Genomic DNA, 70,820 nt, shown 5'->3' with positions numbered 1-70,820 from the left:
GCAACAGAGAGATTTATCAAAACTGGTGTAAAGGAAAACTAGCTTCGGTGCCCATAGCAACCAATCAGATTCCACTTTTTATTTTCCAAAGGAGCTCTGAAAAATGTAAGATGGAATCTGATTGCTATGGGCAACTAAGCCATTTTCCATTCACACTAGTTTTGATAAATTTCCCCCACATTTAAAAAAAAATATGGCTTAAATCAGACCACCAGACTAACCACATCCACTTTCCCACCCACTTTTCAAAAGTGGAGTAAGTGGAATAAAGCTGCAAAATAGCAAGTGGTTGCCAGAATAAGCCCTGAACGTTTCAAAGCCCTATTTTGCAGAATTCTAGAAAAAAAAATATAAAAACCAGTTTTCTGTGTCATCATATTCTGACACAGTTTTTCTGATAGGAGCAAGACTTCAGGCTACTCAATTAGGTCCGGATGCGTTCAGTGAAACTCGCACTATTTTGCAAGCAAGTTCAGTCCGTTTTTTTCTGCGTTTGCGTTCAGTGTTTTCCCCACGGGTGCAATGCGTTTTGATGCGTTTTTCACACGCGTGATAAAAACTGAAGGTTTACAAAGAACATCTCTTAGCAACCATCAGTGAAAAACGCATCGCACCCGCACTTCCCTCCGGATGCAATGAGTTTTTCACTGAAGCTCCATCCACTTCTATGGGGCCAGGGCTGCGTGAAAAACGCAGAATATAGAACATGCTGCGTTTTTCACATAACGTAGAACTGATGCATGAAAAAAACGCTCATGTACACAGACACATTGAAATGGATGGGTCAGGATTCAGTGCGAGTGCTATGCGTTCACGTCACGCTTTGCACCCACGCGGAAAACTTGCTCGTGTGAAAGGGGCTTTAACTGAAACTACAGGTACACTTGAAAGAAAGGTTTATATTATGATTTTATTAAATTTTATAAGTAGTACATACTAGAGATGAGCAAACCATTAGAAATTTGTTTCGGGTCCGGTTCCCCAAATTTTAGAAAAAGTTCAGTTCGGACCTGTATCGGTTTGGGCCAAACCAAAGTTACTCTAATTGCCCTGAAAGATTGTATATAACCCCTCTAGCCTCCTAGGACTGATACATTTTAGAAAAACATCTCTTCATTTATTTTTTATTCATTTTATTTTTTTACCCTCCAACATCCCTTTTCTTAACACAATAGAGCAGTTTTTCCACATGTCGCGCTTGGCTGAGGCCAGTCACCAAGCCGACAGCTCCCGCCACAACGCCCAGGTTCAGGCCTACCTAAATTATGGCCAGTCTCTTTCGCATACTCAATTCCCTGACCCCATGGATTTCTGGGCAGGCAGACGGAAAGGTCCCTTTCACACGAGCGAGTTTTCCGCGCGGGTGCAATGCGTGACGTGAACGCATAGCACCCGCACTGAATCCTGACCCATTCATTTCAATGGGTCTGTGTACATGAGCGTTGTTTTTCACGCATCAGTTCTGCGTTGCGTGAAAATCGCAGCATGTTCTATATTCTGTGATTTTCACGCAGCCCTGGCCCCATAGAAGTGAATGGGGCTGCGTGAAAAACACATTGCATCCGCAAGCAAGTGCGGGTGCGATGCGTTTTTCACTGATGGTTGCTAAGAGATGTTTGTAAACCTTCAGTTTTTTATCACGCGCGTGAAAAACGCATCAAAACGCATTGCACCCGCGCGGAAAAAACTGAACAACTGAATGCAATCGCAGACAAAACTGACTGAACTTGCTTGCAAAATAGTGCGAGTTTCACTGAACGCACCCTGAACGCATCCGGCCCCAATCCGCAATGCCCGTGTGAAAGGGGCCAAACAGTGGCACGAACTTGCACAGCACACTATCTTCTTTCTTGCCCTGCCTCCAGTGTCATCTCATCTGGAACGCCAGACAGTAATAGTAAATGATGTATGAGTGACAGTGACATACATAGCTATGAGTAAACGCACATTTGACGGTGTTATACAGCAAGTTTAAAAAGACATTGCGTCAGCACGTCTCATGCTTTTTCATACTTCAAAGCTTCAAAAAAATGACCCCTGTTTAAATGCAGACGGTGTTATGACAGTAAAAAAAATGCCTTTGGAGAACATGATGGTTGGCTAGTGGCATGATGCAGGCCGCAGCATGCAGAAGCCGCACACAATGTGATGGTAGGTTGGCAGACAGGCAGCGATTACTGAACTAGTACAGTAATCACGTACATATGCCTCCTCATGAAATGTACCCCCCCCCCCCCCAAAAAAAAATATATTTTTTTTTATAAATTTCAACCATGATAAACCTCCCCCCCAAGAAAATACATTCTAAAATTCAACCATGTGAAAAGTGAGTACACGGAAACATGTAAAAGGCATTAGTGGTATGATGCAGTAATCATGTATATTTATACTGCACCTTAAATTTAACCACCCCCAAACCTTATTTATTTTATTTATTTCTCTTTAAATCTGTAAGCAATGACATACAGAATTTTAAAATTTTAACTGTGTGGAAACTGAATACACGTAAACTGACAATGGCAAGATGGGGCATGCCAGCAAGGCGAGGTCTATACATTGGAATGAGCCAGAGGAGTGTGAAAATCCTCCTGAATCCTGGCGTCGTTCATTTTGACAAATTTGATGTTTTGGACAACTTGGTCCATTAGAGTGTCACCACGCCCCCCTAGATGGAAATCCTCTCCTAGATAACACTGGAGGCAGGGCAAGAAAGAAGATAGAGAGCAAGCTGTGCAAGTTCATGCCACTGTTCCAGTCTGCCTACCCAGAAATCCATGGGGTAAGGGAATTGGCCATAATAAGTAGGCCTGAACCTGGGCGTTGTGGCGGGAGCTGTCGGCTTGCTGACTGGCCTCAGCCCAGTGCGACACGTGAAAAACTGCTCCATTGTGTTAAGGCTGAAATTACTGCTGCCGCTTCTGTTGCTCGTGGAGGGGGAAAGGGGTTTCCCTTTCAGACTTGCTGGTAGCAAGTTTCTGCTCACCGTAAGCTGCATACACAGTGTTTCCTGGTAGTAACGTAATTTGTCTTCTCGTTCTGCCAGAGGAAAACATTCCCCCATTTTGCCTTGATAGTGAGGGTCTAAAAGAATGTTTATCCAGTAATTATCAGACTGCTTGATGTCAATGATACACCTGTCACTGCGTAAGCAAGCAAGCATACAGGTCGCCACTTCTTTCCGGCTCTGCCCCCCACTGAGACGATTAGGTGTCTTGGCCGTTGCCACCCTCATCATCGTCTTCTTGCTCATCAATGTCTAAATCCTCTTGCAGTGGGAGCTCCTCGTCTTATTTATCCTCCTCCTCCAGGTGTCCACCATAGAGTGCAGCAAGAATCGCAAAGAGTGGCCCGCATTCTCTGCCACGTGAGAGTACAAGGTTTTACTACAATGGTACTAAAGAGACTGCACGCCAGCAATGTGGCCATGCAACGGGGTTTAGCTTGTAGACAAGCTAATTGCTGGTGGAGAAAAGTTTTTTCGTGGCCAAACGTTCCGTTATAGAAGTGTCAGCTGCTCTTCCACCGTGATCCACTGTTGCATGAGCGTCAGCTCTAAGATAAATATGAGAGGGATGACCTCATTCATGCTGTTAAACTTTGTGGCCTCTTCGAAGGGATTCAGCACCCGACAGGCATCTTGGATGCGCTGCCACTGCCTGAACTGGAAGCAACACATGCTCCCTGTTGCTGAGGCTGTCTGGTGCATGACAAAATAGTCCACGGCTTTCCGCATGAGCTTGTGCAATCCACGTCGTGGATTAAGCAGTGTATCGGCAGGCCGTTCTGTTGCCACAGGTCCAGGAGAGCGTTCCTCACTACGTAAGAGTGGCTGAAGTGCTTAGACAATCTCCTGGACTTTGCCAGCACCTTCCGCAAGCCAGTGTAATTATTTAGAAAGCGCTGCACCACTAGGTTCATGACGCGCACCATGCAGGGAGCTTGTATTATTTCGCCCAGGTTCAGTGCATCCACAGTGTTACCCACATTGTCGCTGACCACCTTGCCCATACAGCAGGATGTTTGCTGCTTGATGTACTTGAGCAACTGCTTACTGATGTGGCTACTCTCTCCCAGGCCGATCAGCTCCAACACGGCGTGGCAACACTTGACCTGACACGTGATAGGAAGGTGGGGTAGTGGGAGTGACCCTGTGCCCTACTCCATGGTGGAGGCAGATAAGTGCCTGCTGTGTTAGCCAGTCCCATTATATCTTGGGAAAAACATATACTGTCCCTGCACGTAACAGCTGCTCCAGGTGTCCACCGTGGAGTGCAGCTTGATGCACAGAGAGAATCGCAAAAAGTGGCCTGCATTCTCTGCCATGTGAGAGTACAAGGCTTTACTAAAATTGTACTAAAGAGACTGCACCACCAGAAACATGGCCATGTGGGGGTTCAGCTTGTAGACAAGCTAATTGCTGGTGGAGAAAAGTTTTATCATGGCCAAACTTTCCGTTATAGATGTCTCACGATGCTAGCCAGTTGTATTTTCCCAAAGGATCCGTTGATGCCATCATGTGCTGCATTAGACCCCTGGTACCTATAATTGTGTTTGAACTGCCATGGCTTTTTTTTTAACCCTGCAGATCTTGCATACTGCTGTGGTTTTGTCTGGCCGCCTTGTGGACAAAATGCGCCATACAGGAGTTGCTCGCACAGAGCTACAGGCAGCCAAGCTGGGCTAATCTCTGGCATATTTTGGGCCTAACCCACCCACAGCGTCATCACCAGATCCTGAAGCAGACGTGGCTCTCGCTTGTTTTTTGGGAGGTACGTGGCCTCTGTTCTTTATTGCTGTCGCCACCGCCCTTCTCCACTGATGTTGCCTCCTCCTCAGCACCCCGATCCAGCTTCCAGGTCCTGTCCAGCACACAATCATCATCGGAGTCCTCACCCTCCCTGTCGCTTTTATCAGACTGTGAGATATCATGGTGGGCTAATGGGCCCCACTCCCCTGCTCTGCACTTTCCCCAACTGCCACTGTTGCTGCCGCTGCCCCTAGCACCAGTGCCGTGTCTACAGGTGCGACTATTACCTCCACCATCAACACAAGTATGCCTGGGGTCACCAGCCTTCTCCCCAACCATGAGGACTCACAAAAGTTGTTAACAGGGCGACACCCAGGGCATGGTGGGGTTTATTGCCACTTCTTAGGAAAAAGGAAGGCACCCCTCTAGGAAGGGTCAGTAAAGACTGGGAGGAATCCACTAAAAGCCTTCTTTGGACCTGCAAGAAGGAGAAGCTGGAGGAACACTGTCCACGGCGTTGGACTCTGAAGTCACCTCCACATCATCCTGCGATTGAGAGGAGTGAGCCAACCAATTTACAATCTCATCCTCTTTCTCCTCAACTATAATGTTGCGCCTTTCCGAAGCCAGCAGGGACAACTGTGGCCTACTACTACTACTACTACTTCTGGCCAAATAGATGGCGCTGGCACTACACACATTCTGGCTTTGGCCCTTCCATAGCCCGGACATTTTTGGGCCTCTCAGATAATGTTGTGCACTACCCTGTCTATTGGTGTAGTAATCACGTATATATGCTGCTAGTTTGAATACAATCAGTCCCCCCCAAAAAAGAATTTGATTGGAAATGGGTTTGTGAACACACAAATAAAGGGGAACTGATTTAGGCCTAAATTCGTTGTCCCTCTCTGATACTTTTGTGTGCTGGTCTGTTTATTGGTGTTAATCACCTATATGCTGGTTTAAAAACGGACAGTTAAGGCCTGACATTCAATTTCTCATTATCACTCACAGGTAGATTGCTGCCCTACCTTGTGTCTTGTGAAAATCACATATACAGTACAGACCAAAAGTTTGGACACACCTTCTCATTCTAAGAGTTTTCTTCATTTTCATGACTATGAAAATTGTAGATTCACACCGAAGGCATCAAAATTATGAATTAACACATGTGGAATTATATACATAACAAAAAAGTGTGAAACAACTGAAAATATGTCATATTCTAGGTTCTTCAAAGTAGCCACCTTTTGCTTTGATTACTGCTTTGCACACTCTTGGCATTCTCTTGATGAGCTTCAAGAGGTAGTCACCTGAAATGGTTTTGGGACCAGCAGGTAAGTATGATGCTTCTAAGGGGGGGGGGGGGGGGAGAGGGGAGGCAGCACACTGCCACCAATGTTAATAATGCAATAGAGGGAGGGAGGGGGGCCGGGGGAGGCCGCACACTGCCACCAATGTTAATAATGCAATAGAGGGAGGGGGGCCGGGGGAGGCCGCACACTGGCCACCAATGATATTCAAAACTAGGGAGGGGGGGTCTGCCCCTTGCTGCCTGGCAGCCCCTGATCTCTTACAGGGGGCTATGATACGCACAATTAACCCCTTCAGGTGCGGCACCTGAGGGGTTAATTGTGCTGATCACGGCCCCCTGTAAGAGATCGGGTGCTGCCAGACAGCAGGGGGCAGTCATGTACACAGTTTGTAGTATATTCTAACTAGAAGCGTCCCCATCACCATGGGAACGCCTCTGTGTTAGAATATACTGTCGGATATGAGTTTTCACGATGTAACTCATATCCGACAGTATATTCTAACATAGAGGCATTCCCATGGTGATGGGGACGCTTCAAGTTAAAATATACCATCAGATTGGAGAAAACTCCGATCCGATGGTATAAAAGAGACTCCAGACTTTACATTAAAAGTCAATGGGGACGGATCCGTTTGCAATTGCACCATATTGTGTTAATGTCAAATGGATCCGTCCCCATTGACTTGCATTGTAATTCAGGACGGATCCGTTTGGCTCCGTGGATCCTCCAAAAATCAAGGAAGACCCACGGACGAAAAAACGGTCACGGATCACGGACCTACGGACCCTGTTTTTGCGGACCGTAAAAAAAAACGGTCGTGTGCATGAGGCTTAAAAGAGGAGAGAATATTTAAAAGAAGAAAAACTGCTACAAGAGGACATAGTTTTAAATTAGAGGGGAAAAGGTTTAAAAGTTATATCAGGACGTATTACTTTACTGAGAGAGTAGTGGATGCATGGAATAGCCTTCCTGCAGAAGTGGTAGCTGCAAATACAGTGGAGGGGTTTAAGCATGCATGGGATAGGCATAAGGCCATCCTTCATATAAGATAGGGCCAGGGCCTGATCATAGTACTCAGTATATTGGGCAGACTAGATGGGCCAAATGGTTCTTATCTGCCGACACATTCTATGTTTCTATCATGTGTATTGCTGCAGTAATCACGTATATATATTATATATACTGCTTAATTATATTTAAAGTATTTGCTTGCAGGTATCTGCTTTTGAGGTGCACTACTCTTCTGATAGCAGGCAATAACTGATTGATTTCTGACTGTCCCTGACAGCCCAGCACAGAATGGCGTTCTGCTAGGGCACCTCTCTGCCTGCTGCAGCACTGATTGGCTCATGCAAGCTGTCTGTCAGCCTGGGAGCCAATCAGGGCAAGCCGTCTCCCCCCCCCCCCCCCCACTTCCTCTCAAGCTCATGTAAGAACCCTTCTTCCTCCCTAGTGCTTTTCTCCCTCTGACTTGTGCACTGTGTTTTAGTGGATTCGTTTGAAACGATTCGCGTTCGTCCGGATCCGTGATGTAATAATCTAGACCAGTGATGGCAAACCTTTTAGAGACCGAGTGCCCAAACTGCACCCCAAAACCCACATATTTATCACAAAGTGCCAACATGGGAATTCCCCCTGAATACTACAGTCCAGTATAGTATATCTTCCATGTACTTTTCGCTATAAAAGCCTGTTTACACTCAGTGCGCTGCCTGTGGTGTTCATAGTACGCCTGCGCTGATGAATGGCAGGAAAAGTCTAAGGCCTCCTGCACATGACTGTAGGTGTCCCGTTGCCATATTGAGGACCGCATTTGCGGATCCGCAATACATGGGCACCGTTCCACGTGCATTCCGCATCACGGATGCGGACGCTTTCACTTTAATGGGTCCGCCAAATCCGGAGATGCGGAATGGTGCGGAACGGAAGCACAGAACGGAACCCTACGGAGAGGTTCCATGGGGTTTCATCCCGTACTTCCGTTCCGAAAAAAGATAGAACATGTCCTATCTTTTTGCAGATCGTGGACCCATTAAAGTGAATGGGTCCGTGATCCACTGCGGCTGCCCCATGGTCAGTGTTCTTGCATTGCGGCCCGCAGCACGGCCACGGGGTTTGTGTGCAGGAGGCCTAAGGCATATTGGTACACCATAGACTTTTCCAGGGTGCAAGTGCCCACAGAGAGGGCTCCGAGTGCCGCCTCTGGCACCCGTGCCATAGGTTCGCCATCACTGGTCTAGACTATGACGACCTAATATGCCATTTTATATCATGCTAGTTGTATCAATATATGCACTCTTATTCTTCTTTACAGGTACCAACAAGCAGCAGCATAACCTCCCCCTCCAAACACCGCTAACCCTATTTTCCCTCGGACTTCCCTTCCCTCTCACCCCTCCCTCAAGTTTGGTTTTCTCTACCTGACTTCCACTCCATTGAAGCAATTCCTCTTTTGAACATAGCCTATTTATATAAACAATACCGACTTTCACTCTACCTATGTTCTGTAACATAACCAGATATGGTCTTACATTGTGTTTATTGCATTCTATGCATCTCTTTATTACAGCCCATGTGTTGGGCAAAATGCGTGTATACCTTTCAATTGTTAAAACTAATAAAAACTATTTTAAAACAAAACAAGTCAGGATAACCACCCCCCTTTCCCTGCCCTTCACCTCTGATTGACAGCCGGGCACGTGAACGTCCTGACGCACACTCACACCCGGGACAGCAATGTGCAGGCACGTTAATAGAGACGTCAGGCTATCGGCTGTCAATCAAAAGCGAAGGTGCAGGGACAGGGGGCCGCTGTCCCCTTGACTTCAAACTCTGCTGTTGAACACACAATCATGGGTATGTCCTTGGTTCAAGTCTGAACCCGGACAACCCCTTTAAGTTGGGTGAAGGGGGAGTTGCGGGGTGTTTGACCCTCACCGATCAGTTAGGTGAGGATAACCCCTTTAAAACAATGATAGCAAGGGACTAGGTAGCATTAATGCATGCCACCAGCCTCTCTGCCATTCCCTACCTGACTCTGCAGGTGTTACCTGCTAGATGTGGCATCAGTTACAAAACATATAGTGCAGGTATCAGCAACCATTGGCACTCCAGCTGCTGTGAAACTACAACTCCCAGCATGCAAACATGCTCGGCTGTTAACATACTAACATAGACTGTAAGGCCCCTTTCACACGAGCAAGTTTTCTGCGCGGGTGCAATGCGTGACATGAACGCATAGCACCCGCACTGAATCCTGACCCATCCATTTCAATGGGTAGGTGTACATGAGCATTGTTTTTCACGCATCAGTTCTGCGTTGCGTGAAAATCGCAGCATGTTCTATATTCTGCGTTTTTCACGCAGTCCTAGCCCCATAGAAGTGAATGGGGCTGTGTAAAAAACACACTGCATCCGCAAGCAAGTGCGGGTGCGATGCGTTTTTCACTGATGGTTGCTAAGAGATGTTTGTAAACCTTTAGTTTTTTATCACGCGCGTGAAAAACGCATCAAAACGCATTGCACTCGCGCGGAACTGAACGCAATCGCAGACAAAACTGACTGAACTTGCTTGCAAAATAGTGCGAGTTTCACTGAACGCATCCGGCGCTAATCCGTCACGCCCGTGTGAAAGAGGCCTAAGGGTGAAAAAAAGACATCTGTCCATCCAGTTCGGCCTGTCATCCTGCAAGTTGATCCAGAGGAGGGCAAAAAAAACCTGTGAGGTACAAGCCAATTTTCCTCACATATATTTATACATAATAATTAGATCTCCCCTCGGTCGTCTTTTTTCTAAAGTGAATAACCCTAATTTTGATAATCTTTCAGGGTACTGTAGTTGCCCCATTCCAATTATTACTTTAGTTGCCCTCCTCTGGACCTTCTCCAGCTCTGCTATGTCTGCCTTGTTCACAGGAGCCCAGAACTGTACACAGTACTCCATGTGTGGTCTGACTAGCGATTTGTAAAGTGGTAGGACTATGTTCTCATCACTGGCATCTATGTCCCTTTTGATGCAACCTATTATCTTATTTCTTGTTGTTCTTCTAACTCCCATAGAAGTGAATGAAGCATTCTGGGAGTTGTAGTTGTCGAACACCTGGAGTGCCGGAGGTTGCTGCTGCTGTCCCACACATCTGGACTTGCAGAAATCGATGTGCTTACAATACACCCCCATTCAGATGAATAGAACGGATTTTCAGTCACAGAACTGTGATATGTGACTATCTCCTATCTCTGCACACAGGGCATTACACAGGAGGCACACTATTCTCTTCTCTGCTCGCCCTGGCACACAGCCCGACTCCTCCCTCACATGTGACTGATCACATGATCGTGACATCATCAAAGGTCCTTTCACTCACTAGGTGCTAGCATGTATAGACAAAACGTTATCTTAAAGTGACAGCGCGCTGCACTGTACTCTTCTCTGCTACAGCAATGACTTCATAGATCTCTACAGACAAGCAGGGGTGGACGTCTGCGGGTAATGTGACGTGAAGGGTGGGGATATGCTCTAATTACCTTAGTGTGTGTGTGTATATATATATATATATATATATATATATATATAGAGAGAGAGAGAGATATCTGTGGCTCAATATCAGTGCCATATAGCAGGAGTGAGTGCATGGATTTCTACATTCTGTCACACAACACAAAGGTGTATGGCTACCACGCAAGATTCCATATGATGTATTTCAATGACACATGCTGCAATGCAATCGCAAAAAATCCGACTTGGATGCGACGCCATTGAAATACATTGCATTAAATGTCATGCGACTTCCGTGCCACACAACACGTCACCATGTAACTGTACCCTTAGGTGAATGGAACAGTCATAAAAATGTGATATGTGTTAACCCTGTCCCGTTCAGCGCTGTAATAGTACGACGTTGCAAGTAGCTAGTTGGCACTCAGCAACATACTATTACGATGATATGATGGAGCAGGCTCTGGAGCTGTGCCCACACAATTGGTGCCACCTGGCACCCTAGTATTACTGCAGGGATCAAAGACAACGCCAATCACAGCAGTTAAAGCCTCAGATAAGGTTGTCACTAGCAACCACAGCTTCTGAGTGGTTAGACAGAGTAAAGGGTATATTAGACGGGCTGATTTGCTGCCCAATAATTGCTAACGAGCGTTCCTACAAATGCTTGTTAGCGATCATCTGGCAATCTTAGGGTCCATTCACACGTCCGTTGTTTCTTTCCTGATCTGTTCCGTTTTTTGCTGAACAGATCTGGACCAGATCTGTACCCATTCATTTTCAATGGGTCCTGAAAAAAAATCTGACATTGTGCTGTCCGTTTTTTTTCAGGACCCATTGAAAATGAATGGGTCCAGATCTGGTCCAGATCTGTTCCGCAAAAAAACGGAACAGATCAGGAAAGAAACAACGGACGTGTGAATGGACCCTAATATGGCCTCCGATCGCCCGATGAACCAGTAAACGCTCGTTCATTGGGCAATCCAGTATGCTGAAAGATCTGGATTTGCCTACGGCAGATTGTGCTGTGTAATCCCGATCTGCCGCTGGCACACCGCTGTCCTGCATGGGGACGAGCAACGGCATAGTGATCACTCCTCCCCATGATGCAGAGGAGATCGCTGCATCTAATGGCAGCAGTCTCCTCCACTAGCTAGCAGGCGCTTCCCTCCCAACGATCGCTTTTAGCATCGGGTGCCTAATACACCCTTAAGGGGACACCTAGCTGATCTGCACCTCTGCAATTGAGGGGTGCTGAGCAGATTTCATTTGTCATTTTAAGGGGCTATCATATCCTGTGTACACCATAAAGAGGAAAAAAAAAAACAATTACAGAATTTACATTCACATCGCCTCCCCCCCCCCCCCAAAAAAAAAATCTGCATTTGTATGACAAAACTGTACCAATATGGTATCCAAACAGTATAAATAAAAAATATAGCTCACCTCATGAAAAAAATTAGCCCTCACACAGCTCCTTCGGCAGAAAAAAAAGTTATGGTGACTCAAAGCAATTGAAAAAACACATTTTTTTTTTCATTTTCTTAAATGTAGCAAAACATAACAAAAACTATAGAAATTTGGTCTCTCTAACCCAAAGAATTAGGTTGAACATGTAATTTTTTCCATGCAGTGAACACTGTAAAGATGAAACCCTAAAAACAATGGCGGAATTAGGGTATGTTTACATAACAGATTTTGTGAACTTGCTGAAAAAATCAGTGCGGAATTCTCGCTGATTTTCTGTGCGGGTTTTTGGCACATTTTTTTTCAGCTTCCTATTCATTTCAATGGCAGAATCAGCAATGATTTTGCACCAAGATAGGGCATGCTGCCTCTTTTTCAAACGCAATTTCTGCCTCTCATTGAAATGAATGGGAGGCTTTTTAGAGGTGTTTTTTGTCATGGATTCTGTGTTTTTTTTTCACATTTTTTTAGTACAATACATTGAAGGGGTTGTCCAAGTTATATTTATTGATGACCTATCCTCAGGTCAGCAATATCAGATCGGCTGGGGTCCGACACCCGGCACCCCCTCCGATCAGCTGTTTGAAGAGAAGGCGTGCGCCGTGCCAGTGCTGCCTAACCTTCACTGCTTACCTTCTAGCCGTTGCATCTACAGCGGTGAGCAGGAGTAATTACACCTAACCGTCCCACTCATTTCAATGGGACGGATCGTTCCCATACACTTTTATAGGAGCGATCCGTACCATTGAAATGAATGGGACGCTTGGGTGTAATTACACCTTCTCACCACTGCAGATGCAAGGGCTAGAAGGTAAACAGGGAAGGGGAGGCAGCACTGGCACGGCGTGCGCCTTCTCTGCAAACAGCTGATCGGCGGGGGTGCTGGGTGTCGGACCCCAACCGATCTGATATTTATGACCTATCCTGAGGACAGGTCATCAATAAATATAACTTGGACAACCCCTTTAACTATTCCCCAAAATACTGCCATTACAAACTGCAACTGGTTCAGAAAGGAGCAAGTGCTAGTGATATATCCCCAGAAAAATAAAAAAGGTATGGCCTTTAAAATGTGGAGACAAAGAAAAAAAATGCTGGGTTCTGAAGTACAAAATGGGCCGCTTTTGGGGTCTAAGGGTTTATCCCATGAATTGTATTTATCACTTATCCAGAGACCAGGTGATAAATAATGAATCACTTGGGTTTGACCCCTGGGACCCTCGCAATTCCAAGAATGAGGAATCTCACTTCTGTAGGAATGACGGAGCACTGTCTACATCAGTCTCATGGAAGTCAATGGAGTGGTGAAGCAACATGCGCACTACGGCTTCATTCAGTGAGGGGGCTCTGGATAGGTGATCAATAATTTTAGTTAGAGAACCATTTGAAAGGAAATGTGTCACCAAAAACTGTATCTGTATCTTTTTTTTTCTAATCTCTTTTTATTTTCTGATTGCAGATTTTTAAAAATTCTATTTCCTGAACACTATTATGGGGGCGGCCATCTTGCCGTTCTGTTCTTAACAGTATTTAGAAAGCATTAAGAAAATTGCTTTATGACAGCCCCATGGACCATAGACACAACGGTCAGGAGGGGACCTCATTGACTTCTATAGGAGAGTTTACTAGGCATGCTCTGTGACCTGTGCAGAGGTCATTGTACAAGGAATGGTGGATCCTGTCTTATTAATTCTAAGAGGTGTTATCATTACAGGCAGGATTAGAATGACAGATAAGCAGATAACTGCAGTAAAGTGATCTGTGAAAACCAAGAAGGGACACCTATTATTAATCTTAGTGGCCAGTGCGAAAACAGCAGAATTTTATGTTTTTGTTTAAATATAGATATTGACATGGAAAATTCTAATAACATGATCACATTTTTTTGAAAATATGTTAAACATAAGAACCTGATTTAAACAATAGGTCATTTTCTGATGACACATTCCCTTTACGAGCTTAAAAGTCAATTTTCACATTGCTGTATGAGGCTCTGTTGGCAGGTACCAAAACCATAAAACAACCCGTCTTGGACAGAAGCCACAATGCATTTGTAAACATGGCCCAAACTGCCTACTTTTTTATTTATATATATATATATATCATTTTTTTTTTCAGCTTTCCCATGCTTAAGCTATTTTGATATTTTGCATCCATTAGGCCCCTTTCACAACGGGCGAGATTTCCGTGCGGGTGCAATGCGTAAGGTGAACGCATTGCACCCGCACTGAATCTGGACCCATTCATTTTTCTATGGGGCTGTGCACATGAGCAGTGATTTTCGCGCATCACTTGTGTGTTGCGTGAAAATCGCAGCATGCTCCTCTTTGTGCGTTTTCCACGCAACGCAGGCCCCATAGAAGTGAATGGCGCTGCGTCCAAATCGCAAGCATCCGCAAGCAAGTGTGGATGCGGTGCGATTTTCATGCACGGTTGCTAGGAGACGATCGGGATGGGCACCTGATCATTATTATTTTCCCTTATAACATGGTTATAAGGTAAAATAATAGCGTTCTGAATACAGAATGCATAGTACAATAGGGCTGGAGGGGTTAAAAAAAATAAAAAAAATAAAATAAATAAAATAATTTTTTTTTTAACTCCCCTTAATCCACTTGTTCGCGCAGCCCGTCTTCTCTTCTGTCTTCATCTTTGCTGTGCACAGGAAAAGGACCTGTGGTGACGTCACTGCGGTATTCACATGGTCCGTCACCAAGGTGATGGATCATGTGATGTACCATGTGATGAGCGCAGTGACGTCATCAAAGGTCCTATTCCTCAAAGAAGAAGACAAAAGAGAAGCTGGGCTGCGCGAACAAGTGGATTAAGGTGAGTTAAATTATTTTTTATTTTTTAACCCCTCCAGCCCTATTGTACTATGCATTCTGTATTAAGAATGCTATTATTTTCCCTTATAACCATGTTATAAGGGAAAATAATAAAAAAAAACACCTATACCCAAACCTGAACTTCTGTGAAGAAGTCCGGGTTCGGGTCTGGGTACCAAACATGCCGATTTTTCTCACGCGCATGCAAAACACATTACAATGTTTTGCACTCACGCGCATTTTCCCGCAACGCACCCGCATCTTATCCGGGCCAAAAACATGATGCCCGTGTGAAAGAGGCCTTAGTCATGCTCTCACAGGACAAAAGTTTATCATGGATGTGAGATTATGCTCCTGTTTGGTACATTTCACTATTTTGTGTGATCTGCCTTGCTAGAGGGCACTACCTTGCAAATTATGTTTTAATACAGGCAAATGAGCCTCTAGGAGCAATGGGGGCGTTGCCATTACACCTAGAAGCTCTGTTCTCTCTGAAACTTCTGCGCCTTCAGCACTTTGATTGACAGGGCCAGGCAATGTAACCGTGATCACTCCTGACCCTGACTGCTCCTAAAGTCTCGTGCTGTGCTGTGAGCTTCAGTATCCAACACCGGTGCAGTTCAGTAAAGTGGCTCGCAATACAGAAGAGAACTGCCGGTGAGCCCCTTTCCTAGATGCCCTTCACGCCGTGCTTTTCCTCTTCCTTCTGCTTGCTCTGTAGATACGTCCTCTGCATGCTCTTTGGGAACAGCTTGGTTTACATTGGTGGCCTCTTAGACAGAATCAGTTTTTCTGTACAACCTTCTGTTTGTTTTTTACTAAAGTGCTTCCGAATCCGTTCCGTGTTTCCGTTATTCAGTTTTTTTGTGTTTTTTTTTTTTCCATCCATTTCCTGTCAACGGATCCGCAAAATCGGATGACATTCGGATGGTTTTGTGCATGTCATCCACATTTATGCGGATTCATTGACTTGAATGGACAACGGACCCGAAAAACGGACAGAAAGTAGGACAAGCTTAATTTTTTTTCAGGATCCGCCCTCTTGAAAATAGGAAAACTGAACAGATTCCGTGATTTGGACAGCACTATGATTGGTGTCCGCATTTTTGCAGAGGCAATTGAAATTAATGGATCCGAAAAAACGCTCCGATTTAAATCGGAACGGAAACGGAGTGTTATAACGGACGTGTGAATGGACCCTTTCTGTGTGTATTTTATGACATGATTACAGGAATAGTCATATTTTTTAACATATTTACAGTTTTCCTGCACGCTTCATGTCACCCGATGAAGATGACTGCAGTTGATATGATCTGCTATCACACGTCTGCGAGTCCGGGATAATGCAACGAGTCAACAAAAACGTGGTGTTGGCTGTGCTGACAGCCGCAAGTACCTTGTTTCTTCTGTTTCAGCTGTACTACTACCGATACTATATATCTGCAAAGGTAATATTTAATAGCATGTCATATAGAATACCATGACGTAGTATAGCGATATAATATGTAATGTTAGTGGCAGAGTACCATATATCTATTCCTGTTGATCCTGGTTCTTAATAAAAGTAGTGGTGACTCAGTAGTTAGCACTGGTGCCTTGCAGCGCTGGGGTCCTAGGACAATATCCGTATGGAGATTGTATGTTAGCGTGGGTTTCCTCTGGGTAGTCCGGTTTCCTCCCACACTCCAAGACGTACTGATCGGGAACTTAGATTGTGAGCTCTCCTGGGGACAACGAGTGATGATAATGTCTGTAAAGTGCTGCGGAATATGTCAGCGCTATGTAAGTGAGTAAAATAAATAAAAAATTATATACCGGTGTGTGTGTATATATATATATATATATATATATATATATATATATATAAAGATCCACATCGAAATGCTGTGTATTGCAAAACCCTAATATTCAGTAGTTTTGGATACTATTATATGTCTGTATTTTTCTGCAGAATTCTGTGTCCTCTACTGCAGAATTTCTCTCCAGCCGGTCAATTTATATGCACGTCATCTTGTATTTTTACAATAATTCCTATGTGTAATGTTTGTTTGATTTAGAATGGCCCTGCTTTCTCCAAGATGAAGGGAAGTTTGGCTGCACAAGACAGTACACATTGGGTAAGTAGATAGTAACATAGTAACATAGTACATAAGGCCGAAAAAAGACATTTGTCCATCCAGTTCGGCCTGTTATCCTGCAAGTTGATCCAGAGGAAGGCAAAAAAAAACTGTGAGGTACAAGCCAATTTTTCTCACTTTAGGGGAATAAAAATTTCCTTCCCGACTATACTAGTAAGCATAGTTTATTGCAGATTCCTGTCAATTTCTTAGATGGTCTGTGAAGGTCTGCGTGTTTATAATCTGTGATATTTTCAAGTGGATTTATAAAAGGGAACGTGTCCCTAGGAAATGGCTTACTGTTTAAACCAAGTTTTTACATTAAAGGGGTTTTCCGAGTGCTTAATACTGATGGCACATTTCTCAGTATGTGATCGTTTGGGGTCCCACCCCTACCAATCAGCTACTTGAAGAGGCCACAACGCTGAGCACCACTGCTTCCTCACGGCTTACCTAAGACAAATCTCTTTCATCGGTCATGTGGCCTAGGGATAGCTCAGACCCATTACAATGAATGAGGCAGAGCTGCAATACCAAACGCAGCCAATATCCAGTGGGCGGCACTGTGCTTGGTAAGCTGGAAGGAGGCCACTGCATTCGTGGGAGCGCAGTGGTCTACTCAAGCAGCAGATTGGCGAGGGACCCAGGAGTCGGACCACCACGATTACATACTGATGACCCACCCTGAAGATAGGTTTTCAGTATGAAATGAAGATTTTTAGTTTTTTCAAAGTTTCCATGTCACTATCCATATCACTATCTATAAAATGATAATAATAAAACTCTGCAATTTTTCACTAAGACTAATAATAAGCTGACAATCTCTGTTCTTTTCAGTAGTCATCTCGTGATGGTCACAGCTTATCTATTCCCCCTCCCTGCACAATGCCCTCTGCACAAGTTCTGTACAGCATATCTATGAATGCTGATAACAGCAGGTCAGGCAAGATGACTACCCCCATAATCCTTTAGAGAAGAAAAAATCAAATGTACCATCATTTTTAAGAGAGAGGTGTCAACTAGAGATGAGTGAATAAAAAAATGGCTATTTCCTGGCTTCTGAGAGCCTTTATAGTGGTGTAGAACACTATGCCTTGTAGTAACACGCGTAGGGAGTCTGTTTCGGTAGTGAAATAATACTGTGAGTCCGTATGACATGCAGATGACAGGTGTCACTCTTAGAATCACTGCACACTTCACTTATTAGAGCAGTCACGGGGCCAAAACTGACCAAATAACTCAAGTATGAACTCAGCCTTACAGGTCGATGTTAGTGCCAAGAAGCGCACTCCTTTTGCAACGTTGCCAGCTGATTCCACATAGATGTTATCAGAACCCATTCTGTTAAACGCGTATACAAGTAGAGCCCCCCCGGACAGAGTCACTGATTAATTTGCCCTTCCTCTGATCCGTCACAACAATAACCCACAAAAAACGGATCCTGTCTGTTGAGCATCCGCCTTCATTCGGTCAGCATTTGCTCAATAATCCACCAGTATTGCTAATGCCCAAAAAAACAGGAGTGGACGTAAAACAGAGATGACACGTGAATGGAATATTTGCATGTCTTCTGTGTTTTTTACCCACTCCTGCTTTTGGCTACCAAAAGCAGGAGTGGGTACAGGCCTTACAGCTGCTACAAAGACAGCATCCGTTGTGCGTTTCATTTTTCCTTCCTTCTGACAGATCAGAAGAAAGGTCAAATAAATCATGATGTCAGCCAGGCCGAAAGGCAAAATAGTGGCCCAGTCATGAAGTGGGGAGGGTGGGAACAGCATGAGAAGTCAACAGAGTGGACCTATGACATAGTGGTGAAGTGGAAGCAGCATGAGGAGACCACAGAGTGGCCCAATGACAGGGTCTGGATTTGGCAGCAGTATGAGGAGGCCACCGAGTAGCACAATGACAGAGACTCGAGGTGGCGGCAGCATCAGGAGGTTGTCATTGTTTTCATGTACTTTTTGTATATTTGTTGTTTCATGATATATATTTTCCTCACACTTTCAGACGTCACACAACCTCACACGACAAACACTTTGAAAGAGTGGCACAATGACAGAGTCTGTAGATGGCAGCAGCATGAGGATACCACAGAGTGCCAAGGTGACATATTGTGGAGATGGCAGCAGGATACCACAGAGTGGCAAGGTGACATAGTGTGGAGATGGCAGCAGCATGAGGAGGCCACAGAGTGGCAAGGTGACATAGTGTGGAGATGGCAGCAGCAGGATACTACAGAGTGGCAAGGTGACATAGCTTGGAGGTGGCAGCAGAATAAGGAGGCCACCGAGTGGCAAGGTGACATAGTTTGGAGATGGCAGCAGCATGAGGAAACCAAAGAGTGGCAAGGTGACGTAGTTTGGAGATAGCAGCAGCAGGATACCACAGAGTGGCAAGGTGACATAGTATGGAGATGGCACCAGCATGAGGAGGCCACAGAGTGGCAAGGTGACATAGTTTGGAGATGGCAGCAGCAGCTGCATCAGGAGACCACAAATTGACCCGGTAACAGAGTGGGGCGGTGAGTGGCAATACCAGTACCCACTGACGAAGGTGGGTGCTAGAAGGAGCACTTGGCATCAGATGTGTCGCATCAGGCGGGTTGCAGCATCAGAGTAGTAGTTGAGGCAGGTAGTCAGAAGAAACCAGTCTCTTTTTATCAAAGTGTTGGTGTGGCACCATGGATGATCTAGTCTGATGCATCAGGAATTGGTGGTTGGAAATCCTGGCTGATCAACGCCTGATTCATCTTGACAAAGGTCAGTCTCTCCACATTTTGGGTGGACAGGCGAGTTTTACTTGGGATAACTATGGCCCCCGCCGCACTAAACACTCCCTCTGATGCCACACTACTGGCCGGGCAGGACAGCTTTTCCAGGGCAAACTCTGCTAGTTGCAGCCACAAATCCAGTTTGGCTACCCAGTAGTCCAGCGGATCTTCAATGTGGGGTGGCAGGGTGCTGTCTAAGTATAGCACCACCTGCTTGTTCAGGTCCCGCTCCAGGTCTACCTGTTGCTGCTGCTGGTGAGTAGTTTCTTCACTATGCGGGTGAAGAAAGCTACTCATCAGCGACTGTAGACTCGGGCTGCTGCTGATGGAGCTGGTACTGCTCCTGCCAACCCACCCCTCCCCAGCAGCCATTGCAGTGGAACCTGAGCGCAGAGGGGCCCCCTGGTCAGACCTGCAAGAGGATGGACGATGGTGCAGATAGGCAGCGGCCAACTGACTTTTAACACATATAACTGCAGCGCTGAACGCTGCATGAAATTTTGTTTTTCCACCGAAATTATTTACTAAAGATTTTACCGCATATACCGTATTTTTCGCCCTATAAGACGCACTGGCCCATAAGACGCACCTAGGTTTTTGAGGAGGAAAATAAGAAAAAAAATATTTTTAACCAAAAGGTGTGCTTTCGGTGGGTTTGAACTAATGGCGGTCTGTGCATGACACTATTATGGGGGATCTGTGGATGATGCACTGTTATGGGGTGGGAGATCTGTGGATGGCACTGTTATGTGGGGGATCTGTGGATGGCACTGTTATGTGGGGGATCTGTGGATGGCACTGTTATGTGGGGGATCTGTGGATGGCACTGTTATGTGGGGGATCTGTGGATGGCACTGTTATGGGGGGAGCTGTGGATGGCATTATGATGGGGGGGGGTCTGTGGATGGCATTATGATGGTGGGGGGGATCTGTGGATGGCACTGTTATGGGGTAGTGGATCTGTGGATGACACTGCTATATGTGTCATCCACAGATCCCCCAATAACAGTCCATCCACAGATCCCCCCCCCCCCCCATCATAATGCCATCCACAGATCCCCCCCCACCTTCATAATGCAATCCACAGACCCCCCCCCCACCCACCTTCATAATGCCATCCACAGATCCCCCCCCCAATCATCATCCCCCCCAACCATCATAATGCCATCCACAGATCCCCCCCACCATCATAATGCCATCCACAGATCCCCCCCCACCATCATAATGCCATCCACAGATCCCCCCCCCCACCATCATAATGCCATCCACAGATTCCCCCCCCCACCATCATAATGCCATCCACAGATCCCCCCCCCCCACCATCATGCCATCCACAGATTCCCCCCCCCACCATCATAATGCCATTCACAGATCCCCCCCCCACCATCATAATGCCATCCACAGATCCCCCCCCCACCATCATAATGCCATCCACAGATCCCCCCCCCCACCATCATAATGCCATCCACAGATCCCCCCCCCCCACCATCATAATGCCATCCACAGATCCCCCCCCCCACCATCATAATGCCATCCACAGATCCCCCCCGCCATCATAATGCCATCCACAGATCCCCCCCCACCATCATAATGCCATCCACAGATCCCCCGATCATAATGCCATCCACAGACCCCCCCCCCCCCCAATCATTATCCCATCCATAGATCCCTAAGGAGGGGCTGTAGTAGGCGGGGAGAGCGGCGGGTCAGTGCAGGCACTGTACTCTTGCCCCACCGCTCAGTATGTACTGTATTATGCCTAGTGTTAATAATAATATCAAAACTGCACTCCCCATCTGTACCGTACTTACCGGTACACACGTCACACTCCGTCTCCTGTAGTAAGTGCTAGCAGGCAGCCGTAACTCACTGAGGTCACATGCCTGCTCCGCCTGCTTCATTCATAAAGTAGGCGGAGCAGGCATGTGTCCTCAGTGAGTTATGGCTGCCTGCAGCCCGGCCTGCCTGCTAGCGCTTACTACAGGAGACGGAGTGTGACGTGTACCGGTAAGTACGGTACAGATGGGGAGCAGGGGGAGCGCAGTTTAGATATTATGATTAACACTAGGTATAATACAGTACATACTGAGCGGCAGGCCAGAGTACAGTGCCTGCAATGCCCGCCGCTCTCCCCGCCTACTACAGACCCTCCTCCCTCCTCACTAATACATCGCAGTCTACGATGCTGCAGCATCGCAGACTGCGATGTAAATTGCCAGCATTCGCCCCATAAGACGCAGGGGCACTTTTTCCCCCACTTTTGGGGGAAAAAGTGTGTCTTATGGGGCGAAAAATACGGTAAGTCCAGCGCTTAACGCTAAATACAATTTGAAATAAGTCACAAGAGATTTTACCGCATAAAAGTGCAGCGCTTAAATCTGAATACAATTAGTTTTTCCACCAAAATAATTCACAAAAGATTTTACCGCATTTAAGTGCAGCGCTTAAAGCTGAATACTATTTATTTTTTACACCATAATACTTCAATAAAGAGCTTACCACATACCAGATGGAGCAGGGTGAGCACTCCAGCTCTTAACTCAAATTTCTTAACTCATCGAGCTATCTTGAGACAAAAGCCATTAAAAAGCAATTGAAGGTGTTTGCTTAGATTAGATAACACAACTCAGAAATCTCAGAAAACAGGAGTGTTAACTCTACTCCATCCGTATAAAGGAGCACGGAGATGGAAAGGGTCTTTGGATTCCCACCGCACTATACGGACATCTAAGAAATGAACCGCTGCTCCCGACAGCAGCTCCTGGGAAGGTCATGGAGCGTCCCGGTCATCCGGCATCTATTCGCTCTTCTAAAGGATTATTTTGAAAGTGTGTAGAAGCCACACGGGGCATCCACACTGCAGATTTATCATGGCGACATCATGGAGATTTAACCGCATATAACTGCAGCGCTGAACGCTCAATAAAGATTTTACCACATATAACCACCGCACGACTGACTGCTACCGCCGCTACTTCCATGAACCCCTGCTACTTCCCGGGTAGGTAGGCTGCTGCGAAGCAGGTGCTCTACCCCGGACACGCTTGGCTCCCGACCTCCCACTGCTGTCACCCTGCTTTCAACACATATAACCGCCAACGTGACCTGAGCATGTATTTTTCTGTTTGTACAGAAATAGGCCACTAAACGCTTTCAACACATCTAACCGCCACCGACGTGAACTGAGAATGCATTTTTCTGTTTGCATTACAGTAAATATACGCACTGCACTGTTGCAGTTATTTCTGGTCAAAGCATATAGGGGCGTATTACAGTTAAAAAAAAATATATATATATACGCACTGCACTGTTTCAGTTATTTCTGGTGAAAGTGTATAGGGGCGTATTTTAGTAAAATAAAAAAAATATATACGCTGACTGCTGACTGCTACAGCCGCTACTTCTGTGAACCCCTGCACCACTACTTCCCGGCCAGGTAGGCTTCTGCGAAGCAAGTGCTCTACCTCAGGCACGTTTGGCTCCCGACCTCCCACTGCTGCCACCCTGCTGACTCCCAGCCATGCTTTCAACACATATAACCGCCGACATGAACTGAGAATATATTTTTCTTTTTGTACTAAAATAAGCCAGTAAACGCTTTCAGCAGAAATAAATGCACCAGTGCGTATATATTTTTCTTTCTGTGCTGAAATAGGCCACTGAACGCTTTTGCCACAAATAAGCACCAGTGAAATGCGTATATATTTTAATTTTTTTACTGTAATACGCCCCTATACTCTTTTAACAGAAAAAACTGCAGAAGTGAACTTAGCATATATTTTTCTTGTTGGACTGAAATAGGCCACTATACGCTTTCAGCATAATTAACTTATTTTTTTTAATGAAATACGCCCCTATACACTTTCTCCTGAAATAACTGCAGAAGTGACCAGAGAATATATATTTCTTGTTGGAATGAAATGGGCCACTATACGCTTGAACCAGAAAACAATTAAATAGTGCAGTGCGTATATATTTTTCTTATTTTTCCCCTATACGCTTTCACCAGAAATAACTGCAGAAATGCACTGTTTTTACTGTAATACGCCCCTTTACGCTTTCACCAGAAATAACTGCAACAGTGTAGTGCGTATATATTTTTCTTTTTTCACTGTAATACGCCCCTATATGCTTTGACCAGAAATAACTGCAACAGTGCAGTGCGTATATTTTTTTCTTTTTTCACTGTAATACGCCCCTATACGCTTTCACCAGAAATAACTGCAGAAGTGAAATGCATGTATATTTTTCTTGTCGTACTGAATAAGATACTAAGATATAAGCCACTAAAGGCTTTCCAACATAACACTTGCAGCACAATAACAAAAAGGTGGAATGACAGAGCTGTCTAATGACTATTTGGATCCCCAGATAATCGTTCCCTGCACTTGTAAATCACTTTCCTATCAATGTCTCTAGCGCCTTCTGATGTCTCTCCCTGCACTAAGATGCTGTGAAATGACTCCTCCCTATCCTTTCCCTGCACTTATAAATCTTTTTTTCTGGTTTTTTTTTTTAAACATAGAGGTTTTTCCAATAGCTGCCCCTAGTGCCTTCACACGTCTGTCCCTGCACTCTGAATGCTGGAAAATGACGGAATCTAAAATGGCTGCCGTATTTATAGGGCTGTGACATCACCTGGCTGGCTGGCTGCTGATTGGCTGCATGGAGGCATGTCAATCTGGGTGATCCCGCTTTCCCAGAGTTCCATGTCCTCAGTCCTTACACGTGTATCCGCCATTTTAGGAAAATTGCGATTCGTTAACACAAAGCGCGAGGAAATTCGCATTTGTTACGAATCTAATTTTTCCTGAAATTCTAAACGAATTTTACTTCGGCAGCTTCGATTCGCTCCTCTCTAGTGTCAACGTAAAGGAGCCAGTTGTGGCATTGATAGACATTAAACGTGACAAAAGAAATGTCATTGTGTCAGAGAATGGGAAGCCGGCTTATTAGAATGTAGTGTTATGTGTCACGTCTGACCTGCTATTACTTTCTGCCAGTTTTCTAATCAGAAAATTTGGAGAAAACCCCTAAAACTTACTCAGGGTACAACACAAGCTCACCTGCTGGAAAAGTGGTGTGAGGACGTCATGAATATGGACGTCAGTTCAAATGCCATATTTTTTATCCTTTTATGCTAGAGAACTGGCACAAATTCACTGCTAAATTACCCCAGTCTTGGTTTACAGCTCTGGAAATTCTCTTCTTGAATTGTACCCCATTCTCATCCACAGCAATATTCTCAAGCACACAGCCACTGCACCAACATTCCCAGCTGCCCCTTCTAGGTTATTGTCTGTACAGAGTACACCTTCCCCTTGTGCATTTTGGGGATGTTTATACCATTAGATGGTCTACTCTTAGGTTTCTGGCAGCACAGCGCTAATGTCTGCAACAAACAACCCTCAGAATTCTGAGTTCTGCTCTGGATGCCAGTGAATCCTATCCTTAAAATACTTTTTTTTTTTCTCTTTCCTTTCAGAGAGTGGTTAAGAGCTTCTTGAACCTGGTTACCAACCACAATGTACCAGTTTTTCTAGTGGACACTCAAATTTTGGGACCTCTAAGTAAGGATTTAGAACAGTTGAAGAGCTCACCAGATAGTTTGCCACCTGGATGTCAATATTTCTGCAAGCAGAGAGACATCACCACATTTGGACTGCTGGACAAGATATGGGAACATAAAGTAAGAATACGAGATTTTGCCTACTTAATAGATACCTAGTGCACGCTCACCTTTTTAAACAGCATTTTTACAATTTACAGCTAGAATTACCGTATGATTTACTTATCATGCGCTGATCCCGAGTTACAGTCTGTATTATACAGGAAAGCTGAATTCACAATGCTTCAGAACTGAAATCTCCCAGTGTTCTTGCTTGATCGGTGTTTGCATAGAGATTGCATGGTACATATGGTTGTTACACTAAGCTCTGTACAGTAATCTTATATAGGAAAAGCTAATTATAGAAGTTTAGCTAAGCTGTGAACATGACTGTGTCCAGTGACAACCAGCAGAACTGTGAAGGCAGCTCTGGATTATAATGCACGCAGTAATTCAATATCCATACAAGATAAGTAATGCAATGTACATATCATACTTAATATATTATACTATGTACTATCATACTTATTATATTATACTATGGACTATCATACTTATTATACCAACCCTCTGTTCTAAATGGCAGCGTTCCTTGGCAGAGCTGAATCCCTCATAGTTTTCCTGTCAGCAGACAGAGGCTGTTTTATAGGAGTCTGTCTAAGGAATGATCCTATGATTAACGTAAAAAAATTTAAATCTGAGATCATATAGTACATGACAGTCTCTTTCATACAAAGCTAGAACCAGCCCTGTACCTCACATGGATCCAGAGATTTCCACATTCATTCCTTCGGTTGTTCTGCTAGATTATTATTATTATTATTATTATTATTTTTTTTTTTTTTTTTTCAAGCTGACAGCTAAGCGGGTGTGTCCTTTCTCAGGGGGCGTCTTCTGTCTGCTACAGCTGGTGGCAGCTGAAGAATGGAACTGAGCATGTGCATCCACCTCAGCGAGGTGGACAGAGAATTTGAAAAAGGTGGCATTATAGATAGATTTCATTGAAATACTCAGTGGCTATAGTAAATGCCTAAAAGAGTTTTTGGGGATTTTACTACTGATGACCTATCTTCAGGATTGGTCATCAGTAGCTGATCGGTGGGGGTCCAACACCTGGGACCAAACTGTTTTGAGAAGGCAGCACCGCGGCCTTCTCGCAGCTTATCAAGCACAGTGCCGTACATTGTATAGCGGCTGTGCTTGATATCGCACTCGGCCCCATTGAAGTGAATTAGGCTGAACGGGTTACAATACACCCGATATACAATGTACGGCGCTGTGCTTGGTAAGCACCGAGAAGGCCACAACACTTACAGGAGTGCCTTCTCAAAACAGCTGGTCGGCAGGGGTCCTGGGTGTCGGACCACCACCGATCACATACTGATGACCTATCATGAGGTCCTCAGTAGTAAAATCCTGGAAAACCCCTTTAATTACATGAAATTACAAAAGTATTCAGATCCAGGTGCTGGTTTGAAAACTGTAAAATATTTCTGTGGGACAACCCCTTTTAGAAAAAAATACCAGGCTTGGTGCTACCCGTCTCTAGGTGTCAAATTGGACACAGTTCAGGAAATGCAAAATTTGTAGAATTTATTAGTCACAAAATGATGCCGCATTTAAGGCTTATGTCCCCTTCAATTATGCATTTAGGCATGTAGACCCCTTGTAATTATAGCAAAAATCCCAGACCATCCTAAACTGCAGTCTGCTTTCTGTTTGCAAACAGGTATGTGAACCCCTACACTTGAATATGAAGCATGATCCCAATAATAATAGTTATTGGCATTTATATATTAGACATTGTTATAAATGCAGTTTCCCAATATAGTGTACATTAAAGGACTTATCACTGTTCCAGGGATGTTTGATGCCCTCAGCCTGTACTATGGAGCTGGACTGCTCTTTGGACATTGAGCGCAGGGATAACCCAATATTTGTCAAGAAATCCAGCTTCAACTTGAGAAAATAAAATGCAACTTTTACTTACTACATTATAATCCACATTAACAGAGAAAGGACATAATTTTGAGTTATGCCAGAATTGTTATTTCATGGGGATACAAGTACGGTATTTACGATAACACGCGTCACATGTTGTGGCTACAAAATAAAGATCTAAACTACTCATTTTTCCCCTACACCGATAATAAGCCCTAGCGCTATTTTCCAGGGTTTTTGCAGTAGGCTTAAAATATGAGCCCTACTCCAAAAGTAAGCCCTAGATACACTGTAAGCTGCTCCAGCGCTAGGTTATGTCGCATGATATCGGTGATGTCACGAACAAGGAGAATAGGGTTACGGTACTGTAGCTAGCCTTACACAGGATGGTAGCAGGCACGATCCACTCACCTAATCACTACTGTAGATGCGTCTACTGCCTCCCGAGATACCGCATTAGTAGGTTAGTTGATGTTGTAGTCTTTCATGACATACTTTCTAAAAAATGAAAATGTGTTCTAGGGTGGCATTTTTCAAGCAGCAGAGAAGTTGGGATTTCAGTGGCAGAAATATGATGGAAGAGATCCACGACTGGAAGGGATGGATGATCTCTCAGGCACAGAAATACCTCTTCATTATATATTCAAAATGGCCGCTCACACAATACATTTAGTAGTCTTTTATGAAAGAAGTGGCAACTACCTCTGGCACGGCCCTTTAAGACTGAAGAGAAATATGGACAGAAAGTTTGCACCTTTTCGAAAGCTTCAGTTTGGCCGATATGCTGGGGCTTATAGTAGGTAAGGTCGAGAAGGAAGCGATGGTTATCAACCTTTCAAAAAAGCGCTAAAGAAGTTGCTATTAAAAGAACCTTCCAGACACCAATCTCTAAGAGGGTTTTTATCATTCCCCACACTCCAATTTTCTGGCATTAAAATGTTGTTTGCAACATTTTAAATTCCATTGTGCCTCAATCTAGGTGCAAGTGGTGTTTCTAGACTGTCTTTACCACTTTTCTGAAAAGGTTGTTGTAACGGACTGGTAAATTATCTTTTTCTTTTTTTTTTATGCCAGTTTTCTGGTGTAAAAAAAGACTGAAATCTTTAGTAGCTCAGAGTTTATCAAACTGGTGTAAAGTAGAACTGGCTTAGTTGCCTGTAGCAACCAATCAGATTCCTCCTTTCATTTTCCAAAGAAGCTGTAAATAAAAGATGGAATCTGATTGGTTGCTATGGGCTACTAAGCCAGTTCTACTTTACACCAGTTTGATAAATCTCCCCCTTAGGGCTCTTTCACACTTGCGTTGTTCGGATCCGGCGTGTACTCCACTTGCCAGAATTACACGCCGGATCCGGAAAAACGCAAGTGAACTAAAAGCATTTGAAGACGGATCCGTCTTCAAAATGCTTTCAGTGTTACTATGGCAGCCAGGACGCTATTAAAGTCCTGGTTGCCATAGTAGTAGTGGGGAGCGGGGAAGCGGCATACTTACAGTCCGTGCGACTCCCGGGGCGCTCCAGAATGATGTCAGAGCGCCCCATGCGCATGGATGATGTGCCATGCGATCACGTCATCCATGCGCGTGGGGCACCCTGACGTCACTCTGGAGCGCCCCGGGAGCCGCACGGACGGTAAGTATACTGCTCCCCCGCTCCCCACTACACTTTACCATGGCTGCCAGGACTTTAGCGTCCCGGCAGCCATGGTAACCATTCAGATAAAGCGAAACGTCGGATCCGGCAATGCGCCGAAACGACGTTTAGCTTAAGGCCGGATCCGGATTAATGCCCTTCAATGGGCATTAATTCCGGATCCGGCCTTGCGGCAAGTCTTCAGGATTTTTGGCCGGAGCAAAAAGCGCAGCATGCTGCGGTATTTTCTCCGGCCCAAAAACGTTCCGGTCCGGAACTGAAGACATCCTGATGCATCCTGAACGGATTTCTCTCCATTCAGAATGCATTAGGATAATCCTGATCAGGATTCTTCCGGCATAGAGCCCCGACGAAGGAACTCTATGCCGGAAGACAAGAACGCAAGTGTGAAAGAGCCCTAACGTGTTTATATACTGTATATATATATTCCATACCTCTATATGAATCTTATTACTACTACTTGCTCTTTACTATAACATCAACTTTCTGTTGCTTCCCACACACAATGGGAGATTTATCAAAACTGGTGTAAAGGAAAACTGGTTTAGTTACCCATAGCAACCAATCCGATTGATCCTTTCATTATACAGGGGAGCTTTGAAAAATGAAAGGTGAATCTGATTGATTGCTGTGGGAAACTAAGCCAGTTCTACTTTACACCAGTTTTGATAAATCTCTCCCAATTTTAGGTGCAAAGAGTTGTTGTCATACGCTCTCCAACACAGACCAACTAGGCTCCTCCCACTGTGGGAAAAGTAAAAATGTCACCTGTAAACGCTGTTGGACTAACACATTTAAAATGATGTGTTTATACCTTGATGTAACATTGTCATGATTGTAACATTGTGTCATGACTAAATTTTTCCGAATACATGTGGATACATAGTCACTATATTGAAAGAAATCTAGAATTTGAGGTAACAACACAAAACAAAGAGGAAGATTTATGAAATAGTCTAAAAGAAAAACTCTTTGTTGTCCATAGCAACCAAAGAGCAGCTTACATTTCTTATAGTGCTCTTGAAAAACGGAAACCTGCGCTGATATTGGTTGCCATGGGCAAGAAAGACAGTTTTTTTTAGTTTTTTTTGTTGTAAATCTGCCCCATACACTTTTTTTCAGTGCTGATCTGGTCCAGATTACTGTGGACAAAATACAGGTGAAGATCCCAAGAGACCCCTCGCTATTTTTATCTGAGGTTTCAAATGCAAGGTTCTTAGAGTGCCGCTATAAAGAAGCTCGGTCATTTTTTAAGGTTGGTTCAGTTTACTACATACAGTAAAGCAGGTTCTGTATTCTCTCTATTCTGTAATAGATTTACGGTAGTACATAAGTGTAAAGAATTCTTATTTTCCTAGTATTGTGTTTGCCTGAACAAGATCTACTTCTTTATACGATATTCCACTTAACCTGGATTCTTCTGAATTGCATTTGGTCCTTCCATTGGTTATAACATCAATGTTAGGCCTCATGCACATGACCGTTCCGTTTTTTTGTGGTCTGCAAATTACGGATCCGCAAAATACAGAAGCCGCCCATGTGCCTTCCGCAATTTGCGGAATGGAACAGGCAGCCCATTGTAGAAATCCCTATTCTTGTCTGCAAAACGGACAAGAATAGGACATGTTATTTTTTTTTTTTTGCGGGGCCACGGTACGGAGCAACGGATGGGGACAGCACACGGAGTGCTGTCTGCATCTTTTGCGGCCCCATTGAAGTGAATGGGTTTTCACCTGAGCTGCAAAAACTGCGGCTCGGATGAGGACCAGAACGACGGTCGTGTGCATGAGGCCTTACCCTCACATTTGACAGCAAGAGTACTGTCTACAGTATGCAGCATTATTCTTCCCGTCAAACTGATGGAAACCCAAAAGTCGAAGATAGAACCTGTTAGAAGTGATGCCGCTTGGATCTGCTGAACAAAAGATTTGGTGCAGTGTTATGACTTCTCTTATAGACATAGTGCAGATGTGAACAGTCGCTGATAGGACCGCCCACATGACTCCTAAGAATAGAGGGATCAGAGGTGTATTAAATAAATTACACGTTATAACACTATGGAAGTCATTTATCATTCCCCCTGTGCCAAGTGGTGTTTCTACGCTGTCCTCGCAATTTTTAAAAAAATGGGGCAGGTCAGGGAGCCTGTCTTATTTTACACCAATTTTCTGGCAGATTGGAGCTGCCATAGATTTCAGTCTAGGCGCCGGAGGATGCATATAATTTATCACAAGGTCTGTGCAGAGGACGGCAGAAACTCCGGTGTTTGATAAATTCCCGCTGTATATCAATTTGCTCAGCTCCTCCTGCTCTGTAACATACTGCATGCAGATTACCCAGGTGTCAAGTTTCCTTCATGGATAATGTGTTAAAAAAATGCTATATTTTCCTCCTAGCTCTATCCTGACGACACATCACTGGATGGGATAGAATTTAGAAAGAAAGCCAAAGCACTGTTACACATGGCAGCTTCCACCTTGGACTCGTTGGGTGTGGCTTTCTGGATCAGCAGTGGGACATGTTTAGGTAATACAATAACCTAGAAGGTTACTAACCACAACATGACAGAATAAAAATAAAGCAAAAAGAATGAGGCACTAAGGCTACTTTCACATCTGCGCTTTCCCTTTTCGCTATTGAGATCCGTTATAGGATCTCAATAGCAGAGAAAAAAGCCTCAGTTTTGTCCCCATTCATTGTCAATGTGGACAAAACTGAACTGCACAAAACGGAATGCTCCAAAATGCATTCTGTTTCGTTTGGTTGCGTCCCCATCGTGGACAGAATAACGCTCCCAGCAGCATTTTGCTGTCCGCGATGTGGTGCGGAGCGAGACTGATCCTCTGTTTTGTTTCTCCGACACAATAGAAAACGGATCCGTCCTCCATTGACACAATGGTTTTAGAGATGGATCGTCTTGGCTATTTTAGAGATAATACAACCAAATCCGTTCATAACGGATATCCATGACGGATCCAGCAAAAATGCTGGTGTGAAAGTAGCCTAACCCTGATTAGCAAAGAAAAGGCCTACAAACCAACAAAAAAATTCAAATGATTCACAATACAGGACAGTGTAAAAAATATATACAGTATTTTGTGAGTCATTGAAACAAATCGCTCACTAATGAAACTGCAGCCAAATTCTTTTCAGTGCATGACATTTATAGTACAGATGTGATCTGGCACATACTGTTTGGGTTTAGTATCATTCTTGTTTTATTTCTTTTTATGCTTATTTTGGTAAGCCCATTCTTCTCAATATTCCATATGATGAATTATTAGATAGAGAGGTGGGGTAAATGTTTACATGGTATTGTGAAATGCTAAGGTAATGCATATGATTATATGTTATAGGGTTGGATAGTTCTCCAATTGGATAGCGTGGGTGTCAGGAGATGGTTCCCAAACCAGATATATGCAATATAGAAGGACTCCTGTACTCCACTTTGAGTTTCAGTATAAAGCTTTTATTTTGTGCGGTTCCAGTCAAAGAACGTTTTCGGCTGAATAGCCTTCTTCAGTGTAACCGGATTGTGGCCGCATAAAGTGCAAAGCTGAATAGGGGTGAATTCCCTCAGTGGGTAGCAGGAAATGCTGCTTCTTGTTGGGCTCTATGTCCCTGTTTGGCACGTGGTCCGGGAGGCTGAGGCCTGTGTTGCCATGGCAATCCGGAATACAGGCCTCAGCCTCCCGGACCACGTGCCAAACAGGGACATAGAGCCCAACAAGAAGCAGCATTTCCTGCTACCCACTGAGGGAATTCACCCCTATTCAGCTTTGCACTTTATGCGGACACAATCCGGTTACACTGAAGAAGGCTATTCAGCCGAAAACGTTCTTTGACTGGAACCGCACAAAATAAAAGCTTTATACTGAAACTCAAAGTGGAGTACAGGAGTCCTTCTATATTGTATATGATTATATATCATTTAGTAAAAATATACGGTCTCATAAAATCCACAGGAATTAATATTAAACCGGTATAATTGTCATTCTGTTTAGCATCTGGGAGTCTATAATAAAGTAGTTTTTTTCAGGTTGGTATCGGCAGTGCAATATCATTCCTTACAGTAAAGATGTGGATTTGGGGATCTTTATACAGGACTACAAGCCTGATCTAGTTCCAGCATTTGAGAAGGCCGGACTGCCACTGAAGCACAGATTTGGCATGGTTAGTGTTCGGTTTTTCCTCTTTGCCTTGGCTTTATTTATAGACTTAGCTCAGAAAACTGGTGGCCATTTCTTACACTGTGGTATACGCAGCTAAGAATACCAGCCTGTATTGGACATTTCGCTGAGTATATGTGCACTTAGCGTTAAAACAGCAGTGTAATGTGAAGGTGAATATGAAGCTTTGTATTGGTGTTCTATTCATAAAAGGCCAGAGCCCAGAGCTCCAGATACATAGCTATGAATAAGAGCCTGGAATGGGGTAGGCTTGAAATGCATACGGTGGGTAGTCTTCTCACACACATTATAGGCCACCATCTCACTAGAAACATGGCTAGCAGCTTGGTTAAAAATATGTATTAGCCATTGTGGAAGAGATCTAAAATGTTATTTTCACAAATTCACACAGATCCTGTGTAGCAGAGCTGCAGTTCAGCTGAACCAGATAGGAGTTATTCTATTACACTCCACTAGATGGCAGTGTCATTTAACAGTTGTGTTGCCGACCTCTGCAATACAGGCGTCTTTGATATCAGGCAGTTTGATTAACTTTATGTGGTAATGTTGCTTCATAAAGATATTTAACACGAGATGCGACACCAAAAAAAAAAAGCCCGATTTTGGCACACAATAAGCCAGAAGTACTAGTAAGTAGGGTGTAAAGTTGGAAAAAAGTGCACCACATATATCATTCAGTGTAAGCCACTGCGATAAATTTGTCGCATCTTTGCTGTCTACATTTTAGACAGGATTAGTCCCCAGTCCCGATGGAATATCTGAGAGTGATTTTCAGAAGAAACATAAAATAGAAATAAAGAGTAATAATATTAGCAAAGACAGGTGCACTCTGCGGTCTTACTAAACCCTCATACTGATGTTAAAATTGAGAGATTAGCCAACATGTCCTACTATGTAGGACATGTCTGAGCCCGAGCACCGCGGTTTCTCAAGTAGCTCAGGTCCTAACACTCACCTACCTGAGCCGTATACCAGGCGATACCAGGAGCCAGTGGGCAAATTACAGGAGCATGAGGCCGACTCACAAACAGCTCACCAGTTACCTCCAGCATGTAACCATGCTTGCAATGGGAGAAGGGAGGAGTCTGCGAGTCCCACTCAAGACTGGCTGATATGGCCCAGGCCTCACAGGTGCACCTAAATGTGGCCTGTAGATGGAAAACAGGCACATTTAAATTGGAGTTTATACACCTCCAGGAATCTATATATACAAAAACTGAAAAAAATGGCATGGTATTAAACAGGCAGGAAGTGCTCAACCCCATATGCAGTTGTGCATATATATAGGGGAGCAAATCCTGCACTTGTGGCCCGTTGCTAATGGTGATCCCTACCAAAAAATGCATACGGTGGAGGATACCCGCAACAGACCACAAGTACCACAATAAACATCCTACACAAGATAGCAGTTATGTGGATGTGATAACCAATATAACAATATAATAATATTAGCAAAGACAGGTTCACCCTGGGTTCTTACTAAACCCCCAAACTGATGTTAAAATTGAGAGATTAGCCAACATATCCTACTATGGAGGACATGTCTGAGCCTGAGCATCGCGCCAAGGTTTCTCAAGTAGCTTGGGTCCTAATACTCACCTACCTGTGAGGTCTGACTTACAGACAACTCACCAGTTACCTCCAGCATGTAACCATGCTAACAATGGGAGGAGGGAGGAGTCTGCGAGTCTCACTCAAGACTGGCTGATATGGCCCAGGCCTCGCAGGTGCACCTAGGTGAGTGTTAGGACCTGAGCTACTTGAGAAACCTTGATCTGGTGATAAATTACTGAGAACCAGCACAAAAAGACCTTGATCAGGACACGTAGGTTCAGACTCTAAATGTAATCCACATTTGTTTTGTTAAGCAGATACTTTGAAAATCTTTAAGACTTGAGGCACAATGTATAATCATATTTGTCAGTCTTAGAGGACATGAATCAGTGTTGGACTGTTTAGGAATATTTGATAGTTTTTGTCTTATCTGATATCCTTTTGTTTTCAGGTAGAAGATAGCTTGGAACTCTCTTTTCTTGGGAGAGATGATGTGAAACTTGACATATTTTTCTTCTATGAAGAAGATGACTATATGTGGAATGGTGGCACACAAGCCAAAAGTGGCAAGAAATTTAAGTAAGAACTTTTTTTTATGACTGTAGCATTATTGCCATCTGATATTTTTGTATATTGAATGGGAATTAAAGGCAATTTAACCCTTCTGGTTAGAATAGACGCTTTTATTGTTTATATGATGTGATTTCAAATACTCCTTAAATGGTTTTTATTGGACTTGCATATTGATGGCCTACCCTCAAGATGGGTCATCAATATGAAATTGGCAGAGGTCCGACTCATGGCACCCCCGCCGATCTGCTGTTTGAGGAAGTCCTTTCACTCACTGGAGCTCCGGTGAGCGCAGAACCCTCCTTGCAGCTTACCAAGCACAGTGCCATGGATAGTGGCTGTACTTGGTATTGTAGCTCAAGCTCATTCACCTGAATGGGACTGAGCAGCATCTAGGTCGTGCGACCGATGAACGTAACATCATATGGCCTAGGAGGAGGCCTAAGCACTCACGGAACGGCCTCTTTATATATCTGATTGGCGGGGTGCAGGGGGCCGGACCCGTTTAAAAAAATGTATGCCACGTACCAGAGTCATTGTTTCTGGCCAATTTATTTGTAATGGAAACGTTTATGTACTATTTGTATCAGAATACAGATGCTATATATTTTCAAATACTTTATTCTTTATTTATTTTTATAGATACCTGTTCCCAAAATTTACACTTTGCTGGACAGAATTTTTGGAGCTCAAGGTCCAAGTCCCATGTGAGACTGTAGATTATATAGAAGCAAATTACGGCAAGAATTGGGATGTTCCTATTAAAGTCTGGGACTGGAAAAACTCTCCATCCAATGTTCAGCCCAATGGAGTGTGGCCTGTTGATGAGTGGGATGAAGTCATTCAATTATTTTAATCGAAATGTGAAAATTTTAAACTTGGATTTACAATGCAACATAATTTTATTAGAATAGAGAATTTCCATGCGCGGTACCACTTGCAGGACAACGAGTGACTTTCTTTGCAATCTAGAATATGGTTTGTGATATGTGTGCACTGGTAACTGAAGAGAAAACCACGGCACTCTAGGTGCTGTTTCGTTAAATGCTTATTTATTGGAAAGCTTTTTTTAATTTATTTTTTAACTTTTTTGTATCTATCCAGAGAATAATATTTAGCCACTGGCCAACGTTTCGGTCAACAATAGACCTTGATCACGACCTTAGTCATGGTGCTTGTAGTTTGGCAGGATGGCGCCATCCAGCCAAACTACAGGCACCATGACTAAGGCCGTGATCAAGGTCTATTGTTGACCGAAATGTTGGCCAGTGGCTAAATATTATTCTCTGGATGGATAAAAAAGTTTAAAAAATCCAAAAAAGCTTTCCACTAAATAAGCATTTAACGAAACAGCAACTAGAGTGCCATAGTTTTCTCTTCAATTGCATGAACTTTGTATACCACTGAGCACCACCTTCACCACAGAGGTGTGCCGCTCAACTCTTTTCTCATATTGCACTGGTAACTGACTTGATAATATCAATTAGTGTTTTGTTAGTTGAAAGAACTGACAGCACCCACTGGTTAGTGCAACATACCGTGTTTCTCTGCAAATAAGACAGGATCTTATATTATTTTTTTCTCAGAAAAAAAGGGTTAGTGCTTATTATTGGGGTAGGGCTTTATTTTGGCTCCATGAACATATTTTATATAGACACATGCCAAATACAGAACAGTCCCTGGACAGTGTTTATATTAAATATGACTATAACCCCGCTCATCCATAGGAATGTACCCATATACTGCAGTACATGGGTGCATTCCTATGGATGAAGGGGGTTATAGTCATATTTGCCACACATTTTTCATTCTAGTACTGTATATTGCCCCTAAGCTGTCCTTACCCAAGGACCTAGGCAGCAATCTACGGTACCAGGGAGAGCAGATACGGCACGGGAGAGATAAAGGGAGCTCCTCCAGGCAGCAGAGAGGAGAAGGAGATCCTCCTGCTGCCTCCTTCATGTAAGTAAGAACATGCGAGCTGGCCGCCCAACGTGAAAGTGAAAGGAATCGGGAATTGCCGGCATAATTTTAGCATTTAGTGAAGCCAGCCTGCCCGTCAGGTGCTGCTTAGTGCCGCAATGTATGCGTGGGCTGGTGGCTTCAGTGAAGGCTAATTCACTGAAACCTGCGCTGCCCGCCCACAGTTTCATGGCAGTTTAGGAGACATTAGTGAGCGCTCCTGACCTGCTGCAGCCCGCACATTGCCCCGACCTTCCCTTTATATAAAATAAAATACGGCTGTATCTAGGGCTTATTTTTGGAGTAGGGCTTATATTTTAAGCCTACTCCAAAAACCCAGCAAAATAGCGCTAGGGCTTATTTTCGGGGAAACACGGTCCGACTCATGGTAAGGTTGCTGCCTTCACAATATTAAAACCATCAACAGGATTTTGAAGAATTAGCAGATGGACACAGCAGTAAATAACAATTCATTTTTTGCATACACATCCCCCAGTTCATGCCGGCAAATAAAGATTAGAAATAATTCTAAGACCACAAAAACGTTTAGTTTATTTTTTTAAATCAAAGAGCCTTCTTATTACTTAACCACGTTCAGTCTAGCACTTTGATTTTGCAAGATCAGACTGCTTTATAACAGAACCGCTGGAATTTCTGAAGCTAGAATAAAAGAATTATAAAGTCTGGAGCAGCTTTATACGGTAGCAATTGTGTGGAGTAAGGATTGTGATTCGAGTAATAGAACAAGCAGTATCACCCCTAACAAGAAACGGTTTCTGTACATTTTTAGTTATCAGTATTTAGATAATATATACATTATTATCTATAGTGCAATTCCACTATCCTGGCATCTGGAAAGTATTATAGTTCCGTGCGTGTTTCCAATACAGAATGACAAGATAATGTAAAATTACACCAAAATGAGCAGCGAAAATGTAAGCGGCCCTGTAGGCAGGATCAACCTTATTAAACCAGGCCTACTTCCTGATGGGGTTGATTTTGCGGATTAAAACAATACCTGGAAGCTGAAAATCCATTTGGCCATTCCAGTGAAAATAGAGTTTTCTTCTATATGTGAAGTAGGGCATCAGAGCACCAAGGGCAGGCCCTAGCCCCATGGTGCACCTCAACTCCTCTGTTTTCCATGCCACCCCCTTGACTGACAGGGCCAGGTGTCAGTTTCTTCTGTCTAGCCATGTAGCAGTAAGCCTGTGCCATGCACAGTTTCAGTGCACTGAAGCCCTAATTTACATGTACATAAGAAAGCTGTGTTTTTACTAGTGAAACAGATTTTCACAATACAAGTATTTTTTTAATCAACTGGATCAACCTTACCTCATACCTCCCAACTTTTGAAAATTGCAAAGAGGGACAATATATGTTGGAACGCATCGCAGCTATTTTTTTCATCCTAGGCCATGCCTCTAACTCCACCCAAAGCAGAATTACTTTAGTATGACTGGGTTAACCCCCCTTCATAACTGTGCTCTGGCTTCGAGAAAGTGACCTAACAGTTTAGCCCAGTAAGAGCTTGAGCTTCAGGTGAGGGGTCCTGGCTGCTTTAACCCTTTATATCTCTAGCTGTATAGCAGCTAAAGATATGGGCCTGGTCATGTTTGAAAGCTGGCAGTCTTGCACCATTATCTCTTTTACACTGGGAGATATGATCTTTAGAAATAGGGTTGGGAGTGATGGCTTAGATTGTTAGCTTTCAAACAAGACCAGGCTCACATCTCTTGCTGCTACACAGCCGTGATCTGAAAGAGTAAAGTAGACCTCCCCCTTCTGCTGGAGGCAATCTCAGCCAGCCAGGAGGAAGAGAGGAGGGCAGTAGGGGGAGCTGACAGCTTGCTGGGAGGAAAGAAGAAAATTCCTATCTCATTACCCAAGGGGGAAGGTATGGTAGGCCTACTGTGTATGCTACCTATCCACCTCTCCATCAATCAATCAATCAGAGAGCATACTTGCTCGGTACTCTCATTCACTGCTGTGTATGGAGGTGTGGATTCCACTGTGGCTTCACTGAGCGCTGTAGAGGCTGGAGCATTGCTGCTATTGTCTGTACCAACGCTGCTCTGCTAAAGCAGGCAGAGGCTGAAGGAGTGATTGCAGTATGCAGGCTTTTAGCCTGCTTGTGCCTGCTCTTCTAAATTGACATAGCCCAGCAGCAATGCCTGAATGGCTCCCCTCCACATCGACCAAGAGACCAATTCAGTTGCTATAGTGGCCTCAGGACCTCTGAAGCATCCAAGGCCTGCCACAGTTATGTTTCTGTGGAGCTCCACAGGAACAGAGCAATTCTCCCATAGGCTGCAATGTTATATCATTGCAGTCTATTAGAGAAGTGATCATACGATTGTATGTTAACGCTACTTTCACACTGGCGTTTTGGTTTCCGTTTGTGAGATCCGTTCAGGGCTCTCAGAAGCGCTCCAAAACGGATCAGTTTTACCCTAATACATTCTGAAGGGATAAGGATTCGTTCAGAATGCATCAGTTTGCCTCCGTTCTGCTCTGGAGGCGGACATCTGCTTGCAGCATTTTGGTGTCCGCCTGATGATGCGGAGGCAAACGGATCCATCCTGTCACACAATGTAAGTCAAGGGGGGGTGGATCCGTTTTCACTGACACAATCTGGCACAATAGAAAATGGATCCGTCCTCCATTGACTTTCAATGGTGTTTAAGACAGATCCGTTTTGGCTATGTTACAGATAATACCAACTAATCCGTTCTAAACGGATGCATGCGGTTGTATTATCTGAACGGAAGTATTTGTGTAGAACCATGACGGATCCGCACCAAACGCGAGTGTGAAAGTAACCTAAAGAGGACCTTTCACAGCTCCTGACATTACCATATAAATACTTAGCAGTATAGGGCATACTGATGGCATGTGAGATTACTTTTTCCTATGCGCTGCTTCGTTCTTCCGCTGTGCGCCCCATTCTGGTTTTCCGCCCTGTATGTTAATCCATACCATTTGTACAGGGAGGAGGAGATGGCTGTGTTTCTCAAGGGGCATCTCCTTCTCCCTGGCTGTGATGTGCTCCGCTGCGATTGGCCAGCTCACAGCCAAGGAGAAGGTGAGCTAGGGTAAGGACCCTAGGGAGGCTTAAAATAAGTGTCAAAAAGGTGAATAAAAAGTATTTAAAAACAAATAAAAATTCTAATCACCCCCCTTTTGTCATATAAAAAAATTAAAAAAAAATAAAATCTAATGTTTTAGGTTCTGCCATGTCCCAAAATGTCTGTACTATTAAAATATAAAAATTGTTATCCCCTACAGGTTGATTCTGCGAATTAAAACAATACCTGGAAGCTGAAAATCCATTTGGCCATTCCAGTGAAAATAGTTTTCTTCTATATGTGAATTAGGGCATCAGAGCACCAAGGGCAGGCCCTAGCCCCATGGCGCACCTCAGCTCCTCTGTTTTCCATGCCATAACAGGGAAAACATCAAAATGGCTGATTTGTTGCTTCACCTCCCCAAAAAGATAGAAAAAAGTGATCAAAAAGTCATACACACCTCAAAATTGTATCAATAAAAAACTACACACCACTCTGCAAAAATGAGCCTTCACAGAGCCCCGCAGATGTAAATATTAGTAAAAGTTATGGGATTCAGAATATGGCGATTGTAAAGGGGGAATAATAATCACCAATATTATGTGAATATTGATAATTAATATTCATAAATAGGAGGAGCCGTCTAGTGATGACTCTGCCTATTTATGCCTTTATATAATAAATACCCAATACTTTCGCTATGCCTTACACTAATCACTAATGCTAGCTGCATGCGCCTTACTAACTCGCTACCGCTAACAAGTACACGCTACACAAAGGGTACAAATATAACGGTATTTATTTAACACACTAAGCACGCAATACACTAACAATACACAGCACTACACATATACAATACTCAAACTACGCTACAAGTTCCCAATTCCACCCATAAACTAACTATACAATACACACATACAAGTATAACAACCCACCCGCCTAGCTCTATACTGTCCCTACGGGGTTACAAGAGGGTTATACAGTTTGTATACAGCAAGGGTCCAGGGACACAGCAGGGCAGAGTATGAGAAGGTGTGCAGAGTAGGAGAAGGCGGTTAACAGGGGACTGGCGTAGCAGGGGTTAATAACAGGGTAACAGAATGCACAGGGTAAATCAGGGGAACAGGGTTAAAGGGATAGGCAGGGAAGGGGTGAATATGGTTGGCACTGCAAGGGAGGTACAATGCCATGCCAGCGTATACTCAGCCATCTCCAGGGCCAAAATGGCCTCTCTTCCTTCAGGCAGCAGTCCTCATGTGTCTCTGGATCTAGTCTGGTTGCAAAGAGCGAGAGCCTGTTCCTTTGTCTTGGACTGATATATAAGTCACTCTCACCCCCCCCCCCCCCTTTCCAGGGGTGTGACATCATCATGTGCGTGTGACGGAATGCATGCACTCAGATTGCAGCAGACAACTGGCTGGCCCCCTGAGGCTCACAGCACCACACGCCCAGCCATGTCACAAACACAAGGTTGGGGCCGCATAGTAAATAGGCTGATAACCCTTAGCCTTTGAAAAGTCACCAGCCATCTGGAGACATATCCACCCCCCTGCAGACGCCTGGGAAACTTAAGTATATATATATATATATATATATATATATAGATACTTGGGGCGCATCTATATACATATATATACTCATCATAAACCTGGGGGCATACATGGGCAGTTATAGGCCTATATATATATATATATATATATATATATATACACACACACACCTGGGGGAGAGCCATGGCAGATACACATATATGTCCCCCTGACAACACACATATTATACATATATATATATATATATGTTATAGGGGGCCACAGCCATATATATTATAAGGGGCACGGTCTAAAGGAGGCACATATTTCCCACAGGGGCCACCACGAGCCCCTGGGGATCACCATGGGCAGACGTGCGCAGACGCTGGGCACATCTGCGCACATCGTCCCATGATGCTGTGGTTAATGTATGCACATATATATCATACATGCCCGCACGTGTTTGCAGGCATGCATGGATATATATGCATACGTCTCAACCCTTCCTCAACAATCCCCCTGTTGTCGGACTATATAATACGACAATATATTGGGGGAACGGGTTGAGATATATTTGCCCCCCCCCTCAACCCCATCCTAGGTGGAAGTTCAGGAAGAACTGTAGTGTACACTGTTCTTTAGGTACTTAGACATCCCTAATCCATTTTCCTCCGACCTGCCCTTCACCGTAACCTACCACTCCGTCCACAGGATACACAGTCTTCTTCTTGACATCTTTAGGATACCACACACCCACAATCTCTTTAACAGTCTTTTAGTGTCGGCCACCCCCACTTTGGAGTGACCACACCCCCACAGTCTCTCGGTAATTCTGCCGATCTTCAGGTATCTTCGTCCCCCCCAATTCTGGAGCGGGTTCACCCTTACAGTCTTTAACTGGCCTTTCTTTTATCCGTCTCTTGGTGTCAGCCACCCCCACTTTGGAGTGACCACACCCCCACAGTCTCTCGGTAGTTATGCCGATCTTCCGGTATGGCCCGCCTCCAAGGAATCTGGAGCGGGTTCACCCTCACAGTCTCAGTCCCAACTTTCTTCTATCACAACTTTCCAACGTCTGTTTCCATCTTGACGGGTGCGGTTCTCCCGTGGACAGATTAATAGGTCTTTACAAGGCAGGTCAGACTCTTAAGCGGTGATGTCATAGTACCTAAATTCTACTGCGGAGAACACCTCCGCCACACTACACATCCAGCCCTTCCCTTAAGAACTTCACCGTTCCAGGGTTCAAGGTGGCAAATGAATGATGCCTGTCCCTATCGTGACCTAACCTTATCCCCATTCACACAAAATACATGTCATATCCCTCCCAAAACCAAATTCCATACATGTGTGTACCCATAGAGACTCATGCAACCTGGCATTCCTCTCTACCTCCAAAGACACAGTTAGGTCGTAGACCCCTGTGTCAATGGGAAACGACTATAGGATGCAAATGTGTACAGTCAAAATATAGCTCACCGCAGTGCGTTGGGCGAGTTTTGGGCTGTCACACATTTGTACCTAGAGTGTCTATGGGTACACCATCGACCGACAAACAAAATCCAAAACAATGTGCAGTCCTCATGTGTCTCTGGATCTAGTCTGGTTGCAAAGAGCGAGAGCCTCTGTTCGGTTTGGGTTATTATAGCCCCAAAACAGCCCCCTCCTCCTTCCTCAGGCATGTGACATCATAGTGTGGTTTTTGATGTCTCTGGTCAGAAGGTCCCCTCACAAATGGTGCCAAAGTGTCTGATTGCTTTAGGCCTGAACAAAAGGGGACTAGATGCTAATCAGCTGTTATCCTACAGGCTATCAGCACAAGTTTTACTCTAAACAACTCTGTTGATAACAGTTGGAATTGAACCGGGGGTATGAATGGGCAGCAATAAGCCCACATACATACTGTCATACTGACATAAGTGTATATACATAGACACGTGTGCAAATACATACACACATATCTATATATACACACACCCTCGCATATATCTGGGGCATCACATACAGGGGACATGCATATGTCCCCACTTGCCATACAGGGCCAATATATACACGGTCATACAGGAAATATATACTAACTATAAGGGGACACATATATACTAATATAAGGGGGATTATAAGGGAGCACAGCTTCCAGGGACCACATATTTCCCACAGGGGCCACCATGAGCCCCTGGGGATCACCATGGGCAGACGTGCGCAGATGCTGGGCACATCTGCGCACATCACCCCATGATGCGGTGGTTAATGTATGCATATATATACCATACATGCCCGCACGTGTTTGCAGGCATGCATGGATATACACGCATACGTCTCAACCCTTCCTCAACAGCGATATACAGAAAATTATTATAATTTTTTTTTCAAGTATGAAAACTCATAAAAACTATATAAATGTGGTATCTCTGTAACTGTACTGAACCACAAAATGAAGGGCACAGGTCTGTTTTATTGCATGAGGAATGCCGTAAAAATAAAACCCATAAAACCATGGAGGAATTGCGGTTGTTTTTCTAATTCTACCCCATTTTGAATTTTGTTCTAGCTTCCCACTACATCATATGCAAAATTAAATGGTGTCACTAGAAAGTGCAAGCCCTTATATGTCCATGTGAACAAAAAAAAAGTTATGGCTCCGGGAAGGCTGTTTATTTTGTGGGTCTCTATAATTAGGGAGATAACAGATGTATATGATTTTTGTTATTTTAACTACTTCTAAAAAAAAATTATGGGTGAACTATAGTTTTTATTGATATCTTTTTGAGGTAATGGACCTTAGCAGACTAACAAAAAAAAGAAATTCTATTTTTTTATTGTGTTCACCATGCAGGTTAAATAATGGGACATTTTTGAAAATATTTTTATATCTTTCCATGGGACAACAGTGAAGATATGACACTTTGATACAATGTAAAGTAGTCAGTGTACAGCTTGTATAACAGTGGAAATTTGGTGTGCCCTCAAAACAACTCAACACACAACCATTAATGTCTAAACCACTGGCAACAAAAGTGAGTACACCACTAAGTGAAAGTGGCCACATTGTGCCCGATTAGCCATTTTCCCTCCCTGATGTCATGTGACTTGTTAGTGTTACAATGTCTCATTTGTGAATGGGGAGCAGGTGTGTTAAATTTGGTGTCATTGTTCTCACACTCTCTCATACTGGTCACTGGAAGTTCAAAATGGAACCTCATGGCAAAGAACTCTCTGAGGATCTGAAAAACAGAACTGTTGCTCTACAGAAAGATGGCCTATAAGAAGATTGCCAACACCCTGAAACTGAGCTGCAGCACGGTGTCCAGGACCATACAGCTGTTTAACAAGACAAGTTCCACTCAGAACAGGCCTCGCCATGGTCGACCAAATAAGTTGAGTGCACGTGCTCAGCATAATATCCAGAGGTTGTCATTTCAAAATAGACATATGGGTGCTGCCAGCATTACTGCAGGGGTTAGCCTGTCAGTGCTAGGACCATACTTCACACACTGCATCAAATTGGTCTGCAGGGCGTCCCAGAAGGAAGTCTCTTGATGCACAAGAAAGACCGCAAACAGTTTGCTGAAGACAAGCAGACTAAGGATGTGGATTACTGGAAACATGTCCTGTGGTCTGATGAGACCGAGGTAAACTTATTTGGTTCAGATGGTGTCAAGCGTGTGTCACAGCAACCAGGTAAGGAGTACATAGACAAGTGTGTCCTGCCTACAGTCAAGCATGGTGGTGCGAATGTCATAGTTTGGGGCTGCATGAGTGCTGCTGGCTGTGGGGAGCTTCAGTTCATTGAGGGAACCATGAATGCCAACATGTACTGTGACATACTGAAGCAGAGCATAATCCCCTCCCTTCGGAAACTGGGCCACAGGCAGTATTCCAACGTGATAACGACCCCAAACACATCTCCAAGACGACCACTGCCTTGCTAAGGAAACTGAGGGTAAAGGTGCTGAACTGGCCAAGCATGTCTTCTTCAGACCTAAACCCTATTAGAAACATAGAATGTGTTGGCAGATAAGAACCATTTGGCCCATCTAGTCTGCCCAATATACTAAATACTATGGATAGCCCCTGGCCCTATCTTATATGATCTTTATCTTTCCTTGTATGTTTTATCCTAATGAGCATCTGTGGGGCATCCTCAAACGGAAGGTGGAGGAGCGCAAGGTCTCTAATATCCACCAGCTCCATGATGTCGTCATGTGGAAGAGGATTCCAGTGGCAATCAGTGAAGCTCTAGTGAACTCTGTGCCCAAGAGAGTTAAGGCAGTGCTGGAAAGTAATGGTGGCCACATAAAATACTGACACTTTGGGCACAATTTGGCCCAAATTATGTACTCACTTTTGTTGCCAGCAGTTTAGACATTAATGGCTGTGTGTTGAGTTATTTTGAGGGCACACCAAATTTCCACTGTTATACAAGCTGACTACTTTACATTGTATCAAAGTGTCATATCTTCAGTGTTTTCCCATGAAAAGATATAATAAAATATTTACAAAAATGTGAAGGGTCTACTCACTTTTGTGAGATACTTGTATATACTGTATTTATTTGTACTGCTCTTTCTGTCATGTTCTCATAGATACTTTCGCCTCTTTCACTCTAACGATATGGAGTGTGTCAGGATAAAACTGATGGTTTTGTATGCAAGTATAATAAAAAAAAATCTGAGATTGCAGTCACTGTGTGCTTTTTTTTTTTCTGTCCGTATTTTCCATAGCCGGAACTACCTGCTGGATCCGTCAAAACGTATGCAAACTGATGGCATTTGTCAGACGTATCAGTATCCTGATCCATCTGACAAATACATTGAAGTGCCGGATCCGTCTCTTCAGTGTCATCCGGAAAAACAGGTCTTATGCTTAATTTGCATCCGTTTGGCCATTTACATCTAAAATCTGTTTTTTTTTAACAAGAAAGTCTTGGATGCATGCCCTCTTTCACACAGTGAGTATTTGGTCAGTATTTTGCATTAATATTTGATCAGTATTTGTAAGGCAAAAATTAGGAGTGGGGCCAAAACATAGATAAAATGTAATGGAAATATTTGTATTTCTTCTGTGTTTTGGACTCACTCCTGCTTTTGTTTTACAAATACTGTCCATGTGAAAGGGGTCTTATGGATTCTCAAAATACAGGATCCTTTTTTTCCTTTCTGTTCTTCTGAATGATAATATGAACAGTGATGTCAACACAGACAAACAGGGACAATAGTGGCCCCATGACAGTGACATGATTAGTGTCAGAATTATCTATTATGTTGCATCAGGCACCAGCATCTGTAAATCCTGGTTGATCCACGCCTGATTCATCTTTATGAAGGCTAGTCTCTCAACTTTTAGGGAGGTTAGGTGAGTTCCTCGTAGGGGTAAAAATGCCCTCCACCACACTAAAGTTGCTGCATATTTTGCTGGTGCTGCTCCTGACTCCCCCCAAGTCATGGCAGTGGAGCATGAGCACAGAGGTCCCCCCAGTTAGACCTTCCTGAAGACAGGCGATGGCACTCGTAGGCAGCGACCCAATGGAGTATACAGCATGTCTCTATAGTAGTGAAATTTTGCATCCCTCTCAGATAGTCTAAAAAAAAATTCCCCCATTTTTGACCGGTAACGAGGGTCTAACAATGTGAATAGCCAGTAGTCATCCGTCTACCGAATCCTGACAGTGCGGCTGTCACTACACAAACGTGACAGCATGCATCTGGCCATTTGTGAAGGGGACTTGGAGGGCCTCCCTGCCTCCATCTCCACTACATACTGCCACGGTTTGTCGGGGTCATCTACTCCATCTTCGTCGTCATCCACCAGCTCCTCCTGCTCCTCTCCTGTCGCTTGGGCAGATAAACCACCTTGTTGTGTATAAAATTCCTGGGCGTTTGTGTCTTTTCTCCTCTTCTGCCAGTTTATCTGCCTCAGGGCTCAGGTGGCCGTGAAATGGAGGTGCCACATCTTCTGTCCCCTCACCAATCAGATTTGTCAGCATTCTCTCCAGGACATGAAGGAGTGGAATGAGATCATTCATCCGGTAGTTCTGCCGACTGACAAATATAGTGGCCTCCTCAAAGTGCCTGAGCAAAAGGCACGTGTCACGCATGAGCTGCCACTGGATAACGTGGAAGTTATACCGCGGAGTAGACCTGTCCATCTGCAGCATTAAGAAATTGTTGACTGTCTTCTTCTGCTGGCACAGGTGGTCTAACATATGACTACCCCTTGAGGAAGGAGCACGCAAAACGCTTGCTTGTCGGGGAGTGGACTGGTGGAGCCTGCTTGTGGACGAATATTTTTTACTGGTCAGTAGAATGCTCAATATGACCTACCAAGTGTGGGTCAAGTAGCCTCATTTAATGTTGTGAGTTATCAAAACAATGTATTCAGCTTGTTGTACCTTTTGTTCGTTATTTATAATTTAATTATTTATTATTGTCTCTGTTTGAACTTGAATTTATGGTATTGATGTATCTACCTGTGCTACTTTGTGTAGTGGTGTGAGTCATAATCACTGCTATACCCACTGTGGTGTAATCTGTTCAAAACCCTGCTTATTTCAGCAATTTAGCTGATTTGGCAAGGATATGACTCACACTCACTGCCACTCTTTTATCACATTGGATGTATATAGTGTGGGCAGTAATTAGGTACTCTGCCTAGCTGTAGCCATTACACTGTACAATATCATCTTATGCCTTACATGGAGCAATATATTTACTGACCATGATACATTTGCATTAGCACTTTATATATACAGTTCTATCCGCAATCATGGACCACCAGTCATTTGTGTTTTAAGATTTTAATTGTTGTGTATTGTCAATCATGTGTAGCGGTTAATTGTAATGATATATTAATAAATATGGATTTTTGATATGAATATGGTGTTTAGTTAATCATTTATATGGAGACCCGTATATTTTCTGTAGGTTTTGTAGTTAAGTGATATACGTGTCGGTGGTATATAACTCCTTTTGGGAATAATTTTTTGGTTTTTAGGTCTAACATATGGGTCCCAATGGGTGGAAATGTTGCATATCAGGTGATGTTTGGGGAAGAGCATTTTGCCTTTGCAGCTCAAAGAGGGTGTGCTTTGCATGATAAGTGGCTGAAGTAGATGCACAGTTCCTGGACATTTTTAACAGCTCTTGTAGTTCAGTGGAAGACTTGAGGAAGTGGGTGACAACAAAATTGAAGACGTGTGCCATACAGAGCACATTGGTCAACCCTACCTGACGCAGCGCAAAGTGTTCTTCCTGTTATCAGCAACCCTGCTTCCTATCTCCAGTTGGAGAGGAGATAGCCAGCATTCAATTTCTTTATTGATGATGCAGAGCAGTTCTTCCCTAGTTTGGCTCCATTCACAAAGGCTAACCAGGTGCAGAACCACATGACAATGCCTAGTTTTGCATAGGTGATATGCTGGAGAACCACTGTGAACTGTGCCAAGAGGGGAGAGTGAGGACAAGGTGGAGGATGAAGAGGCAGAGGAGGACAATTTGGAGCAGAAATCCTAGTATTACAAAGCAAAGGCAGCATTGCCATCACCTGGCCAAGTTGCTGGCATGCCTAGTCCAGAACAACATTTACCCAGTGGGTTGTGAATGACATATATTGTCATTGACCATAGTTGCAACTCCATATGTCATCGTTGGTGTGAACTCTACCAGACACCGAGAGGCCCACGGACTGGCCCACCTTCTTCTCAACGTACGTGTGCATGACTGGTACAGATCTTTTGGAAAAGTAATGTTTGCTTAGGATAGCAGAAGCTATCAGTTCTCTGAAATGTGCAGAGTCAACTACATTGAAAGGGAGGGACTGTAGCACCAACAGCTTGGCCAGGTGCATGTTCAGCTTCTGCTCTGTTGGACAAGTGCACGCATGTTGTCTTTTTGCAATTGCCTCGGTGAAACAAGTGGCGAGGAGTAGGAGCATCAGGAGCAACAGGCGACATTGAAGTCAATGGGAACGATGGCTTCCTTCTGCTCACATTGTCGAGCAGTGACTGCGGGAGAGGGGGTTCTGGCCGCTGGGAGATGCAGCGGTTGCTGCATCAGGCTGTAACAGTAAACGAGTAGCACAGTTTTCCCACACCACTTTATGGTGACGCTTGATATGTTGACGGAGGGCCATCATGCCAACCGTGGCCATGCCTCGCCTTCTGCCCACACCTACTGCATCCCACCATGCTAATGATCCCCAGTGACTTGATGAAAAATTCCCACACTGGCGAGTATGGAATTTTCCCTTCACCACTGCGAGATGCCTGCCTGCCGCTGCTTTTATGAACCTTTGCACTGCTAGTGTGTCCCTCACAGGTAGTGTCCCGAATAGCAGGCGGTTCTGTGAATCCAGAGGAAAAAAAACTGCAGTCTGGTTTAAAGTTGTTTGGGAGCAGCACCTATAGAAGCAGACAAACAACCCGAGTTTGTGAGCATTCCTGTGTTTGATTTCCAGTGTGTTTGCATTGAGTGTGTGAGTTTAGATTAAGTGAATTGAGATTCAGGGACTTTAGAAGGGGACTACAGTAAGTCAGTTGCTTATCATTGCACTGTATTATATTTTTCTTGTATAATCTCCATTAGTATGTTTTTCATTATTAACAACGCAGTCCAGTGCACATCTTGTCTAATGTATGCAGTCCTGAAACAGCCATTTGTCTGTGTATATCTTCGTTCAAAATGTGAGCAAATTGCCCTTTTAGAATCACACATTGAGTATCTAAACAAGTGAGTTTCGACACTGAGGAGCATTGGCAATTTGGAAAAGAGTTTGCTGTTCAATGAGCAGGCACTCTATGGGGTAGATGCGAGGGAGGGTGGTAGCATAGCGGCTCAGGAAAGTGAGTTAGGTAGCTGGGTAACAGTTAGAAAACTGGGCAGAGGGACGACTGTGAGGGAGGCTAGCCCAGATCTGGCACACCCCAAAAAGTTTGCAAGGTTGGCAGGGAAGGCAGATGTCAGTTCAGGGATAGCACTGCTGCAGCAAGACACTACCTCTGCCAGTCAGGGGAATGTCAGCTCCAGTAAGCAGGGAACCCGGCCAGCAGGGCAGGCCAGACAGGTAATGGTAGTGGGAGACTCAATTATTATGGGTACAGATAGGGTGATCTGTCACAAAGACCCGGATCGTTGAATGGTCTGTTGTCTTCCTGACGGTCGAGTTTGACATATCGTGGATTGGGTTGACAGATTACTGGAAGGGGCTGGCGAAGATCCAGCAGTCATGGTCCACATTCAAACCAATGACAAAGTTAGAGGTAGGTGGAGCGTCCTTAAAAATTATTTTAGGGATTAGCTTAGGGCAAAGACCTCAAAGGTACTGTTTTCCGAAATACTACCTGTACCACAAGCCACACAAGAAAGGCATCGGGAGATTAGGTTAACAAGTGACTCAAGAACTGGGAAGATGGCTAGAAGGTTGGATTAAACTAGGGACTGGGGGGGGTATTACATTATAGGAAGGGAAGATAGTGCAGATAGAGACCTGGGTGAGGTAATGAAACTGGAGGAAGAGTGGAAGGAGGAACTACAACAGTTCATAAGGAAAAGTGTATGGTAAAAAAAATACAAAAACCTCTTAATTGTATGTATACTAATGCCAGAAGCCTGTCTAATAAAACTGGTGAACTAGAATTAGCAATGTGTGAGGAGGACTATGACATAGTGGGAATAACTGAGACATGGCTGGATGATAGCTATGAATGGGCAGTTAACGTACAGGGTTACAGTCTGTTTAGAAAGGATCGTCAAAACCGGAGAGGGGGAGGGGTTTGCCTTTATGTAAAGTCCTGTCTAAAGCCCAAACTCTGGTAAGATATAAGTGAGGGACATGAACAGTGGCGTACATAGAGAAGCAAGGGCCCCATAGCAAGGATCAAACCAGGCCTCCCAAAGGAAACAGGTTCTTGGCGCCGTGCGCTCCTGCACTCAGAAGAAATCCAGGTCTGTATCACACGGTCCGTGTTCCAAGGATGCGTGCATGAGGCTTAACGCACTCACAGGACTCCGAGATCCCTCCGACAAACAGGACCGCAGCCCTACCCCCTCGCCATCTCAACACGTGATGTAGATCCGGCAAGAGCTGGAACCAGATTCCGGACTGGACTCAGTGCGTGTCCACAGCGGAGGGAGCACAAGGACGGCCCCGTAGATGCCGACAACAGCGACTCCATTATCCCCCGGACAGGACAAATAATCCGGGACAGCAGAAGGGCAGTGATCCCGCAGTGACGGCGGATACAGGCGGCAACGAGGGACATTTCTCTTCAAACCCAGCGCTGCTTCAGTTTTATCTAGTCACAAATTAAGTTTACAAGAGAAGAACTATGAGATGAATGATGAGCCCGGACCAAACATCCTGGGGAAGGGATCTCAGTTCTGTCAGCTGCAGCACAGGGATTATACACAGTGACGTCACAGCGCAGGGATTATACATACAGTGACGTCACAGTACACTGATAAACAATGAAGAGATGCTGCACACAGTGACGTCACAGTACACTGATACTGAAGAGATGCTGCACACAGTGACGTCACAGTACACTGATAAACAATGAAGAGATGCTGCACACAGTGACGTCACAGTACACTGATACTGAAGAGATGCTGCACACAGTGACGTCACAGTACACTGATAAACAATGAAGAGATGCTGCACACAGTGACGTCACAGTACACTGATAAACAATGAAGAGATGCTGCACACAGTGACGTCACAGTACACTGATACTGAAGAGATGCTGCACACAGTGACGTCACAGTACACTGATAAACAATGAAGAGATGCGGCACACAGTGACATCACAGTACACGGATAAACACTGAAGAGATGTTGCACACAGTGACGTCACAGTACACTGATAAACACTGAAGAGATGCGGCACACAGTGACGTCACAGTACACTGATAAACACTGAAGAGATGCGGCACACAGTGACGTCACAGTACACTGATAAACACTGAAGAGATGCGGCACACAGTGACGTCATAGTACAATGATAAACACTGAAGAAATGCTGCACACAGTGACCTCACAGTATTCTGATAAACACTGAAGAGATGCTGCACACAGTGAGGTCATAGTACAATGATAAACACTGAAGAGATCCTGCACACAGTGACGTCACAGTACACTGATAAACACTGAAGAGATGCGGCACGCAGTGACGTCACAGTACACTGATAAACACTGAAGAGATGCTGCACACAGTGATGTCACAGTACACTGATAAACACTGAAGAGATGCTGCACACAGTGACATCACAGTACACTGATAATAAACAATGTGAAGAGATGCTGCACACAGTGACGTCACAGTACACTGATAATAAACAATGCGAAGAGATGCGGCACGCAGTGACGTCACAGTACACTGATAAACACTGAAGAGATGCGGCACACAGTGATGTCACAGTACACTGATAAACACTGAAGAGATGCTGCATACAGTGATGTCACAGTACACTGATAAACACTGAAGAGATGCTGCACACAGTGATGTCACAGTACACTGATAAACACTGAAGAGATGCTGCACACAGTGATGTCACAGTACACTGATAAACACTGAAGAGATGCTGCACACAGTGACGTCACAGTACACTGATAATAAACAATGTGAAGAGATGGGGCACACAGTGATGTCACAGTACACTGATAATAAACAATGCCCATGTTGTTTGGTTCTAGACTTCTTTATATGTTAATTTAAGAGGTGTTATTTTTGTTGGTGAAAATAAGGCTTTATAAGGTAAAAAAAAAAACGGCTTCTAACTTTTTTAGCTGGCTCCTAGATTCCAAGGAAATTTGTCAAGTCCTGCTGTAGATGTCCTATTTTAAAGCGATGCGGCACTGTGGGGGGGAGGGTTCAGTTTGAAGGTGTGGGGGGCTGTGGAGGTCACTGTTAAGGGGGCAGGGTACTGTAGATGTCACTGTTATAGTGGATACTGTCGATATCGTTTAACGACACACACAAACATTAAATTAAATAGATGAAATATACCCGTGCGAAGCCGGGTCCTCCAGCTAGTGTCCTATAAAACTCAGCGAAAGCCCTCTATAAGTCTCTACTATATCCATAGTTGTGCCATAAGAGACAGCTACAGTACCCCACAAGTGCCATAGTCTCCTCTAGAACAGTCTTTAGGTTGACTATGCGTCCTCTTTTTTTCCAGATATGTCCTCTTTCTGGGACCTAAAAAAATTGTCCTGTTGGAATTTATAAATTACCAAAAATATGTGGGACTTTCAAGGGGCAAGTGAGTGGGGGGCAAGAGATGGCGGGCACTATAATCTGCTACAGTGAAAGAGCTGAAGGACCCGTTATGATGTCACCATCATGTCTTCAGGGAGCTCAGCAATGGACGGGAGAAGTGGTAAGGTCACCATCATTTTATCAGTGCAGGAAGGGCCAGAGCTCAGCAGTGGAGAGGAGAAGTGGTAAAGGCCTTGAATGATGTCACCATCATGTGATCAATGCAGGAGGGGCTTAAGGCATGGAGATCTGCAGGGGAGAGAAGTGGTAAGGACCTGTGATGACGTCACCATCATGTGATCAGTGCAGGAGGGGCTGAAGTACTGGAGATCAGCAGGGGAGAGGAGAAGTGGTAAGGACCTGTGATGACGTCACCATCATGTGATCAGTGCAGGAGGGGCTGAAGTACTGGAGATCAGCAGGGGAGAGGAGAAGTGGTAAGGACCTGTGATGACGTCACCATCATGTGATCAGTGCAGGAGGGGACAGATTCAGCAGTGGAGAATTGGTGAGCATGAGAAACCTTGGAAGTGGTAGTCCTGTCCTCTTATACTCCCTCTCTGAATTGTCTGCTGATATCCCACCCAGAATAACAGAATGGACATGCTGTGACATGTAGTTCAATCCAGTGTCAGACTGGGGTGCCTAGGGCCCACCAGTAAAATTCATTCTGGGGACCCACTACACTGATATATGCAAATATTACCTGCTCATACAGCATCAGGATACTACAAGGTGATTGATTATAGGGGTCCCTGCAGTGACTTCAAGAAGCCAGGTGCCTAGAAAAGGAGGACACTGGCTGGCCTGCCGCTGTGTTTACAAGTCATCTCGGGCACCAGATGAATCTATAATATATGGATGTTTAGGCTGGTTGAGATGCTGTACACCGCCTATCCCTATCTATATGTACTGCAGTCACTCTACAGTCCATGTGCCAGGTGTGCAGGGGTTGCGGAACTAGGGGCCCACCTTGTTTGGGACCCACTTGGGTAGTTACCTGAACCCCTGTGGGCCAGTCCAAGCCTGACTACAACTTCTAGCATATCCAGGCTGTTAATATGTGATATCAGAGTACTTTACAGGGATGAGATATAAGAGGAGAGAAAAACAACTCCTAGCATATCCAGGCCATTACTATGTGATATCTGAGGACAATTCAGAGACGAAGTATGAAAATAGAGGACCAGGCTCAGATTGGCTCACAGGGGTCGGGGGAGAATTCCCCGGTGGGCCCCAAGCAAGGTGGGCCCCTAGTCCACCACCCTCTGCACACATGGCACAGTGGAGTGACTGCACTACATATAGATAGGCAATGTACAGCATCTCAACCAGCCTATGTTCATATAAAAAACTTGCTAATTATTTAACTGGTTATTATTATAAATGCACCTGCCTTCTTGAAGTTGCTGCAGGGACCCCCGTAATCAATCATCTTGTAACGTCTTGCTGCTGTGTGATCAGGTAACATTTGCTTGTGTCTGGGTGTTGGGCCCCCAGAATGAATTTTACTGGTGGACCCTAAGCACCCTGGTCCGACACTGTTTTTCAGGCTTAGCATCTTCCATTATTTTACTGGATAGCTTAGCCAAAAATCACTTGGGTATGCCAGGCATCTTTAGCCTGTGAAGCCATGGCATAGATATAAACAGAAAACCACTTTAATCTGAGCCCTTTAGTTCCAAATGGAATCCCCATTGCTGTTCATACTGCTGCAGATGTCACTTCTCGATGTTATGTCCATGCAGATACCAGGACCGGCTAGCTGCACACTGATTGGCCCCATTAAATTGGTCTAGTCTGTGGTCAGATCCATGACATCACAAAACTGGAAATCCATGGCAGAAATCTAAGGGTCATACTTGGATTTTTTTACATGGATTCTTGCAGCAAATACACGTCACATTTTTCAAACCATCTTAGCATACCGGTAGTGTTGTACTGCTGATATGACTATATTTAGTTGCCCCAGGTGTTCTCTCTATGACCTGTTGGGAGTACAAAATTAGAATATCGTGCAAAAGTCCATTTATTTCAGTAATGCAGATTAAAAGGAATTGCATTAATGCAACTTAAAATTAGAATTTTGTGAAAAGGCTCAATATTCTAGGCTCAAAGTGTCACACTCTAGTCACCTAATTAATCCATACACGCTGAGCAAAGGCTACCCGAGATTGTGACTTTGGGGTTTCATAAGCTGTAAGCCATAATCATCCAAATTATAACAAATAAAGGCTTGAAATATCTTGCTTTGCATGTAATGAGTCTATCTCATATGTTAGTTACACCTTTTAAGTTGCATTACTGAAATAAATGAACTTTGTACAATATTCTAATTTTTCGAGTTTCACCTGTACTTGAGCACTGGAGTTGAAAAGAAGTGGTTGCCACAATGTTAGAAGGTGCACTTCCATACTGCTGACATAACATAGGTCGGAATATGCACAAAGAAAAGTCCAGCTCACCCAATTATTCCACCACCTGCGTGCACGGAAAAGGCCGGCAAGCCCGTATATTCTTGATATGAAAGCACAATGAAATTCCAGCACTCACGATTTTGGTAGCTAAAATCTTCGTCTTTTATTCAGGCAGTAGACATATAAACAGGACATCCACCCACAAGTGCAGCAACCTTAATAACATAGGTCGATCTGTCATCTATTATGAACCAGAAGTATGAGTTTTGTTTATATCATATCAACCTCTTCAAGTAGTGATTCCCAAGTAAAGCATCCCATCTGTATATAGTAAGGTACAAATAGTTTACCTCCATCTACATGTCATGGTATGCAGGGGCGGATTGGGAACCTAAAGTGGCCCTGGAAAAAAAAAATACCTAAAAGTGGCCCCATATTGTAGAAGGGTCTAAACTGACAGGAGGCAGGGCAACAAAAGTAGGAAGGTCAGCAATACCATAGCACAAAATACCACATACCACAGTGCCGCACAATGTATTTCCCAAAAGCTGTCCCTTCGAGTTGGCCATCAGTAACGGCTGTTTTCTCTCCTTCTCTTCCAGTTGTCTCTGATTAAGATATGGAGCAGAGGGCTTAGGAGATGTCGGACAAAGTTGAATTCAGGAGGGCATGTGGCTGGCCGAGTACCTGATTCTCACAGAGTTAATTACCACTGATAGATTTTTATGTACCCAGCCAGCGGCAGAGATTGGGTGCCCGATAGGCATCGGCCCACCGGGACATTTCCCTGTAAGGTCTATGGCCAATGAAATCACAGCAGCTATGCACAGTCTCTGATCAACAGCCATGTAATTCTGCCTATTCAAGGGATGTATTGGTAAAAGGTAGAGGCATAAAAACCCTAAACAAAAAACGGTGTATGGTGAAGTACACATCTAATATGTACAGTATATAGCATGTCTGCATCAGAACTGTAGAAAGTTACAGAATTTACACTTCACTGGATGTCATGAAATGAACATACCAATAAATCAAAACCCTAACAATTAGTAGATTAACCTACGTGTTGTAGTTCATGAGCTTCCAAACTCATGTCCATATAATCCATAGAAAATGGAACACAATGCTTCCAAATTTTACTTCATTTCTATGTTAAATCCTTCTTTAAATCTTCCATATAGCAAAAGCATGAAATCCGCATAGGAAAAAGTCCACATGTGAACAGAGTCCAAAGGTACAAGTCCAAATTTTCAAACAGGTAATCCACCACGAGACACAGTGGAGAAAAATATCAAAGATGCAAAATTTAAAGGGTGTCTTTCACCAAATATGGTAATTAGGTTCTGAAGGTGCCCAAAGCCCTCCTCTTTCACCCCTCGGGCCGCCCTTGTTTAATCTGATCACCTCCTCCTCTCCATCTGAAATCCCGCGTCCTCGCCGCTTCACACATTCCCGGCACGTGCGCACTGCATTGCCCATGATGGGCAGAGGAACAGGGACGTTCAATGTGCATGCGCCAGCCTGCGTAACCAGATCCAGCTGTCGGAGGCAAGGGATTTCAGACGGAGAGGAGGAGGTAATCAGATTAAACAAGGGCAGGCCAGAGGGGTGAAAGAGGAGGGGTTTGGTAAGCAAAGCGCAGAGGGGCCTGGGCACCGGCCGCATGAACGCCCCTGGGCACCTTCAGAACCTAATTACCACATGGTATAAAAGTGGTTTTTGGAGCAAATTGGCGATGGACTGCAATATGAAAGGTACCATAATAATCTGGGGAAAGTAATGGAGAACCTGATCTGAATGGTCTGTATTGGTCATATTTGGTGAAAGACTCGTTTTAACGGTACGCCCCGTAAATGCGTTTTTTAGGGCTCATTCAGGCGGCAGTATGCTGTCCGTAAAAATGCGGATCCTTTTTTTGCGGACAGTTCAGCATGTCCGCAAAGAAACGGATTGCATTCCGTTTTTTTGCTGACCCATAGACTTCAGTGGGGCCATGTCCTGGTTTTCACTGACCAGTCTAGGACATGTTTCATTTGTTTTGCTGAGCTGTGCAATGGAAGAAAAGGCCCCATAGAAGTGAAAGAGACAGCATCTAATCCGCAAAAGAACAGATCCGCATTTTTGCTGACAGCATACGGCCGTCTGGATTAGCCCTTACAGAGAAGAAAAGTGCTTCTGTGGATCAAGCACATATGAAGATGATCATCTTCCATCAATCTTATAGACTGTTAGCCCTTGTATCTTCATGCATTTAGGCCGTACAGCCCAAAGTATCAGCTCCTCACAGGCATCTGCACAAAGGTTCTGCCACAAAATGAACATCTTTTCAGCATTGTAAAGGCGAGATCCACATCAGAGAAAATAAACCGAGTTTACTAAAATATATTTGTTTTTGCCTTATTGTCTTTTTTGAATATTTTAGATATCTGATATGTTTTAATCCTTTTTAGGGATCTGAAATGTAATCGTTGGGGAGTAGCTGTCCTTACTAAATGTAACATTATTTATGTACAGTATATGCACTTGACCAATGAAAACGTAGCATAGATATAAACAAATCTTTTTCCATCAGTCAGAGTAACAGCGATTGCCGTGCTCTCTATTCTCTTTATTGAAATGTGAACTCATGTGCCCTGTCATCACAGGACAATACACTGACCTTTCAGGCATAAGTCACACCAATAAATTCTTAATTGTCTGGACTCTGCAGAAAGGGACATGGCAGGTGTGTTTTTTTACTGGCCATTAAATGCATAGCAACTAGGCTTCTGGATATTGCTTTAACCTTTGGCCTGATTAAATACTTAAAAAAAGCATTAAAACATAGGCACAATTGCTAGAATGCTTAATCCTGTGCCTTTCAGAGGGAAAAGTTACATATTCTCCTTGTGTGATCAACGTTAATCCAGGAGAACTACCAAAATCCATTTACTAGTTGCAGGGGTTACACGTTTATTGACAGCAATATTAAAGCCGAATAAGCAAAGTATTGCCCTATTAAAATATACATTGGTTTCTTCACACCAAATATCTGATGCTATGGCCACAAGTGATTCGATTTTGCTGGACATATTATTGTGAAAGTGATGGAAATGCAGTAGCCCAGAGCAAGGGGATATCTGTAAATTGTTTATTTCTTTAAGTTATCTAATATAATGTTAGGTCATACTATGTATTGCACCCAGTATAACCGTGTATGGAAGGCACAGTCAGGGTTAACAGTTCTGGATTAGCCCTTGTAGGAGGTCAGGTGTGGACTAGCTCTATCCAGGGATCAGCAGCCTCCAGCATTCCAGCTGTTCAGAAACGACAACTTCCAGAATTCTCCATTGACTTCTATGGGGGTTAGAAGAACAGCCAAGCATGTTGGAGGCTGGGAGTTGTAGTTTCACAGTAGCTGAAGTGCCGAAGTTTGCTGATCCCTTCTCTTGTCAGTGATAGGGAGAGTTTGGTAGGGAGAGGAAGCTGTGACTTGTGCTCCCAATTCAGAGACTCACAGATCTCTGCGTGATCTAAAGAAGGAGTAAGGCAAAGGAGAGAACTAGAGATCCTAGAATCTGCATGGCCGAGCATTGGAGTCAGTAAGGTAACCTGCTACCAAAAGCTGTTAAGACTTTACTGCAGTGAGGGACACCATTAAGACACCCTTCACACCTGGGCACGACCTGGCCATTCAGATCTCTAAAACCCTGTATCCCTCAATGGACATTACAGCCACCATTGCAAGAGTATGATTGCCTGCTTTAGATTCTGCAGGAAGAGACTTGAGACAGGCAGAGAGCATCATAACTCCCATCCTTGTGTAACTCCATACATCATTGTCCGGGAAGAAATCCACTGTGTACAGTTGGATTTGTGTTTTGATATCTTTCGATGTACTATAACTCCTATTTTGCACTTCAGTAAAGACAGATGTTTATCCTTCTACATATAACCTGGTTATTGACTCCTGCACCATACGCCAACCTATGCCCTCTACACGCCCTGTCTTGCACCCATACAAACACTGAACATTATGGGCACCCTGACTACCATCAGGCAGGAGGCCCAATATCAGGGTGTGCCCCCATAGAAGAAAGGGGGTGCCTTCCTTTTACTGCACGACCCTAGGAAGCAATGGTGTGAGGAAATCCACTGTGATTAACTGCCCCTACTTCTGCAAGTCATCTCAGCCACCTGATGCATCTATCATTAGGGATGAGCAAATCGACTTTGGATAAAACATCCGAAGTCGATTTGCATTATTAGAATGTATTGGCTCCGAACCGAATCCGAGTTTGGGAAATGTTTTTTTACAGTAAAAATTAATTTATGAAGTTAATGTACGAAGTCTCGCAAGACTTCGTGAGGCAATAACTTCGGCTCATTGTAGCCAATACATTCTAATACTGTACGGAGCTCCTACTCCGTACAGTATTAGAACAAAGTTTTATGCGAATCGACTTCGGATGTTTCATCCGAAGTCGATTCGCTCATCCCTATCTATAATCACTACCTAGTTTTTATATGGTTGAATAGGCCAGTTGAGCTGCTTTATCTACTGTACATGTAGTGCATTCAGTTTACTATTCCATGTGCCACTTGTGCAGACGGTAGGAGACAAGGGGCCCACCTTGCGCAGGGGCCCACTTTCACCTGTTCCACTGTTGGCCAGTCCGAGCCTTGTAGTACTCATTGTCTTCATTAGAGAAACAGGAGGGCTGCAGAAGGCCTACAGAGATTGTCTGGTCTTTAGCGGTCAGGGGCAGACTGGCCATAGACACTACAGGGAAATTTCCCAGTGGGCTGATGCCTCGGGGACCGCCCAAGCCCTCCGCATGGTCTCCGGTAGGATCCATAGCGATTTGATGCTGTCAGCATTAATTAATTCTAGGAGCATCTGGTACTTATGCACCTGGCTGGCAGAAGAGAGTGCCTTCCTGTATTCAACTGTATTGCCATCCTCAGTCAGTGATTGAGTAAAATGCTTCGATGGGGGCAGCATCTTGTGCTGCACTGTGTATTTAGTTCTGCTGGGGCAGTATTTTAAGTTGCACAACAGCATTGTTGGCCCTACCTACTTATGTTGGTCCTGCCTATTTATATCAGCCCTGCCTTCTGTCAGTTTGGACCCACCTACAACATGGGGACACTTTCATTTTTTTTTTTTCCAGGGCCACTTTAAGCTATCAGTTCACCCCTATGAATGGTTTTCCAAGATCACAAAAAAAAAAAATACATGTATGTTAACGTATATGTATATTTTTTACAATGGAACCCTATGGTGGTGGATGCCACTGTATGGCACCTGTCTAAGACATCCACTAAATGTCTAGTATATGGTAAATATGGGGTAAAAACATCATGTGAACGCAGCCTTACATCTGTATTCTGGAGCAGCCAACCTACAAAATTTACTTTGAGATGAATGCAGTATGTATGAAGACCACCCACCGACACAAATAATGTTTCTCATTTCCTGATGTTCAATAGTGTGGACTGTGTTCACCAAGAGACAGTCCACACAATTGCCCACATCTACTGTGGCTGCAGCACAATTCTTATTATTGTGTGCCAAAATGCAGCACTTTTTTCTGCAAAATGTTTCATTTTAAATGTATTTATGAAGATCAGCCAAAAAGAAAAATCCTCTGTGCCTTGCTTGATGAGGAGGCGTGGCTTGGTGGGAAACGGAAAAAGTGTGGCTTAAGTTAAGCACAAATTTTGTTTGCAAAGTAAGCCAGCCTATTGGTCGTATAAAGATAGAGAAAAGTGTCTAGCCATGCACCAAATTTCTAATACACTGTAAGCCATTGATAAGTTTGGTGGATCTTTACACTGTCTGGCTTTTTTTTAACCTGTCTACATTTTAGTTAATCTGCCTAACTAAGGCTAAGTTCACATCTGAGATTCAGGAAAGAGTCTTAGTTACAGATTCCAGCAAAAATAAAGGACGAAATACTGCTGCATGCATCGATATTTTGTCCCAAAAAATGGCAGTATTCACATTCGAAACAGATGGACACCATTATAGTGAATGGGATCCATCGAGCGTCTGGTATTCTGTGTGGTATCTGGTATCCAGTCTGGTATTCTGTTCCTGTGCCAGAACACAATACTGGAATATAAGTGCAGGTGTGCACTTAGCCTAAGGCTAGTTTCACACTAGCGCTAACATTTTCTAACAGTCTGTTCCGGTAGAGGAGCAGCCTGCTGGAGTTCATTGTATCTGGCATAGCCAGAAACTACCCTTCACCCCTGGAGTCCATTGACTATAATGGGACTTGGTGGAGATCTGGCCTGTTTCCGGCATTAGTGCTGGGATTCGGCCGGACAAAAACCACTATTTGTAGAGGTATTTGTCTGGCCAAATCTTTGCACTAATGTTGGAAACAGGCTGGCTTCCAGCCGGATCCCATTATAGTCAATGGGGCCTGGCGGTGACCCAGCAGTTTCCAGCTATGCCAGATCCAATGACTTCTAGCAGGCTGTACCTCTACTGGAACATTTTAGTGCTAGTGTAAAACTTAGCCTAAGTTGTAACGGGATTGAAATCTGTATTCATAGATGTTTGTCATGCATTTGTACCAACCCAAATAATTTTACTCTTTACAAACACTATTCTACCACTAATGTACACGCAAAAAATCTTGGATGAGTGTGAGTGGAAATCTCTTCTACAAACAACAGAAGATAGTCAATATGTTATAATCTTTCACTAGCTGCATGCGGAATTCCAGTGAGAGAGATGCAATTGAATGTACTTTGAGAAATGATGATAGAAGTCAAAGCAAAATCCTCTCTCAGCTCTATGAAGCATGACGGACAAACAGTAAAAGACTGAAGAACACAGGATACGAGCTCACAGAAAAGGAAGAGTTTTAGGATCAATGACATGGAAATTACAGCATTGATAACTTATAAAACCAAATATAACAATGGCCACAAGATGGCAGCAAAGCTCACTAAACATAGATAAAATCTAACACAATACACTATTGAATTCTAGTTCAGAAGCTGTTAGCTGGGACAGCACAAACACTAAGCAAGAGTATCTGGCAGTTTTTGTAGTAGTTTTTTTATACATTTTTCTTTTAGATTTTTTATTCCTGTCCACCCGTGTTCTGCAGAGTATCATTGTGCTGCCGACCATACAATTGAATACGGTATTGATCAGATCAATTCACAAGCAGAGTAAACAATAACCCAGTGACTCACAGTTGATGTCTTCTCTGATTGTAGTAATTAACCTTTAAGGGTTTTTACTTTTGAAAGACATCACCGCTCTCGATCCTGTTGCTTGGTGTAATGGTGCTAACTACAGTGCTTCTACACCCAGTACTCCACCAGTCTCCATTACTGTGCTTGCTGTGCTGCTTGCACCTTCAAATACTGTACTGCAAAAATGGTGCTGTTCCTACTGTGGTTCCCAAATAATGAAATACAGATAGGGCCATTAAAAATAATAGTGTTGTGCTGATAGAGCCTCCCAAAAAAGTGCCATGTGTAAATTCTCCCTGAAATAGTGCAATTTATATACTGCTGCTAAAATAGTGCTAGATATATTGTCCATGAAAATACTGGAACACATTCAGTATCTCACTGCCTAATGACCTAATGTCAGGAAAATTGGGGTCCCTCCTTTTCCCTATTGAAGGGAATAAACATTACAAAGAGACATTTTGTTCCGTATACAGCAACAATTACAACAATGAATACAATTTTACAATGTAATACCACTCCTTAACATTTACAGTATCATTGATACATAGTTACCACACATGGACACATTACACACTTTAAGTCTCTCATCTAGTCCCTGTCTCTCATCCTAGTCCATTCAGGGTTTAACTTCTTTATGAACCATAGATTGGGTCATTTTTGCCCCTGGAACTATCTGCACCCCCATTTGCTGGGATACACCTCACCCCTGTTATCAAAGAATCCAAAGGCTTTCATTATCCCAAAAATCTGTATTTCTTACAATATTAAGTTATATTCTGCCAACTTCTCACTTGCTCAGAGTGGGGCTTCACTGTGGAATGCTCTTGTGCATTGAGCTGCTTCACAGCCCCTCCCCTCTGTGAAAGCCGTAGTGGTCCCCGGGTTGGATGCTACTGCTAAATGCAGAGAGCACTTAGTGAAGCTCTGCCACCAGTGCACTTACAGGAGTAGAATCTATCTAGATAGAACTTCATATTCACACTACTCCTGATCAGAAAAGCACTACAAAAGCTCTTCCCAGCATCTACCTAGGGCTGTCAGCAGTTAAGCATGGTCACAACTTTACATATGAATTAACATCCATAAAATTCATCCAAATTTACATATGGATTAAAAGTACTTTTTTCCCGGTATGAAGCAAATGATTGCTAAGTGGAAGGTATCATTACATTCAGTTGAGCTACAAGGTGTGTCTGATTTAAGGGTATGACCACACGGCTCGGTTGTATGGAGTTTGGGATGCTCCGTGCTCTGATGAAGAACCATGCAGCCTTAATGAAACTAATGACACTGCTCGGTTTAATCTGGTCTGCATTATTAATGGCCGGTTAGTATTGTAGGGGCTGCGTTTTTTCATTGCAGCTCAGCTGCATCCTGAGGGCCATGTGAATGGGTCTTGTGGGCATACCCTAACAGTGAATTTCCTGGTGACAAACTATCTTTAAAGGGATTCTGTCATCAGATTTTACCCCTATAACCTAAAGATATCCTCATGTCCGGACTAAGAAGAAGAATCCTAAACTGGCCTTATTAAACCTCACTGAGGCTCTATTTGTCCAAAAAACTGGTTTTTATAACCTGCCAATCACTTACTTAAGGTGCCCAAGGGGAGGTCCGTTAATACAAGGTGCCCGTCCGCACCCCTCGCCGCCCAGCGCCGCCTTCCGTCTTCAGCGCCGCCTTCTACAGCTCAGCGCCGCCTCTGCAATCCTCCCGTCCCTTTGCCAGATCCCGCGCCTGCGCACTAGGCTCGGCCTGATGTGCCCGTGCGGACTCCTGGCAGCTGCTTCATTGAGCGAAGTGCGCATGCGCCGGCGTGATGCGCACTTCGCTCAACCCTAATATGACCTGCAGATTGTCTGAGCTTAGTGCGCAGGCGCGGGATCTGGCAGAGGGACGGGGAGGATTGCGGAGGCGGTGCTGAGCTGTAGAAGGCGGCGCTGAAGACAGGGAAGGCGGCGATGAAGACGGAAGGCGGCGATGAAGACGTAAGGCGGCGCTGGGCACCGGACGGCGAGGGGTGCGGACGGGCACCCTGTATTAACGGACCTCCCCTTGGGCACCCTAAGTAAGTGATTGGCAGGTTATAAAAACCTGTTTTTTGGACAAATAGAGCCTCAGTGAGGTTTAATAAGGCCAGTTTAGGATTCTTCTTCTTAGTCCGGACATGAGGATATCTTTAGGTTATAGGGGTAAAATCTGATGACAGAATCCCTTTAATTTTGTCCTTTTTTGTTCTCACATGGGAGAACAGCTGGGTGATGATGCCTTCAGTCAGGTGGATGTCAGTACACAAAAATTCAAGTAACGTAACATGTCTGGATGTGCGGGTTAACAGCACTCCACACAATAGCTAGTCCATAGGTAGGATCCTAATGTACATTGGCAATAATATAGACCTCTGCACTTTGGATTGCCCTGCAGTAAATACTACAAGGTTTCTAGGCAACTGGTAAAATATTTCTAGAAATATATTTCTTTGTAAATGAAGAAAATGTTTTGCATCAGTGCATCCCAAGACCCATAACTTTTTTATTTTTCTTTCTATGGAGATTTCTAAGGGCTTGATTTTTGCAGGAAGTCTTGTAGTTTTCATTGCTGCATAACATTTGTTTCTGTTTTTTGGTGACGAATAAGCAAAAAGCAGCAATTCTGGATTTTTTTTATGACATTCAACATATGGATAAATTACACAATACATGAGTAGTGAGGGTTTTATTTTTGCAATTTTCTTTCCATTAGAAAGTGTTTTTTTTAAATGGAAAATTTTTTAGGGTATAGTTTTTAACTTGGAATTTTTTCAAAACTTTTTTTAACCATTTAACAGGCCCACAAAGAAACTTCAATAGGCGATATTTTGATTGCTTCTATAATTCTCTTGTACTGTTTATGCAGTGCAAGAGAATTATATTGTCAGTTCTATAATTGCAGTCACCAGCAGGCTGCACCAGGGAGGAGGGCGGATCTACTGTTAGCCGAGTCTCTTCTCTCTGCTGCATGGGAGACCCATGACGAGCTTAGACTAGGCCACTGTAAAAAGGCGACAGCCTAAGGCCCTTTAGTAACCGCTGTATAAAGGCGTATTTGTCATCAATAAGGGTTTAAAAGCCATAATGTTTATATTTTTCTGTTGATTTAACTGTGTGAGGGCTTGCTTTTTGTGCGATGAATTGTATTTTTCAGTGGTGCCATTTTAGCACTTTTTCATCAAAATATGTCACCTTATTGAGAGACATACCTTTTTTATTTTTCCATCAATGTAGCCATATGAGGGCTTGTTTGTTTGTGGGACAAGTTGGAATTTTTATTGGTAGCATTTTGGGGTACACTTAATTTTGTGATTTAATTTTTTTTATTCTTTTGCGAGGGATGTCTGTCATTTTTTTCCTCACTGTTTACTGGGTAATAAAATTTCCCAGTGATTGCGATGGTACACATATTTGGGGGGCGGTGTAGGGTTATAGGGTTATTTACTTTTTTTAAACTTTATTAAACGTTTTAGTTCCCTTGGGGACCTGAAGCAGCAGCAATGCTTTGCATTTCAAATCATTATAGAAGCAAAGTTTAAGACACTTCCTGCAGCCCTTGGATTGGTCAGTACTGCTCATGTGAACAGTGCTGGCCAATCCAAGAGCAGGGACAGGCAGGAAGTGTCTTGGACTACCACATGCACATTATGCATAAGACAGTCTAAAAAGCAATGCAGCCATTTTGAATGACAGAGGAGGTGGCTGGGAATTGATGGATCAGCAGCTAAAAAGATGAAGGAGGTCACCATGTAAGTGTTCTGCTTGTTCCCCAGTTAAAGTGGATTTTTTTTCTGGAATTAGAGAATCACTTTAAGTACATTGAAATGTCCCCATATATCATAAAATGGTGGTCAATCTCATTCTCACTTTAAAATGTAGCCTGGTTATGTACTGTTGAGAAGAAAAGCTAAATTTATGTCATAAATGTTTTATGACATAAATTTAGCTTTTCTTCTCAACAGTACATAACCAGGCTACATTTTAAAGTGAGAATGAGATTGACCACCATTTTATGATATATGGGGACAGCATTGTGCGCAGTTTTTCTCATGGAAACCATATCAAGAATATTATTTTATACATATGGACAGGGGCGCACCACCAATGAGGCCAGGTGAGGCGATGGCCTCAGGGAGCATCAGGTAGGGGCAAGAGAGGGGCAGCGGAAGGGCCATGGGCAATGAGCGATTTCATTGGGGCAAAGGGGTTAGGTTAAGAAATTGGCATGGGGGGGGGGGCGCCGTTTCAGTTTTCGCCTCAGGCAACAGAAAGGAGTTCTCCCGGTGATAGTATACTGTGATAACCCTAGTGAGTGGTCCATTCATATAATACAGGCTGCCAAAAATAGTGCTTGTATCCTGCTAATGGTGTTTTTACAGCATCACTAATTTTAAAAAAAAAATGCTGATATGCCACCTTGTCTCTGGTAGATGGACCTGACACAATTTTGATCAAAAATGTGCACAAAGAGCTTCTAATTTCCATATAGTAAGTATAGCAGCAATGCACTCTACCAGTGTTTGCATGTGTTTTTGTGCTGCTACTTGCTTTCTAGAAAGGATTAGTAAATCCCCCTATTATAGCCATCAATTCTCAGGTTTGTGTTGACTACGCTGTAACACAACTCTGTCTAAAGACTCTATTCAACCGCTCCCTGTACAGCTACTGTATTGAGAAAATATTGTAGAATTACAAAATCTATGGGGTGGCCATAACAGGCTTTCCGCTAAATAGTGTGAGGAAAATAGAAGCTAGCGCGCTTTAAAATGAATGCTGACTTTCCATATGAAAGCATTCCCCTAATCGTGTTTTTGAAGTCACAGATTGGGACCACAGTGATTATTTCTCCAACACGCATGCAAAAATCAGCAGAGCTTTATTTATGAGGAAATGTAGCAAGACCAGGAGGGTGCAAGGATGAAATTGAGTGATAGTCTTAAGACCTTTGACTGTATTTTATTGAACACAGGTTCTTAACAATAATCTTCCAGTGAAGGGAGGCAGTCTTATCAGAGCCAGGCAGCCAGCTTCAAATCCTTATCTCCGCCAAACAGTTTGCTGTTGTCATTTTTTTTTTCCAGGGAAAAGCAGAATCCAAAGCTACGTGTAAATAAATGCTGCATTTTCATTCCCTTTCCTTCTGCTTTCCTCGAACAAAGAGAGCACTGAAGTTTGTAAGCAGAGAGAATTGCTTCCAAATCATACTTAATATGTTAATGACATGACAAGTGTGTGTGCCGGGCTTCATGCAAAAATGCACAGAGTATATTCATTGTGTAATGTATTTACTAAGGAAGAATTGAGCGTTGAGACAGTTGCTGATCAGACAGTACAACCATTTGTAAATCTGAAAGGGCAAACATTTGCTTTGGCTTCATCATATTCTCTAGGAAATGTGTTTCCTGGGCCACTGGCAACATACATTGCCGGACTGTCGCCTGCAAGATTTATAGTGTGAAAGTAACTGCTGTTTGTGAAGGCTATTTTTCTCCTTGATTGTAGAAGTAAGGGGGTCGAGTAGACGGCTGTTAGTAGAAGATTATGTAAGAATACCTCTTTTTGTACATATAGGGAGGGTAAATGGATGAGTGTTTTTGTATTTTTTTAAATAAATAACATGCAGATTACTTGATGCTGTTTGTGGCATATACTTATTACTAGATGTTGTTTGTTACTTGTAGGTATAGCACAATAGTATACCTCCCTACTGTCCCAGATCTAGCAGAGAAGTCTTGAATTTGGCCACAGTCCCAGGACAGCTGCCGCATTACCTGATTTCAAATGTTTCTGCGTACTCAGGACATAGTTGGAGTTCAATTCAATGATGACAAAAATACCATAAATGCATATATAGTTGTCAAATTATACCATGACCAAGTATTACCATACAGCGATTAAATCTAAACTCTATACTGTTACTAAACAAAACTCACTATAAAAAGACCAATATTACTAAAGATACCATTATACAAGCCCAAAATAATATTGTCACATCATGACCTGTACCATTGCAACTAAAGTAACTGAATCATATTACCATACTGTTACTGAATAAGAGACCCTATAAAGAGACCTGTGTCACCAATCATATTGCTATACTCGGACCAAATAATACCGCCATACAGTGATTAAATATTACCTCTATGCTGTAATTACACACATTATGCAAAGGACAATATTACCAATAATATTACTACTACACAAGGCATAAATATTACTGTTACACCACGACCAATAATGTTACCACAACATAGTGAATGATTAAAGCCACCATATTATTACTAAATAAAAACCACTATAACAAAGCTTAGTACTTTTATCATACAAAGGACATAAAGTAGTACTTCTTCTGAGGCGCTCTGCAGATCATAAGTTATTACAATACAATTAAATTCAATGACTAACAGTTGACTTCCCTTATTGGAGTTGTTCACTTTTCTCATCTTTTCCATTGGCCCAGACCACCATAATGACTTCTTCCAGCTACAATTTTCCTCTGCAAAGTTTGCAACATGCAAATCTTTAGCCCACAGTTTTTCTAGCAACCACCCTACCTTTGGTCCAATTTCCTCATCCTGCTGCTATCACTATGTCTTGTTGCTGCTCCATTTGCCCCTAATACCATACCAACTTTGTTACACAGAGCCAGCAAATACTATACTTCAAAACCATGTTTATTGAATGGGGTCAGAAATTAGACTGTTTTGGGTCATTATTATTACTACTATTAATTATACCCCTTCTCTGGTGCTCCCTCTGTGCCCCCACACAATAAAAGTGCCCAATAAATATGCTGCCTAATGTATTAGTGTCCCTTTATAGCTTACAGTGCCTCTCCAAGTTTATAGTGCCCTGTCATATGTTAAAAACACAGAAATATAGTGGCAAATCTGGGGGAGCTGCTCAACCCCTAACACTGTAGCGTGTTTTTCATTGGGGGAGCAGCCCCACCGCATGTGGACTGCAGCAAACGACTATCCCCAGCAAAAAATATTTTGCATACGGTGGAGGATGTCGGCGCGGTCCACATGCACCACAAAGGCATCCTACACAAAATGGAGCATTGTGCGGATGAAAATATAATCATAAATCACAGAAAAAATGCAC

General features: G+C 43.7%; 1 protein-coding gene across 3 annotated transcripts; it reads left to right on the top strand.

Moving 5' to 3' along the window:
- Window positions 1-10,448: 10,448 nt before the first annotated feature.
- On the top strand, window positions 10,449-36,280 carry LOC122929470 (fukutin-like). 3 transcript variants are annotated; one of them, XM_044283057.1, is made up of 10 exons: window positions 10,449-10,549; window positions 16,115-16,301; window positions 16,911-16,970; window positions 25,226-25,429; window positions 27,812-28,089; window positions 30,064-30,196; window positions 31,338-31,467; window positions 32,981-33,114; window positions 35,137-35,264; window positions 35,898-36,280. In XM_044283057.1, the coding sequence occupies exons 2-10, from the start codon at window positions 16,197-16,199 to the stop codon at window positions 36,109-36,111; spliced, it is 1,386 nt and encodes a 461-aa protein (XP_044138992.1). In that variant the 5' UTR covers window positions 10,449-10,549; window positions 16,115-16,196; the 3' UTR covers window positions 36,112-36,280. The 3 variants fall into 3 exon arrangements, with proteins under 3 accessions (XP_044138992.1, XP_044138995.1, XP_044138993.1); XM_044283058.1 differs by having other exon boundaries at window positions 10,465-10,566; XM_044283060.1 differs by lacking the exon at window positions 25,226-25,429.
- Window positions 36,281-70,820: the final 34,540 nt, after the last annotated feature.

The sequence above is a fragment of the Bufo gargarizans genome, chromosome 2, assembly GCF_014858855.1.
Source record: "Bufo gargarizans isolate SCDJY-AF-19 chromosome 2, ASM1485885v1, whole genome shotgun sequence".
Classification (NCBI taxonomy): Eukaryota; Metazoa; Chordata; class Amphibia; order Anura; family Bufonidae; genus Bufo; species Bufo gargarizans.
This window is presented reverse-complemented; position numbering and strand designations above follow the sequence as displayed.

What these genes read in the sequence shown, in the direction of transcription:
- LOC122929470 (XM_044283057.1), top strand. Translation starts at nt 16,197, where the DNA reads ATGCAACGAGTCAACAAAAACGTGGTGTTGGCTGTGCTGACAGCCGCA. An exon ending in CAGCAGTGGGACATGTTTAG is followed by an intron (nt 31,468 to 32,980) that starts GTAATACAATAA and finishes AGTTTTTTTCAG; the next exon opens with GTTGGTATCGGCAGTGCAAT. An exon ending in TGAAGCACAGATTTGGCATG is followed by an intron (nt 33,115 to 35,136) that starts GTTAGTGTTCGG and finishes TTTTGTTTTCAG; the next exon opens with GTAGAAGATAGCTTGGAACT.